Source organism: Setaria viridis, chromosome 5, assembly GCF_005286985.2.
Source record: "Setaria viridis chromosome 5, Setaria_viridis_v4.0, whole genome shotgun sequence".
Taxonomy (NCBI): Eukaryota; Viridiplantae; Streptophyta; class Magnoliopsida; order Poales; family Poaceae; genus Setaria; species Setaria viridis.
In genome coordinates this window covers 39460121-39529487 of record NC_048267.2, presented here as the reverse complement: position 1 = coordinate 39529487, position 69367 = coordinate 39460121, and the positions used below count along the sequence as shown (strand labels likewise).

General features: G+C 51.0%; 5 protein-coding genes, 2 long non-coding RNA genes and 2 pseudogenes across 9 annotated transcripts; 5 read left to right on the top strand and 4 right to left on the bottom strand.

The window, feature by feature from the left end:
* Window positions 1–5659: 5659 nt before the first annotated feature.
* LOC117855102 (transcription repressor OFP2) lies at window positions 5660–7311 on the top strand. The gene has a single exon (XM_034737379.2). It carries the CDS (start codon window positions 5914–5916, stop codon window positions 7006–7008), a length of 1095 nt encoding a protein of 364 aa, XP_034593270.1. The 5' UTR covers window positions 5660–5913; the 3' UTR covers window positions 7009–7311.
* Window positions 7312–14049: 6738 nt separating this feature from the next.
* LOC117855078 (uncharacterized) lies at window positions 14050–16639 on the bottom strand. 2 transcript variants are annotated; one of them, XM_034737353.2, is made up of 3 exons: window positions 16059–16639; window positions 15134–15449; window positions 14050–14923 (listed from the first exon to the last, which is right to left on the bottom strand). In XM_034737353.2, the coding sequence occupies exons 1-3, from the start codon at window positions 16604–16606 to the stop codon at window positions 14693–14695; spliced, it is 1095 nt and encodes a 364-aa protein (XP_034593244.1). In that variant the 5' UTR covers window positions 16607–16639; the 3' UTR covers window positions 14050–14692. The 2 variants fall into 2 exon arrangements, with proteins under 2 accessions (XP_034593244.1, XP_034593243.1); XM_034737352.2 differs by having other exon boundaries at window positions 15134–15455; window positions 16059–16638.
* A 3829-nt stretch (window positions 16640–20468) lies between these two features.
* On the top strand, window positions 20469–21474 carry LOC117858885 (uncharacterized). The gene is made up of 2 exons (XR_011898399.1): window positions 20469–20931; window positions 21044–21474. It is a non-coding gene; the product is annotated as an uncharacterized lncRNA (long non-coding RNA).
* A 3631-nt stretch (window positions 21475–25105) lies between these two features.
* LOC117857908 (expansin-A4) lies at window positions 25106–26983 on the bottom strand. The gene is made up of 3 exons (XM_034740816.2): window positions 26743–26983; window positions 26333–26645; window positions 25106–25884 (listed from the first exon to the last, which is right to left on the bottom strand). The coding sequence occupies exons 1-3, from the start codon at window positions 26876–26878 to the stop codon at window positions 25581–25583; spliced, it is 753 nt and encodes a 250-aa protein (XP_034596707.1). The 5' UTR covers window positions 26879–26983; the 3' UTR covers window positions 25106–25580.
* Window positions 26984–33307: 6324 nt separating this feature from the next.
* Window positions 33308–34181, top strand: LOC117857909 (non-specific lipid-transfer protein 1). Its single transcript, XM_034740817.2, has 2 exons — window positions 33308–33776; window positions 33925–34181. Exons 1-2 carry the CDS (start codon window positions 33412–33414, stop codon window positions 33932–33934), a joined length of 375 nt encoding a protein of 124 aa, XP_034596708.1. The 5' UTR covers window positions 33308–33411; the 3' UTR covers window positions 33935–34181.
* A 124-nt stretch (window positions 34182–34305) lies between these two features.
* Window positions 34306–40137, top strand: LOC117855925 (protein FAR1-RELATED SEQUENCE 5-like; annotated as a pseudogene).
* A 520-nt stretch (window positions 40138–40657) lies between these two features.
* On the bottom strand, window positions 40658–42394 carry LOC117855427 (uncharacterized). 2 transcript variants are annotated; one of them, XR_004640504.2, is made up of 3 exons: window positions 42123–42394; window positions 41085–41586; window positions 40658–40967 (listed from the first exon to the last, which is right to left on the bottom strand). It is a non-coding gene; the product is annotated as an uncharacterized lncRNA (long non-coding RNA). The 2 variants fall into 2 exon arrangements; XR_004640503.2 differs by having other exon boundaries at window positions 40658–41586.
* A 16037-nt stretch (window positions 42395–58431) lies between these two features.
* LOC117856532 (uncharacterized) lies at window positions 58432–58901 on the bottom strand (annotated as a pseudogene).
* Window positions 58902–64222: 5321 nt separating this feature from the next.
* LOC117855354 (RING-H2 finger protein ATL74-like) lies at window positions 64223–65601 on the top strand. Its single transcript, XM_034737689.2, has one exon. It carries the CDS (start codon window positions 64616–64618, stop codon window positions 65249–65251), a length of 636 nt encoding a protein of 211 aa, XP_034593580.1. The 5' UTR covers window positions 64223–64615; the 3' UTR covers window positions 65252–65601.
* Window positions 65602–69367: the final 3766 nt, after the last annotated feature.

Genomic DNA, 69367 nt, shown 5'->3' with positions numbered 1-69367 from the left:
GAAGCCAAAGAGATTGTAGGGGACTATGTTTAGTTGTTTGGCTGCAAAGAGGGGTCCTTTCATTTTAAATATCTGGGCATCCCTATGAACTATCATAAAATCTCAAATAAAGATTGGAGTCTGATCGAAGAAAGATTCCAGAAAAAATTGAGCAGCTGGAAGGGTGAACTTTTATCAGTTGAAGGAAGATTAGTGCTAATAAATTATGTGCTCTCAAGTCTTCCAATGTTTATGATGTCTTTCTTTATAATACCTAAAGGGGTGCTAAAGAAAATGGATTGCTACATATCCAGATTTTTTTGGCAGTGTGATGAGCACAAGAAGAAGTACAGACTAGCCAAATGGTGCATTCTTTGCAAACCAAAAAATATGGGAGGACTGGGAATCACTAACCTTGAAACCCATAATAGATGCTTACTAAGCAAATGGCTATTTAAACTTCTAAATGAGGAGATATGTGGCAAAATCTGCTCAGGAGAAAGTATCTAAATCATAAGTCACTATCATAGGTTTCTAAGAAGCAAGGTGACTCACATTTCTGGTCTGGCCTAATGGAGGTTAAAGACCAATTCCTCTCATACGGCAGATTTAAAGTTGGCAATGGGAGCCAAACAAGATTTTGGGAAGATTTATGAATAGGAAACGATACTTTGATGAAAAGGTATCCTTCTCTGTATAATATCACAAGAAGGAAAAATGCAATAGTAGCTAGTGTTCTAAGCACAATCCCCCTGAATGTGTCGTTTAGACGTGCATTGATCGGAGAAAGCTTAAAGAAATGGTTCCTCCTTGTTGCAGAAGTGGCGACATATAGTCTCTCTGATCAGAAGGATGTTTTTGTATGGTTACCGAATAGAACCAAGCAATTCACGGTGAGATCCATGTATACAGGCATTATGAGTGAAGGCACACCATCTTTCTGTACTTCCTGAAAAATAAAAGTGCCCCTCAAAATCGAAGTGTTCATGTGGTACCTAAAGAAAGGTATTATATTGACAAAGGATAATCTGGCTAAGAGAAGATGGCAAGGTAGTACGAAGTGTTGCTTTTGTAGTTCTGATGAAACAATACAACACTTATTCTTTGATTGCCATATGGTAAGGTTCATTTGGAATGCGGTTTATATCTCTTTCGGTATTCAACCACATGTTAGTATTGCGAATTTGTTAGGATCTTGGCTTAGAGGTTTCTCTATAAAGATTAGAAAACAAATTCTTGTGGGCGCTTTTGCTCTTTGCTAGGCCATTTGGTTGAATAGAAATGAGGTGGTGTTCCTAACTCTTTTTTGCAGATCATTTTCAGGGGGACCTACTGGACAAGATCATGGTCACTGCTATCTAAAGAGGAAGAGAAGATTAATCTGAGAGAGAACTGCTGCAAGTTGGAGATCACGGTCATGGAGATCTTCCACAATTTTGGATAGAAATTCAGCAACAGACTTCACGCCTAATGTTTTTAGTTTCTGTGACCTGAACTTAATTTAGTTTCTTTTTGATGTAATGGTGATCTGAGAACCGCGGTTTAAACTTCCCTGTGGCTGTAAACATTCACTTTGTGAATGGTTGAGGCTGGATATTTTTTCAATCCTTAATCTAAAAAAAGCTGATGTGTAAATGAAGGGATATTTGTGGAGCACAGAAACACAAACACTTTGCATGATTGCATAGAAATGAAAAAACAGTTGTGAAAATTACAGCCGTAAAACTACCAAATCTCAGGAAATTCTGCTAATTCAGAAATTAGGTTTAGTTGGCCCTAATCATTTTCTGGTGAGGACTTGAGAAATTAGTCTCCCTGCTCAGTGTTCACACATGGACCTTCCAGTTGCATGAAGAGACGTGCATTAACGTGAGCTTTGCCCAGGGCCTCGCATGAGCTTGAAAGTAACCACGCGCAGTCATCAGGACATAAATCATAGACTGATAGACATGATTGTTTATCTTCTTTGCTTGACCTGGCTCCTGATAAGTACAAGGTACAACTCTGGCATAGAGCCCCGAGCAGGCCTGACTTTAACTCAGGCTGGGATGAGTTCATTTGTAGAAAGCAAATTCTATCAAGACCTAGTACTAGATTGTTATTCTAATCCTAGGATCTCCAATTACTCGTGCTGCATAATGCCTGGATGTTGCTGCTACGCTTGACCTTCTAGATCGATCCAAACATAACTGCGGCCTCAAGGAAAAAAAAAAGGTAAACATTACTGCGGCCCTGCTTTCAGATCAATTGGACAGCTAATCTTTGCTATTGCACCATCTGAGAGACTCAATGAGAGTTTCCGATTCGACAATTGAGGCCCGAAGGTTAGTAAGAAAACAGGGATCACTTGGAAGAGAAGATTGGGCCAGCAAGCCTGACTGCATGGCCTTATAATAGCTTGCAAAATAACAACGCTATGAGCTGAACAAAGCAAGAAAGCAACAGTCATGTGGACCTCATCAGGTGCCGCAATCTCCAATATCTCCATGATGGCTTGCCTCGTAGCACTGTCTCCGCTTGATTCCCCCATCAGGTCGTCGTAGCATCGGCAGCATCTTGGCGCCATGCAATGTCACGCACCTTTCGTGCGGCGCCGGCCGCCGGCCCCTCGCGATCAAATCGAAGCCACGCATCCCCAACTCAGTTACAAAGCCGCTCCCGATCCCTTTCTATATCATGGTCGCGAGGATTTAAAGAGGCTGGTTGTCTCGTCTTCTTCCAGTACTTAGTATGCAAGTGACACCCTGAAGAAATGCAGACACTGCTTGCGCTGTAGATTGGGTATTAGTGAGCATGAGATTTCGAGCATCTGTTGTTAGCTAGGGACTAAATTAAACTAAACTACCTACGATCGAGCACTGGAATGTGTTCGAGGATGGACCACCGGTATGCGTCGTGAGCTGGCCTCCAAGAGGAGAAAAAAGATTAGTAGCTGAAGATTGGACATTGGAGGCTTCGCTCGCTGCTGCGGCGTCCTTGTCATTGAATAGCCTGGCCCGGAGACTCCGCGTTCCTTTCGCTCGTCCCGTCCATTCCCCCGTCTCTTCTACGGCGGGCGTCGGCGCGTCGCCAAGTTGCCCCAGCCTCCCGCGCGTCCCCCTATATGGGTCTCGCACGTGTGTTGTCACGTCAGGTCAAAGCCTACTCTGCCAACAGGACTTATCCTCGCCTACGCTAGTACGTACAGTACGTGTCTAAAAAATTTACTACCAGTACATTTTGGCACGACGAGTCGACGAGTACGTGTGTGCTATCTTAGTGGAAGTACCATCTGGTGCTCGTTCGTCGTTCACACGTTAAGACACCGGCTTAACAACGTTTCGATCGGTTTCTGGTACCACTACCACCAATATGCATTATGTTCAGCTTCCTAGATCTTCGTACTGATACGTGGATGGATAAAATCTGAAGTGTTGGTCCCGGCAGATCATGTACATGTATGGACCCGGTTTCGAGGCTGATCCCTTTCGCATTTCATTACACACGCACCACCGGGAAAACGATTGGAGCGCGCTTGTAATCCCCTAGGTGGCTAGGACCAGCACGAGCCCGTCCACTGTTATACGCCCCTTTCCGTGGCACCGAAGCATCCGTATTCCGATGCGTATGTCTCGCAGCAGCAGCACCCAGCAGGTATGCGGTCCTGTCACCGGCCGGGACCAAGAGGGCGCGGCTACGGCGGCCGGACGTACGCTATACTCCAACGCCGGCACTGTCCTCCCCAACCACTTAATTGGTCGCTGACGAATCAACCAGGACAGGACACGCTAATCTCGTGACGGAACAGGCAAACGGGGGACCTTAATCTCAGCGGCGACGCCCGGCTCGGCTCGTCTCGTCAGCAGCCGTATCTGCTGGTCACTCACGCCTCGACGCCAGGTCGCCACCGAGTGATGTGGCCGCCCCAGTTGTCAACGGAGGCCCGCCCGGCCCGGGCATGGCGAATCTTGAGGACGGCCGGCCAGCGAGCGCGGGGCACCGTGTCGCGGCTCGTAATTAGGGGAGGGAGGGATCAGTCCCCGGGAAAGATGGCACGGGGGAGCTTAAACTAATGGCGCTCTGGCTCTCCCGTCGCGAAATGCGGCGTGGGGGGGCAAGGCAAGGGGAGCCAGGAGAGAGGATGACACAGGATCTCTCTGCCTGCCGGTGCCCGGACGATTAACAAATCCATCGGCCGTGGTGGTAGAGTAGACTGCTAGTAGGTGAGCGATGCTGCCGCGGCCGCGCACCGCAACGCCCGACAGGCCGGGTAAAATAATCCCGCGGGCCGCCGGGACGCGTACGTGCTGCCCCCCGGCGGCGACGACGGCCGATCTCGTGTTCTCGTGGCTTTCCAAGGCGACGCGCACCGCCCGTGCGCGCGCGCGAGGACGGAGGATGAGGATGAGGCGTCGGCGTCGCTGCCCACGCCATCGCCCTGTCTTTTGCCCCCGAACCCGCGCGGTGCCATGACATATTGACATCGGTGGGGAAAACGCGGGTCGCTCGCCTGTGTAGTATATTGCGGAATGCCGATACCATTTTCCAGAGGAATATATTCCATCGCGGAATCGCAGATACTACCTTTTTTTTAAACAAAAATCGCAGATACTACCTTGGTTTAGGATTTGGATAACATGATTGCGAACTCCTCGCGACGGATCGAGCAGATACTGACGAAGTTGCGAGACGAACGCCTGCTCCGGACAAGAAAAATCTCAGCCACTCTTGCGCCGTAAGACACAAGCCCGGTTCACTTTTACAGCATGGTCCTGCACTCCTGTGTCGATACCCCGCATGCACGAAGGCTCAGGAGCATTGTCAGGCGGCCGTGCGTTTCTTACGTGACAAGCCATGGAACAGAGATTGCATTGCACAGCAAGCTTTGAAAAGCCGCGCACGACAGGCTTAGATTTCGATTACCAACACGAACAATCTCTATGCACCTCTCGGCTCTAATCACACATCGCTCAACACATGCGCTGCTCCATTTCACCACCCGGATGACCCGTGCCCATTTCAAGTTTTCAACGCGCGTCCCTCTCCACCGACTGCACGCACCCACCGCACGAGTGCCGGGCAACTACTGCTGGTCTCAGAGACTTGCAGGCGATGTAGAGAGTAAAGCGATTAAACAACGGCAACGACTCACGGACAAGAACGCTGTTGACGCGCATAATTGAAGGGCGCGACGGGGAGTGAAGTGCAGAGGAAGAAGGCAGCCATTCCTATCTATCTAGGATCTATCCTACGTGCAGGCCCATCTCCCTCCGACCAACACTCTCTGCGCACCCCCATCCCCCTATCCCTGGAAAATTTTAAAGATCACTAGATCAGGGCTTTCACATCGGCAGATCGATCGCCAGAGGATAGTCACACTGTGCGTGACAGCATGAGCTCGTTCTCTTCAGATTTACGATCAACAATGCGATCCGTAACAGTGGCACAGTACAATGCGATTGAGCGACGCCAGCGAACGAGATGATTCCTTCGTGCGTGCGTGCGTGGCATGGCGTGGCTGCTTGCTTGCGTCGCCGTTTCGGCCGGGCTTGACCTGAGCGCGAGCCGGAGCGGCCCCCATCTCTCTCCGTCTGAGCCCCTGCGGTGGCTTTCCCGCGTCGGCTGTATCCGGTGTGGGGGCCCACGCCGCATAGAGGGATGGCGGGAGGGAGGCGACGCGCGAGCGCGAGGACAAAAGGCGCCTCGCGTCCCCTCCTCTCCTCAGACTCCTCCCGCGCTCCTCCCCACTCTAGTGCGCGCCATTTCCTGCGCTGCGCTCCTACTCTGCTCGCCTCGCCCTCGCCATCGTCTTCCCTGCGCCTCTGCTCCTCGTACAGAGCAAGCTAAGAGAAACAGCAAGCCAGCAAAGAGAAGCAGCACAGTGAACGCGGAGGCGGTCTCCCTTGCTGTCATCCTGCATTCCTCTGTAAGGTTACAGCAGCCAGCCAGCCAGCCATGGGGCGGCACAAGTTCCGGCTGTCCGACATGATCCCGAACGCGTGGTTCTTCAAGCTCCGGGACATGCGCGCGCGGGGCGGCGCCGCTGCCTCGGCGGCCAGCCCGCGCGGGGCCGCGTCGCGGCCGCTCCCGAGCACGCCGAGGCACGGCCACGGCGGCGCGTGGCTCCCGCACAGGGCGTCCCACTACTACACGCCGCGGGCGGGGGACCTCGTCCTGGGATCGCCGCTCCACCCCAAGGCCTCCGACACGCACTTCCCGCCGCTGCAGCTGTCGCCGCCGCGCCGGTCCAGGCGGCGCCACCGGAGGCGCTCCGTCAAGCTGGCGGCGCCCTCCTCGGTCAGCAGCAGGAGCAGCGGCGTCGCGTCGTCGCCGGCCTCCGCCACCGGCTGCCGCTGCGGGCGCCGGCGGGAGCTCGTGGTGCTCGACGCGCCCGACACCCCGCCGTGCCGCCGGGACGTGTTCGTCGGTTACAGCAGCGACGACGACGAAGACCTGAAGAAACCAACGGCAAAAGTCCGTGCCCACGGCAAGCTCGACGGCAAGGTGTTCACTTCCGCCACGGAGATCATCATCGACCTGCGGACCAACAAGAGGCCGGAAAAGACGCTCCCACCGATCACGACGAAGCCGGCGAGGAGAGAGCCCGACGGCTGCGAGGAGCTCGAGGACAAGCACATCGACGTCCTGAAACACGCGACCCAGCGAACACCACCTCCTCCTCCCGAGCAAAGCAAGCTCAAGCCGAGGCGATCCGTGTCGTCGGCGCGCCGCCTCAAGACCCGCACGAACACCCCGCGCATAGCGTCGTCCAAGAAGTGCAAGCCACCGGCGGCGACCCCGCGCTCGCTGGCGCGGACCAAGCCGCCGCCCCTGGCGGAGAGCTTCGCGGTGGTGAAGACGTCGCGGGACCCGAGGCGGGACTTCCGGGAGTCGATGGAGGAGATGATCGCGGAGAACGGCATCCGCACCGCCGCCGACCTCGAGGACCTCCTCGCGTGCTACCTGGCCCTCAACGCCGCCGAGTACCACGACCTCATCGTCGAGGTGTTCGAGCACATCTGGGTCACACTCTCGGACGTCAAGATGTAGCAGAGGCAGAGTTCACGCAAAATGCAACGCACTCTGTCACGATGAATTCAACGACTCCCATCGTGCCAAGAGTGGTGATTGTAACTAGTAATTAGATTCCTGTTGATGGTCCTAAATTAGGTATGCAAATATATTCCAATCCTGTGAAACCACAGTGCTGTCTCTCTTTACCTCGATGATGATACTGTAGCGCACTTGGTTGAGCACTTGAGCATACACCTGTGCGCTGTAAGATGCTGTACAGGTAAGCAGTAACTGTAACTGATATGGTGTGGGTGTTTAGTGGAGTAAACTGGAAATCAACTCTGGTGCATGCTATGCTAGTACTCCATTAAAAAAAGTCTGTTACATGCTACATAAGTTTCAATGTAAAAAGAAAAAAAATCACCTCCGCACTGCTAAAATTTTGCTGGTGTGTCGTTGCCTTGTATTCCTATAGCATGCAGGAGGCAACAGTAAGCAGCGACTCTACTGTTCACACGTACCTGGTGATGAAGACGTGTATATCATTTTCATCAGTCTTGTTGAAGAATTAAAGCTGGTTGAGCATCCGAGGGCGAGGTGCTGAATGAATCAATTCAGACACTTGACAACTAACTGATTCCGGATCTATGCCTGTTGTTTGTTGAATGCGTAATGCGTGGTGGTGCCTTCCTCCTTGCTCTGTACTGCAGAGAAGGAACTGTACACGCTACAACAGTAGGAGTAAGTAATAAATGGCATGTACGCGCTGTGTTATGCAGTATTCGAGTTCAATGTTTTTTTTATCAATTCCGTAGTGGTATCCATCTACACCGATCAATGCCATTTATTCTCTGATCAAGTTCCACATTTTCTTTTCTCCTTTTTTTCCCCTCAAACTTTAGGATCAACCAGTGTTCAGTACTGAACTACTGATACAGTTGTAAATTCCTTGTAGTTTACTGGTTGAGTCTGTTCCTCCTTTCGATAAGCGCTTTTTGGAGCAGCTTGCATATTTTGGTGCTTGCTCTTGAATGCTTGTTACACCTATGGATCTCCTTGAGCCTTGCAGTTGTAGGCTGCAGGACTAGCTAGGGGACAACGGCGACACCGGTTGCAGACAAAAAGCCTAGCAAGTTTAAAACTCTGACTCTGAGCAATGCTACTGCTGCTTCGAGCCTTCGACATCTCTACTGCTCTAGAATAGAGGGACTGTATGTGCAACGAGAGGTATCGTAGTCTGGAGATTCCATCCCCAGCAACGAGAGGTCAGAAGCGTTTGTATGTGCAGATCACAAGGAAAGAATTCAGTTCCGAGAAGTTTGAGATTCTTGTACTTGTAGGTTCTCCCTCCAAAGTTGTAGAGGCCAAACTCGTGTGTTCTCTACTGTAGTTACATTTTGAGCAACGGAGTATGCTCCTTGGGTGAGTCTTAGTACATTCTTTCTTTTACTGAAACAAAGTACGATTCGTATCTGTACGGAATTCATGTTTGGGTTAATCAGACACTGACAGTTTTAATGTTGGATTTCTCCATGGGCCACACAAAGAGTTAATGAAACAATGACGGTCTTAAATTAGGATAAAAATGTTTTTTTCTGTCATACAAATTAGTCACGGTAATATTTTCAAATCTAGCAGCGCAATTAGGTACGCGATTCAGTTAGTTGAAATAAATTTGAGCTCGTTGGCGTGGATAGTGGCACCCACATTTCCGGGACCCAAGGACAAAGAAGATCATCAGACGGATCATCTGTGGTCGTCTTCTTCCTCCATCCACACGAACATGGGATACCCCTTAAATGGTTGATGCTGTGGCAGTACTACGCCTTGTCCCAGCGTGCAGTGCATGGCCCCATCTGCAAGGCATGCATAACAAACAATACGGCATGATTGGAAACAACCACTGCCGGTTCACGTCATGGAACTATGAGAAATGAGAACAGCCGTTGAATCCGTAGCGTGCGCCTGATGCGACGGAGAGACTGTTCTCATGTCCAAGTGACCCAATGTTTTCTTTGCAAATCAGATGAACCTATAACTGGCGTAAAAGTTGCGAGAACTGACTGAACGATCCAGCTGAATTCAGTAGAAAGTTTACATGGCTTCAACCAAAAGCCTCACTCCTTCCGATTTCCGACAACTAGCAGGAACATTTATTTTCTGTGTTCCGGAATAAGGTCTTCGGTTCACGGATACCCGCGAACAGTGTTCAACAACCGATCGTAGTCCTATCTGAAGTTCTGAACCACCTGAAACCACACGCAATGCACGGTACGGCGTACCCAACTTGCATCCATGTCTTCAGGACAGTGGTACTCGAGTCAAGATATGTGTCTGTAAGGATCGGTGGCGAAGGAGGGAATGAATTGGGACTTTTTTAAATTTCTAGAAAAAAAGCAAACATTAGCCTAGATTTCTAGTATTGCCTAATCTACAAGGTTCAAGCCTAGAAACTAAGCACACTAACAACAAAGAACCTAGCTAGCAAGGAGAGCATACTAACATGATCATCATTTCCTTAGGTAAGGTATGAGCCAAACAAGTACAACTTGATAAGAACAAAAAGACAAGAAAATTGCAGGAAGTATATGCTCAAAAGAGTGCTAAAATGTAAAGATTGAGGACACGAGATAACCGGATTTTTTCCTGTGATATTGAGAAGTTGACACTCCCCCTAATCCACGTTGGAGCACCCACTAAGGGTTTTGCTCCCCCAAGCCACTAAGACGAGTGCTTCACTAAGAATGCTCCTTCTCCATCTCCAGAACGGCGAGCTCCAAACTGTGTACAAGATTTTCTTTTTGGGGTTCCCACAATCTCAAGAGCTCACCAAGAACCTTCGGGTCACCAAGACCGTCTATGTGACATCAACCACCAAGAGTAACAAGCTTTGATGCTTCACTTGACCAGCACTCAGCTAAGCTAGGAACACTTGCTACCCTACAACACTAAGAGAAGTCTTTAATCTTGAGATTTAGCAATTCACTAATCATACTTTGGCTCTAGCACACTCTCAATTGCTCATGGGTTGCTTGAAGTTTTCAAGGTGTCAAAAGCAGCTCAAATGACCCGGGGGAGAGGTATAAATAGGCTAGGCAACAGCAGGTAGCTGTTGGAAAAAGTGTGCACATGAAAGCACACCACCATCCTCCCCGGGGTGTCGGAATATCCGGTCTTCCACATTGGAAAAGTAACAGTGAAAAGTTGATCCGATGCTTCATCTGATGATCTTGAGCTAGGCGTCGAATCATCCGCTGCTGAAGACATTATGGCCAAAACCTCTCTGGAAGGAATCAAAGAAAATATGCCTGCTCCGACGCATTCATCCGATGGTCATTTAGTAGGCGTCGTAACATCCGGTGCTGAAGGGTTTTTGCCCAAAACTCTCTGGAAGTTGGCAAAGTAAATATGCTTGCTCCGATGGTCTTCTTGATATAGCATCGGAACATCCAGTGCTAAGAAAAAAATCCATCCGATGGTTGCATCAAAACAACTGATGCCTCAATCCAGATTTCCAGCCTGAGAACATTGCTCCGACGCAACTAGAATATGGGACGTCGGAACATCCAACGGTTTCCTTCAACTTTCAGCTCATCCAATTCAATCTCCTTTCAGTTTTTCTTTGATTTCTTTGCTTCTTGATTTCTTCCGTGTGTTGTTTGAGCTATCAAGTGTTAGAGAGTACTGAGTATGTATTATTTTCATGGCTAGCCTTGTATGGTCAAGCTACTATCATTGAAACCCCTCTTAATAATACGCTAGAAAAACCTATGCTGCACTAAGTGTCCTTCATCTCCTTGTGACATTTAGTACTAGAAAGGTCCTTAGTCTAGCTCCGTGCCGCTTTCCAATTCAAATTGAAGAGCCACGTTCTAATAAACTTATGACATGATAACCAATATAGATTCGCTTCAAAATACACGGGTTGGTTAGTCACAAGTAAACGGTTGTCATTTTCCGAATACACCCTTACCAAAAGTGCGAAAGAACCTGGATGATACGCAGGTGCTTCAGTGTCCACCAACACCAGGAGGTTGGTGCATGCAGTGGAGAAGCTTCCCGTGCCGATCCTTCAGCTATCGTTTGCCTAAGAAACCCATGGCTGTTACTGTTTGGAAGAAGTTTCCGCTGGGGCCAGAAGTGATGGCCACACCGCAGCCTGTCCCCGGATTTACACTCCGCCACTGTAGACACTCTCGCCGTGTGACCACCTGTTACACAAAGGACTGTCAACTGTTCATGGATTTGCTGGTTTCTCGCAACGATTTTGTGGATGGTTCTAATAAGCTTATGCATGGCTACCGATGGAAGCAACACTTTGCACTTCTCACAGGCTCTTTGCAATCAGGAACCTGAGACTGTTGATCATCTTTTCACTCACCGTCCTTACTCCCAGCATGTCTAGCATAACGTCGATGCACTCCTACATTTATAACACCATGCACCTGACGATGGTATGGGAATCATGGACTGGTGGATCCACAAACGAGAGGCAACGAATGATCGGCTGAGGAAAGGCTTGGACTCCACCACCTTTATGCTAACCTCTTGAAAATTATGGAAGGAACGGAATGATCGGGTGTTCACTAGAGGCACATCCAAACAGGAAGGAACGGAATGATCGGGTGTTCGCCAGAGGCACATCCAAGCAGGAAGGAACGGAATGATCGGGTGTTCGCCAGAGGCACATCCAAGCAGGAAGGAACGGAATGATCGGGTGTTCGCCAGAGGCACATCCAACCGGCACAGCTGGTGCAAAGCATTTTGGAGGAGGCGCTGCTTTGGTCTTGTGCAGGCGCTAAGCAACTCTCCATCATAGGTTGGCCAGCATCGGTGAGCTCAACATCAATAATGTGTTAAGGCCACAGCCCTTCGGTTGTTTGTTTCCGAAATGTAATACCTAAGAAAATCGAACCGTGTGCGTGTGCCTAGGAGACCCGCGTTATAATTTAAACTATTCTCTTTTTCTTAATATAAAGATACGCAGCTCTCCTGCGTATTCTTAAAAAAAAAACTTCTCACAGGCTCGAGATTCGGACATGTCATTGCCGGCTAATGTCAAGCACTACCACAGTGTTCAAGGAGCTGCAGAGGAGCAGCTTCCAAGCATGCAAAACATGCAGGCATATGGATACATTGTACTACAGCAGTAGATGCAAGCCTGACAAAAGGCCCTGCAGCTATACAAAATACATTTACTACGGTTTTCTTCGGAGGCCTGTAATCGAGCAGCGCCGCTCAGCGATTAGTCGGCGAGGTGCCTTAACTTCGAGACATCACATCCGGGAGCAGGGAAGGGCAGGAGCTAGCGGCGAGGCAAACTTGGATCAGGCGATGACTGCAAGCTAACCTTTACTGCAGATGAAAGGGTGAATAGACGGCTCAAAGATCAGTCCTGTCCAGGTGACTTGTTCATACCTCAAGAATCCAACTGTGACTGTAGTGTAACTACTGCCTCCACAGAAGCAATTCAATTGTGCAGGAAGAGGAGTAGGAGTAGCTTGTTTTTTTTTAACTGCCTCACCACCACAAAAGTTCCAGTGAACGCCACAGGAGGATGGCTGCATGGTGCTGCTCTCGATCTGCATCAGTCTGACTCTGACCAGGAGGGCGAGGTCGCACTGGATACCATATTGACAGAGGCAGTGGGCAGTACTAGGCACTCGGCAGTCATCAGTCACCACACGGCCTGGCCACATCGGTGTAAAAGAACTTGTGAATTTATCTTGATGGATGGGGATGGGATGGTGTGAACTGAACAACGTATGCACTACTGTGCTCTGCTCTTTGCTTCGACACCGTGTTAAGAGAACAGTTGAGGGCTAACAAGGACGTGACAAAAGGAAAAAAAAAAGAGGATGGAAGAATGTGAGCAGGCAAAGAAACAAAATGGTTTGAAGAAGAAAAGATGGCGCCAATGATTGCAATGATTAGCACGAGGCAACATCACACAACAAACAGGATGGCAGGACGGGTGGCGGTTGAGAGATTGGCATCAGCCATCAGGGTGGAAGCTACTCTCCTTGGCCCCTTGCAGATCGTTCAAGAGATCGGGCCGGCCCCAGACCCGCGCGTCACCGGACACGGATACGAGGCCGAGGACGGGTTGGTCGCGCGTCCCCCTTTCAGCTTCAGGTGCGCGCCGGAAAGGGCTCGCGAGGCGCACAGCGGAAACGCTGCCACCGCCACCCGCCCACCCCTCGCCCGCCGCGCGCGCCCCGTCTGGTCCAGCGGGAGAAAGAACCCGCCCGGGCATGCAGCGCCGAGCACTGCAGCCTCACAGGGGCAGCCGCGGCTCTCGGCGACCCGGCTGCAGGATCGGCACCCGCGGCCGGTGTGCACGGATGCTTTTGAGGCGAGACAGGGACCTGCCCGTTTTCGCACGCTCGTGTCGCGGCTCGTGGCTGTGCCGTGCGCCTGTGCGAGAGGGACTGGGCTACTGGAGGGAGGCTGCCAGCATTTGTCTGCAGCTGGAGGGAGACCTGCGGGTGGGCGTTCAATTCATCTGGACCCCCGTTCCGTCACGAGGCCACCGGCCGTGGCACCCCGTTTCGGTGTTTGTATCCTTGCGGCAGCACCAGTACCGTCTTTCCGGGTGATTAGTCGGTCGGACGTGCCGTTTTGTTGCTACCGGGAGAGTGCAAATCGAAGGGTGGTAGCGGCACGCCGTACTGTCACAAGGACGTGACAAGGCAGGGAGTGTGCGTTTGACTGCGTGAGATGCCTAACAGGTTATCACCAAGTTCACGGTAATAACAGTGTCGGTGCTATTTGCACCGCTTGGTCAGCAGTAGGGGAAATTGTCACTTGCTGGACCGACAGCATGGGGGAACTATAGCAGAATAAATCTAAAGCAGAGTACAGATCTAGCATGGTCATTTCAGATGACGATAGTACGAAGACATGGGCAAGCAATAGGTGTAGCAAAAATAAAGTAAATACAAGATTTCTATATTCATCAGAAAACAATTGCAAAGCTTTTCTTTCAGGTCAACATGCACATATAATTACAAGGCAACACTTCCCTTCCCTATAGTACGAGACTACGAGGGCAGGGAAATGCAAGAGACAGCAAAATTTAGTGTGAATACAAGATTTCTTTATTCACTGAAAAATAATCACAAGCATCTTTTCAGCTATACAACCCAACACAGCTAATGGCTTTAACATTACAAATTTACAAGGCAACACCTCCCCAGATCCAGGCCGCAGCCCACAAGAGCAAACCCCTATACTATTGCATCCATAATTCAGTACCGAAGGGAAGCCAAACTCTGCTCCAAATGTATCAAAATTCAAAAGCAACATGTACAACCTCAATCGCAAGGGCAACATCCTCAAACAGAAAAACAACCAATCCCCTAACATTTCCCTCAAATGGGATGATCTAAAAGCAGTATTTACTAGATTTTATTGTGTATGTTTCATTCCTCGAGGAAAAGGAACGGATCCAGTTTTCCTTATAAACCAGACCAACTCTTTTTTCTATAGTGAACCTCAGGAACTCCCTGTCATTTTTTAAGGTTCTTCAAGGGAAAAAAAGAAGAAAAGGAAGACGAATCAAACAAAACACTGAAACCACCTGTGATCACCGCAGTCCATGCAGTGTTTCCCCAATCTCCACAATCAACCCATGGAGAAGGGCAGGCAGTTAGGGCCAAGAAAGCTGTTCTGTAAAACTTAGCTATCTCGGGCATTTGCAAAGGGACGCCGGATGCACTCAGCGCCAGAAGACGTAGAACAGAAACAGCAGGATCAGAACAACCAGTATCTGGTCCCTAAAAGAGATGGCCTTCGGACGGTCAATGCACCTGGCCTGCCGGCCAACCTCAGAAAGATGCAGGTCGTCTGGAGAGTACACGAGTTCCAGGGAGATGAAGGGGCCTGGTTCATCGGTCATCTCATACAGTACCTCGCCAACAGCGGTCCTGAACTGCCCATTGGACCATTCCTGTATTCAGAGCAAACACTGTCAGTATTTCAGACTTGGAACAGAACATCCGGCAGGCGCGCGCATACAATGGCCGGACTGATGAGTTACAGAGAAAGCATTGACCACATTTCACAGAATGCAAAGAAGGTTAAGTCATCTTTGCGTTAATTTGATCATCTTGGCAGTTTTCAGAATAGACAGGAAGGAGTGATGGATATAGCATGATACCTGAACCTGCTTGCCGATTGTGACAAGCATAGAGCCTGCAGGCGAAGTGAAAATGGTCGAGCCGCCCTGGTTCCGGAGACAAATCTGTCGATCTCGTTCGGAGAGGTGGATGTTCAAAGCGTGTGAGTTTGGAGGATCAGTGCTGCCAAACTCATCCCAACTTGTTTTCGACTTGCAGCTGTTATGCAATGTCAGGCGAAGGATTGACGGCGCTTCTCTGGACAGAGCAGAGTCTTTAGGGTTCTTGACATTATCAGATAGAACCTTGATGGCATTTTTTGCAACGTTCTCCATTCTCGATGCAACAGTGTCCATCCTGTCCCTAGCAAAAAGTGCAAAAGCTCGTGTGAGAGTGGTGTCTCATTTGTGGTGCGTACCGTATGGGCCGTTGTGCTACAATTTGTCGTATATGTCTATATGGGCCTTGCACACTGGTTGGGCCTTTGGAGTTGTTACACTCAAAACATTTTCGTCTACCTGATTGGCGATTTTGCAGTAAAACAGTGCTCACCAGATTGGCTCTCAGCTGATATCTATCACGAATCACGGCAATCAAATGTTGATCGTGCAAGTAACCAAGAAACGAAAACGTCTCAGCAGTTTAGCCGCGATCAGGTCAATCATCCAAAACAGTCACTGCTTGCTCAATCTTGCTCTGATCTCACTCCAATCTGCTCTCTTCTGATAAGTCATATGATACTACTAAGATATTGAACGTAAACTTATGTATCTAGATCTTCCATGAAATCTTTGTGGAGACGATCGCATTTGGTTTCAATTTCAAGTGAGCTATTTCTGACTGAAAATTGGATTCTGAAACTCTCTGCATCTACCTGATAACCTGAACACCCGGGTCGCTGCCAAGGCAACGAGGAAAGGGACAAACCATGCTACAAGGCGGTATAAATTGGCAGCAGGCACGTACCTGAACACCCGGTACGTCGAGCCGGGCAAGGCGGCGCCCAGCGCGCGGTCCTCGTCGGGGCTCACCGGCCGGAACCAGCAGAACTCCTCCCCGCCGGCGGTCGGCTCATCGTCCTTCCGCCGGAACCATCTGGCCAGCTGCTCGCGCTTCACCTCGTCCGGCGCCGCGAACACCGCCCTCGACGCCTCGACGGCCTCCCGCACCTCGCTGGCGTCGATCGCGCCGGCCACGGCGAACGCCCCGGACTCCGCTGCAGCGCTCGCCGCCCGCAGCGCCGCGTCCGCGTCGCCCGAAGCGAGGGCCTGCGACGGGACCTCGCGCGGCGGAGGGGGCGCGGGCGGGAAGCTGAAGAAGCGCTTCCGCGGCGCGCGCGGGGGCAGGGCGAGGTCGGGCACGCGGAGGGAGGCCTCGAGGAACTCGGCGAGGACGCGCTCGTCGGCGGCGGCGGAGCGCGCGCCGCGCGCCGTGCGGATCGGGGTCGGCGGCGCCGGCGGCGGGCCGCGGGGGCGGATGCGGGGGCGGCGCGGGGCCCTGGATGTCGCCGTCATGCCGCCGGGTGGGTGGGTGGGAGACCTTCGGGCCGGGGGGTCGGGCGATCGTGCTCTGCTCTGCCTGTGCTGCTGGGTTGGTGCCGTGCCGGTTCCCAGTCCCAGTTGCCACCTTTGCTGCGGTGGACTGGCATCCGTGGTTGCGTGGGTTTGAAGAAACAGCGGGGCCGGGGACGAAGGGGTCGTGAGATGCTGGCCGGCCGTCGGATGGGGAGTGTGGATGTCTCGATGGCGGCAGCCGGCAGCGATTCGATCGATCGCTCGTGGGGCAGCAGAAGCGGTGGGAAAGTAGAGGACTGGAGGCGCGTCCGCGCGAGGAGCGACGAATCTCCTGACCGGACGGCCGACGGAAGGTGGCGGTGGGAGGACCAGGAGCCGTCTGATCTGACGTGGGCGAAAGTTTACTGCCCGTTATACTAATTATAAGTATTAAATATAGACTAATTACAAAACTAATTGTACAGACGGAGTCTAATTCGCGAGACGAATCTATTAAATCTAATTAGTCCATGATTTGACAATGTGGTGCTACAATAACCATTTGCTAATGATGAATTAATTAGGTTTAATAAATTCGTCTCGCGAATCAGCTCAAGGATTCTACAATTAGTTTTATAATTAAAACATATTTAATCCTCACACCTAGTATCAAATACCCGTCCGAGCCGAAGCACCAGTCCGATCTGAATTAGAAATCACAAGAAGAAGGGGTCGGGGTGGTGCACAATCGTGGATGCACGCCTGGACGACCCCTGGCTCTGCTCCACCACTACGACGCATGTTCCTCGTCTGGATTCAGCATACTATTGATTTGCCCTGGCCCACCGAACACCCGGATCAATCTTTATCAACAACGCAGGATTTTACAGGCGGAGCAGCAGGACTAGCTAGCGATCGAAGGTACCGGGCACTCTCGATCGGTGAGCGGATCAGGGCGTCATCCTTTACGGGCGCGGCGCAGCGCGCCGGTCTTCCTAGTGATCTGCACCTGTAGAATTATCGATGTGCTACTAGCAGCTGCCGTCTTCCTCGAGTCTTCACCAAATCTGAATCCTGAACCTAAATACTTGTTTACCGTTATTTTTTTACATCAGAGGATGTCGCCGTGACTGACTCACATGATCGGAGGCCAATATACAGGCCAACGGCGAGACCGGAGTTTCACCGTCGTATCCAAAGAGTATATATAATCAACTAAAACAGAGCATCATCATCACATATTTTCATTCCACTAGATCAGCGTCCATATCCATAGCTGACACAAACAAAACGCAATCAATGCACTCCCGGGTAAAGTTTAGAAACTTATTTTTAGTTGGCTGAAGTTCAGCAGGTGTGATTGAATCCACTAGCTAAATGCTAGTTGGTACAGTACTACCCTTCGATGGGATCTACGCGTCAGGGACAGGCCGGCAGGTGGAGTCGATGATTGAGGGGTATTTTGATCTTTTGTTGGTTTAGCGGGTTCAACCAGCTAACCTAAAGTTTAGCTAGGTACGGGAACCAAAATGATTAAATTTAGCCAGCTAAGGATCTAAAGGGCCTAATTATCATGAAACCGACACATTATTTCGATAAAAATGGATACGTTTCATTTACAACAGAAAACCTTGACATGCTACCGGATGTCCTGATGAACAGGGGAGACAGAGACACAATTATATCAGAACCGTAGGTGCTGTCAAGGTTTTCTCTCGGGCTACTCAGGTTCGTGGTACTTATGTGTCAGCATACGATTTAAAATGTTTCCAAAACTATGCTTGAGCTCAGCAAACATTCCAAAACTATTGCATTTGTTGCCAAGGTTTTAATTTCGCCATTGGTACGGTACACCTCCTCTACTTTGTTCCTTGGTCGCGTCGTTATATAGCTCCGGCATGCCAGGAAGCGTCACGGAGGTGCCCGGGTACGCCGCCGCCCGCCGAGGTACGCGTCCTAGAGGCAGTCGGCGAGCTCCGTGGCGAAATGCGGGGAAGGGAGGGAGTAGTTGGCCCCGCCCTTGCCGCCGGTGGTTGGCCCGTCCAATGGAGAGGAGCACGACTGCACGAGGACGCCCATGGACTGGCAGTGCTCGATGTCGTTGCCGACGCCGGCGAGAGCAGGTGGCCCGAGAGTTCGATCGAGCGAGTAGGCGGAGGCGCCGCCATGGCCGCATAAGCCGGTGAGGAAGGAGATGAGGGCGGCGTTGTAGGCGCCTCGCCACGCCACGGCATCACTTGTCAGCGCGCACTGGCAAACTAAGAACCGGCCGGCGACCCAGCAGGCCGCGCAGGCGCAGCACCACGCCACCGCCCATGGTCCCTGCCACGAGCCCACGACGAAGCGCCTGAAGAAACGCAGATACGGGAAAGAATTCCGGGGGCAAGGGTGTCGGCGAGCACTGCGTGGAGGAGAGGAGGACGCCACGGCGGCGCGGGCGCCGTCGCCGTGCCGCCGCCGCGTACGCCGGCGTCCCCGACCGAGGTCCGCGTCCGGGCTTTAGGGATTTTGAGCCGTAGGATGGCGTCTCCGCGGCTGGGGTCGGACCTGGCGGGCTAAACCAGGAGCGCTGGTTTGGACCGCGCCAATGAAGGTCCAGTTCCTTGAACTCATTACCTCGCTGAGGCCCATAGCCCGCCGCTGACTGCTCCGTCCGGCGCTCGCCGCCAAGTTAAGGCCCAGTTTCCTGAGCCCATCACCTCGCTTAGGCCCGTACCTGGCACACTGTCTGCTCCGTTCCGGCGCTCGCCGGCGCCGCCCGGCGGAAGGGATGACTAGTCACGGCGGAGACCGAGCGCCAGCAAGGCCGGTGCACAAGTGCTGCGGGCCTCGAGAAACAGAGGAGCGCTCGATCGTCCTTCGTGTTCCATACAGTGACCAATCGGATGACGGCGATTGATCGAGCTCGCGGCGAGGAAAGCGGCGGCCGGCTAGCAGGCCAAGATGACTAGCTCAGACGTGTACACGCTCTTCTCATCTCTCAGATTCTCCTCCTCTAGGCACAAACACGTCCTCTCCTCCTTCAGCTCGCGGCTCATCCATCGGTATCCATGCCTTTTATTTTGAAACTTATATCCATCCTTTGTTTCAGTGCAGTCCTCTGAACTTTGGCAGGCATGAGATAGCCACTCTCTCAATTTTATTTTCATCACTTATAATTTATAAATCAATGAATATTCATCAGTATCGAAAGGTGGCCATTCTATATGTGCAAGGCTACTTCAAGGCGACGTTGCTGATACAGTATATGAAGTCGACTAGCTGGATATTCAGATTTGAGCGTGAAAACTTTGTATATGCAACGCTGACAATATCGTCGCTGCTTGCCTCCCTGAAATATTTAATTATTTCTCATCCTAAGAAAAGTTACTTTCATTATTAGGATGGAAACTACAGATTTGCCACAGGAAAAAGAATTAAGAGCAACTCCAAGAGTATCTAAAAAATTCTTCCTAAAAATTATGTATTGGGGGTTCTCTCAAAAAAAAATTTCCCCCAAAAACATATTAGTCCACAGCAGATCGCTAATAAATAGCCCCCAATATTTCAAACACAGGCCACGTCATCATATTGGGCCCATCGGAAGGGACGCGCGGGCATGCGGGAATCAGGATTGGGGGAGGAACGCCAACGCTAAAATATACGCGGTGGCAGGATATTTTTTAGCGTCGCAAAAAAATTAGGGAAGGTTTAGGTGGATTGTTGGAGTTCATTTTTTCTCTCCTTTTTCCTAAAAAAGGTATTGGGGTAAGATTAGCAGCCTCTTGGAGTTGCTCTAAGTACCATTTTTCTGATCTGGAAAGCCACCTCCTCGTGCTGCTGGCATCGGCCACGTGAAATGACACTGCTGCCCCTGCATCTCTTCCTCCAAGTGCTTGTGCGTTTTCTCTGTTTCTCCCTCTCATCTGTATGACTGGTGGGACCCACCCTTCTTCCACCTCCAGTCAACCATGGATGAGCAAAGGGCGAAGGTGAACAAGGGCGGGCGAAGGAGAGCGTTGGCCCCCGCGCGTCCGCCCCCTGCGATATCTGTCGCCGCTGCCCTCCATCCCGGCCCCTCACGTCGCTGGCTCTGCTTGCTCGCGTTCCGCTACTCCCAGATCGCCGCCTGCTCATACGAGTCCGGGGAGGCTCGAGCGAGAAGCTGGGTGGGAGCTAGCTCGTCATCGATAGGTTCGCCTTCCAAGGCAACGTGGGCGGGGGCGGGGCGGGCTCAGGGGCGTCCGGCGGCGCGGACGGGAACAGGGCGCTTGATCGGGCCATCAACACGATCGTCGTGCTCGGGCCAGCACCTACGCGCTCAGTCGCTCACCAAGCTCCTCACCATCGACCAGGACTACTGGCATGTAAGTCTCTCCATTTTGATTCCCTTCTTCTAGCTTTAATTCTCGATTAGATTCAGATTTGGTGTTATCAAGCCTCCTTGTTTTGGGGTCGTACTGATTGGATTCTGGGTAGGGGTTGACGATGTTTGAGATCCTTCGGTACATGCCTCAGCACAACTGGTCGACATACGAGGAGGCCCTCAAGGAAAACCCGGTTCTGGCCAAGATGATGATCAGTGGCGTCGTCTACTCCGGTGATTGGATCGCGCAGTTCGGGTCGAGTGCTTCAGGAGTGCGAGAGCGGCGAGACCGGCGAGAGCCTGCCCGGCAGGAGCGTGCTGGGCTCCTCGGTGGAGGAGACTCCGAAGGTAGAATATAAGTTGGTCCCACCGGTCGTAGAGATAGAGGAAGGATCGAGCAACGTACTGGGAATGGTAATACCAGATGTAGGGACAGTGTGGTCATTTCAGCGCTAGCACGAGGACGTGGCTTGCCACGTCAGAAAAATTGTAAATGTGTTGATAAATTCTCTGTCACGTGATAAATATGCAGGGTTCCTTCTAATCGTGGATTCTCAAGAAGTGACCTAAGAAAGGTAGTTAAATATCCCCGTGGAGTTTATATGTAAATATGGCTGCACGCCAAGATAGTTTATCAGATTACACCACAGTTTGTACTAGAACAGATTATACCACAATTTGTACATCTAATTTTTGAAACCTTGATAGCAAATGCAACAGTTTTGAAATGTTTGATGAGCTGAAGAATAGTTTTGCAAGCATTTCAAATCTAATATTCAAATCTAATATTTAAGCATACATTACCACGGATCTGAGTTGTTCGATAGAAAACCTTGACAGCAATGTACGGTTTCTCGTAGAACCGTCTCCCCTGTACGTTCAGGTCTCAGGACAGGAGTCAACTGGAGATGAGGGAAGATGCCGGCCATTTGCATCGATTGTACAGGTTCAGAGATAATGTATATAACAGTTACACGCGCAGTACGAGAAAAATCGTGGCATGTATGTCACTCTGCTCAGGCTATCCGTATGAAAGTGGAAATACATTGGGTGGGGACCGTCCAGGTAGTTTCTCGGTGAGACCCCCTCCTATCGGGTGCCGTGTGGCTTTCTCGGTGATCCGACGCACAAGCTCTCGCTCGCGCTCGCACAGCTGCCCCGGCTCGCAGCACAGATTCGCACAGGCGCTCTCTCGCGCCGGCTCGCAGCACAGGCTCGTACAGGCGCTCGCTCGCACATGCGCTCGCTCGCTTAGAAATTGCATCGCGCGCGCCTAAGCCCACGAGTCGCCACATTGGCGGAAGCCCTTCTCGCTCACCCCGTGCGGTCGTCCACCATCGCTGTATCCTGCATCGTCCACCGCCACATCCCTTGCGTGCCGCCGATGCTGCCACCGTTTTCCGACGCTGTAGCCTCATCTGCTGACGTAGTTGTCTCGTTCAAGGCCGCGCAATCAGCGTCCGGCGTTGTTCCTCTCATCTACCTAAGGTTCAATTTTTCTTTTGTTTACCTAATTTGCTTGAAACCTTCCTTTCCTGAAGACTTGTTAAATGATTTGGACCTGAGCATCGCAGCTGTATCAACCGGAAGGAGGTCACGAGGATAGCAATCTGCACTCCACCACAAGAGAAGCTTCCCCACGTGTAGCGGCTGCAATGGCGGTAGGAAGTCAGGAGAAGGATAACGTTCTTGACTTGTCGCCTATGGTGTCATCTGTGCCTGCTTTAGCACACAACGTAATGCAGCCAACGCAGATGTATATTTTTTTCACGTTCTTTGATCATCATGAGTTTTCACGCGTGTGCTAGATTGCAAATAATTTATTTAACTGAGGGCATAATATTTCGTATTGTGGTAAGGCACATTAATTCCCGACTTAATGTACAAATAAAGAAAATATGTAACCTTGTTGTGTTATAGCAGAAATTTATTTTCACTTATGCTTATTTTTCATCTAAGCTGTGTCGTTTGGGACATGTGAACTTATCTATAGTGTTTTAGAAGAACCACCTATTTATGAGATCATATAATTTATTTTTTCAGATTATCATATTGCACTCTGTTCTACTATCATTTTTTTTATACCACATAAGAGGATTATTGAATCAGGTTCACACATTAAGTGGTGCGAGCGAGCGCCTGTGCGAGCCGGTGCGAGAGAACGCCTATGCGAACCTGTGCTGCGAGCCGGGGCGCATGTGCGAGCGCGAGTGAGAGCCTGCGCGTCAGATCACCGAGAAAGCCACGCAGCACCCGATGGGAGGGGATCCTCACCGAGAAACTACTGGGACCGTCCCCATCCAATTTATTTCCTATGAAAGTAGTCTGATGATTTTTTTTCGTGCGAAAAAAATCACGTTGCATTTGCTATCAAGGTTGTTCACCATTGGTACGGTACTACTACATGATGAGGGAGTAGCCTCGCTCAGGAACACCTCCTCTGCTTCGTTCACCAGATGAGGAAGCATCACGAGGGTGCCCAGCAGCCCAGGTACGCCGCCGCCCGCTTGTTCCACGAGTCGAACTGGCCCCAGTCGCACTGCTGATCGCCGCCGAACAGCCTGACGTGGACGCGGGCCAGAAGAGCGCCGTCACCATGCGTGGGTCCGGCCCGTCCGGGTACGGTACGCGCACCGCACCGTCGCCGTCAGCGTCGCGCCGGCGGGCCTGCCGCGGTCGTGCATCCGCCGGGCCAGCTCGTCGTAGCGATCGGCGGCGCTGCCTTGGTCGACATAAAAGGTGACGCCGCCGAACAGGCGGGGCACGCCGGCGCGGGAGCTGCTGAGGTAGGCATGCCAGAGGTAGTCGGCGAAGTAGGCATCCCAGAGGTAGATCAGCAGATGGCATTGCCCGCGCCGCCATCAGGCCTGAAGATGGAGAGGTGCACGAGGACGCCGCTGGCAAGAACCGGCGAGCGAAGGCGACCCAGCTGGGCAGCTGGCAGCGCACGCGCAGCACACATATGGTTCCTGCCATGACGAACGCCTGCAGAAACGCAAATACAAGAAAGAATCCGGCAAGGGTGTCAACGAGCTATCCGCGGAGGAAAAGTGGACGCCACGGCGGCGCGGGCGCCGTCGTCGTGCCGGGGCCGCGTGCGCCGGCTTCCCCGACCGACCCGGGGGGTGGACGGTATCTGTCATTTACCGTCCGGGCTAGAGGGATTTTGAGCCGTACGATGACATCTCCGCGGCTGGGATCGGATCTGGCGGACTGGAGCGGGACGTTGGTTTTTGGGCCGCACCAGGTGAAGTCCCAGTTCCCTGAGCCCATTACCTCGCTGACGGCCCTAGTTAGTCCTCCCGGCGGAGTGCCGCGGTGCCTCAGCGACCGCTGGGCCACCGCTGCCCTGGTTGCTCCGGCGCTCGCCACCGGCGCCCGGCGGCAGGGGCCGGTGCACAAGTGCTGCGGGCGTCGAGAAACAGAGCAGTGCTGCTTTATCGTGACGGATCGGATGACGGCGATCGATCGAGCTCGCGGCGGCCGGCAAGGAGGCCGAGACAACTAGCTCAGACGTGTACACGCTCCTCTCATCTCTCAGATTCTCCTCTGCTATACACAAACACGTCCCCTCTCCTCCTCCTTCAGCTCGTGGGACTCATCCATCGGTATATATCCATGCTTTGTTTCAGTCCAGCCCTCTGAACTTTGGCAGGCATGAGATATTTATTCTCAATTTTTCATCACTTAAATCAATGGATATTCATCTGTATCGAAAGGTGGCCATTCTATATGTACTAGTGCAAGGCTACTTCGAGGCGAATTTGCTGATATATGAAGTCGTACTCTATGGCCCACGTCTGTCTTGGTGAATATTCTGATTGAAAATCCAGATTTGAGTAGTACAATTTTCTATGTACAACACTGACAATAACATTCCTGCATGTTATCCCTAACGCGTTTGTATATAAACAGAACAGATAAACGTCAAGTTAGATGACCAGATTATATCACAATTTGTACCTCTACTAGTAGTTATGGCTCCAAAAAGAAAAATTGGATCGAAATAGGGCTCCCGTGGTAGCAATTCGCCATATACTTGTACAGAATCTTTCTGCTCGTAAAGCTTCGAAATGACAACTCACCCGTCACCATACCGCACCACACCACACACGTCGCCATCGCAAGCCGATAAGGCGGCGACAGATCGACGACAAAAAGGACACAACTGAAGATTAAAGCACAAGCACACCATATATACCGCATAAGTATAGACCATAAACAAGCATTGTTCACGGTCCCAAAGGCGCAATCCCCCCACAAACATCTCCCACCCCATGTGGCTCTGGGATCGCTTCTGGGGTTACAATGTAACAACAAAAGTTACACGACACCACACACACTCCCCTGCAGCTAGCCCTACAATAATCAGCCCTGCAAGGTCTTTTTTTCTCCTTAACCCAAGGCTACAACGATCACTGGTGCAGAAAAATAACTTAATCCTATCATCATCATCAGAGAAGGAAAGGCCTAAGCGGGTGCTAATAAGCAGCCTCAGAATGGCCGGCGGGCTCTTCTTTTACTACAACGAAGAGGCCGGTTTCCTTCCTTCTCCTGTCGCTCACACTACGAATGCAAATCGATCCTCGTCGTCGCGTACGGGAATAAACAAATACTCTACGCCCTGCATCGAGCGGCCGCGGGGGGCGGCTAGAACTGGCTGCCTTCGAAGGTCTGGCCGAACGACCAGCCGGCGGGCGCGGCGTTGTTGCTGGTGACGCAGCGGCCGTCGCTGGCGGTGACCTTGAAGGAGAGGGCCTGGCCGTCGAGGAGCGAGTTGCTCTGCCAGTTCTGGCCCCAGTTGCGGGACATGGCCTGCCACCCAGTGCTGGAGCCCTTGATGGACACGGACTGCACGTCGCCGGCGCCGGCCACGTTGGTCACCAGCACCAGGTTGAAGTAGGAGTGGCCGTTGATGGTGAACCGGATCCCGCCCTTCTTCACGCACGGCACCCTGCCAACGATACAAGCGCAAATGCGATCAGTTAAACTGTACTGAAAAGTGAAAAGTTCAGAGTAGTAGATGACAGGCCAAGCATTACTGTCGCCGGTCGATCGTGATGCTTGCAACTTGCAGAAATCGGAATCTGAGTGTAACATACTAACATGCAAGCTCATCGTGGTCATCAGTGCGACGCCTAATCTATTGCTATTGGGAAACAGCAGGTCAAGTCGCGATCGTGCATGCATGGCACACACGGAACGGACGCCCAACCAACAAAAGAAGAAAACCTGCCGGCTGGCCCACGTAACATGGCATGCCTGACGCGTCGATAGCCGGGGGTCCAGCAGCCAGCCTTGATCCGAAGAACCGACACCCGCACGGGGGCTAAGTCTGGACCCGCCCACAGTACGCGGACAAGCTATTAACTCGAAGATGCATGGATCGCAGGAAATCTCACCTCCTGTAGGCGACGGGCACGATGCCGGCGCGGTACTGGGCGATCTGGAGGAAGGCTGGCTGGGCCATGTCGAAGTGCGGGCGCGGCGGGTTGCACCAGCCGCCGTCGTCGCTGGGGAGGCCGTAGTTTGGCGGGCAGAAGTTGGTGGCCGTCACGGTGATGGTGCCCGGCAGGCACGACGCCCCGGCGTTGTCGCAGCGCAGCTCGAAGCACTGCCCGCAGGAGGCGCCGTCGTTGAACAGCGCCGTGCTCAGCGCCGCCGTGTTCGTGCCGTACCCGGTGCTGTACAGGTTCCCGTACCCGCACGCCCCGCCTGCAACAAAGCCGCGCATTCCAAACGGTGTCATCTCAGACCTAAGATCGATGGGTATCCTGTTCTAACGGATCGGCGCTCGCAATCGAGCACTCACCCATTGTGCCGGACGCGTCGCCGCCGCCGTAGAACGTGGCGTGGGCGCTCTGCCACCCGCCGTAGTCGCCGGCGGCCCGGCGGGCGAGGAAGCAGACGGCGGAGCAGAGCAGGAGGAGGACATTGGCGGTTGCCATCGCAGCACAGACGCTGCCTCTCGAGCTAGCGAGCGAGCGAGCTAAAGCGAGGGAGCTGATTAGGATCGAGAGTTGCTTGGCTGTGAAGGGAGTGGGCGCGCCGAGGCCGGCTACTTATAGGCCAACGGTCAGTGCCCCCGGCGGTTGGAATCGTTAATAACTTTCGTGGAGGGGCAGGGGAAAACGAGACAAAAGAGATAGTGGGAGGTGGGGGGCTCCGGCGCTAGCGCTCGCTACCTCCGCCGACCACGAGAGGCGAGGTACACGACGGCGGTTAGCACATACGAATCAGGCGCACATGCGGGGTGCTCGTCGCCTCCCTCCGAGCGCAAGTGGGGGACACCAACTGCTCTCGGTCGCGTGTGTGCACAGGACAGACCGGGGGTTGCCCGGGCCCGGCGTGCTCGCCCACATGGATGGCTCTCTCGGCCAGTGTCAGCCATGGGTTTTTGGGCTTATTTGGCCAGTGGCGAGCGGAAAGAAAAACAATGAAATTTGTGGCAGATGGGTACGTCTATCCATCTCAGGACGCTGCTCATGAATGGTTTGTTCGAGAGATCACCGCACGTTCTCCTGGCCCTGATTGCCATGAGTCCCGGTCTCCCGGCTGCATTGCATCATGGCCTGTCTGATGTGGGTTCATGTATGCGAACGAAGCAGTGAAGCACGCACGTCAGTACTCAGTACAACGGATGGGGTTGCATGGTTTTTACGTGCCAGGACGTGCGTATGGCTAGGTCAAAGGTAAGAAACGGATTATATTGTTCGTTGCGTCAGGGTGCAAGTCAGCTATGAAATGTTCTTGCCACTACCATGCGCCTGAAGTAGGTTTTCTTTATCCTGCGTTGCAATTTGCATAGCGATGCTCGGTCAAGTTGCGTGTAGACTAGAGTAATGCTAGCTAGCAGCGAAAAGACGGCGAATGCGAACCGACCAAACCGTTCAAGGCGCTGCACATGCTCAGGGATCGGATGCCTTCCCTTTTCAACGGTGGTGAAAGCTCCCTGAGATATTCGAAACTTGCGTTCTCGGTTCTTTAGCTAAGCACTTTTGGCGGAATTCAGTTTAGCACTTAAAGCTGCGTAATCTCCAGAAACTGATAACCATTCAGTTGATTTTCTGAAATGATTTTGCTGTTTGCGTTCTCATGGATTGTGATCCGAGGAAGCAGTTAAACTGAACAGATTCGTCGATCGGAATAGAGTAATCCTGACTCCCGTTCGTCGCTGGTATATAGTATGAACACTAGAGCAGATAGTAGCAGTGTAGCACTGCAGCCGTTTATAGCCGAAACGATCAGACTAACCACCGGAATCTTCAGGCAGTAGATGCATAAACAACTCATGTCGTTACCAAATATTCAGTACTACGTGCGAAACATTGCTCATCCCAATGATTAGTTGAGATTATAGTGTCGATAATCCAGAGCCTCTCTGATCGTCGGCGCGTGAAGGGGCTCACATGCTTGCATGAGCGCCTCGACATGGCCACGTAGCTAGGGCGTAGGTGGAGCATGGAGGGTTGGTGTTTGTAAAACCCAACTCTTGAGACAAACCTGCAGGTACACTGCACGCGCGCGCAGGCTAAGTCCAAGATTTCGTCTGATCCGACTGACGCGAGGATCAAGGCTAATAATACACCGGCTGCTGGTTGCAGTCTACCTCTCAGCCCACCATATACTAGTGAGCTCTTCAATTTTTAATACAAGGTCCATTTATCTCTCTCATAAATTTTTTTTTCTTATATCTAATAAATTTATAACCTTCTTATCCTCTCTCCTCTCTCCTCTCTCCTCCACCTCAATATTCAGCTTACAACCTGCTATTGTACTTCTCACATCGAGTGTCTTCAGCGATCTGCGGCGCCATGTGGCTCCTGGACATGTGGCCGCAGCAGCGCATCCCTTGCTTCATCAGTCTCCCCCGAGACCTGCTCAGCCAAGGAGCTTCCAAAATAAACAAGGTCACCCAATGGCATGGACATTTGCCATGTTTTCTGGCTGCTTTTAGTTCGAACGCATCTTTTTCTCCGGACACCAACAAAAACGTGACGCGCTTAATGTCAATGCTTCCCTTTCTTCCCTGTTTGAACAGACACAACGGTTGAAGCATCGAATTAATGCATGATGAAGCATTTCAAGCTCGACATTGGAGAAACAGCAGACGGATCATTTTTGCAGGGACAGCAGGCGAGCACTGAGAATTCAGACGTTTCTCCTTTTTCCAGAGCGCGGGGACAGTGTTTGTTCAGGTGGAACACATCCACGCATTTACGCGAGACAACAAAGTTCATCGGGAGGGTGTTAGCTTTCCTGTCATGCTCCGAGCCTTTAAAACATGATAAACATCGTAACATGCGCGCGCGAGGTTGCTAGCAGCTTCACGCTTTCGAAAAGCAACAGTCTCTCGACGGGCCGGGGCCTGAAGCCTGATGAACCATCGCTTTCGCGTCCCCACGCCATGTTAGTTGCACATGGGAGGGAGGGAGAGGGAGGGCTTGTCCAGGCGGCCAGGCCAGTGGCCACCCGGAGATCACGGCCAGGCCCCTGTCATTAGCGCTGGTTCTTGCTTGCTGATTCGCCTTCGCTTGGAAGCATTCTACCCAGCTGCCCCCCGGCACCGTAAGCTCCCTGAAAAAAGTGTTTTCACGGACCATTTTGCATGGGTGCTATGCGGGCGACTCTGAGCAGGGTTGGATTAGGTTCAGTTGCCTTCTGAATTTTACCCTTTTTCACGGCCGTCGCCTTAGAAAACCAAGCTGGATAAGCTTAGTTAGAGCTAAGTCTGTGTCGTGCCTGCATAAGCAGAGGTGATCTCCTCTGACTTTACTTCGCCCTGTAGCAAACAGGAATACAGGTTGCTCTAAATGCAAATCAATATTCAAGCTTAAATCCATAGTCCAAAGTAGCACGGGACGGGAAAGTGTAGTACTCCAACAGTCTCTCTCAAAAAGAAAATGCGTTCCTCAAAAAAGAAAATGGTTTATCTTTACCGGTAGATGAGAACAAAACAGGATGGGGGCGTTCATGTCCGGTACCGACGATGTGATGGCTGCACGAGGGAGTGAGGGGGGAAGCCATGTGGGGAGCACACCAAAAATAGATCACAAAATCGTGCCCTGACAGCGACCCGAGCTACGAAACTCATCAGGTCGCCCGGCCCCACGCGAAAAGAGATATCTGTAAACACGGGACGACGGAGAATGCAACAAGCAGCCTGCTGTAGAGAGAATCCCGTAGCAGGATCGACTACTGTTATAGCAGATTCGAAGTACGTATACTCCATGGTATGGTAGCGTCTTGCTTCGCCAAGCCCCTCGACGTGCAGTGAGAGAGGTCAGGCGCAGAAAGCCATCATGCTCTGTTGCCATTGTTAAGTGCTAACGGTTGGGGGATCGCATCGCATGCCCAGCGGCCAGCGCTGATGGCTGTCTGCTCATGATGCCCGGAGGAAAATCATGGTCGCTTCGGCGAGAGGCGTTAGGGTACCAAGCGGCATGCAGGCGCCGTCCTACCACCACTCATCAAACGCCTTGAACGGAGAAAATAAAACGAACGAGAGATCAGAGCCAGCCCGGTCCGGTCGTGGATACGATACCAACGGCGATGCCAAGGGAAAAAGCGTGATCGAACCGACAGCGACGGCGCGCGCGCCCCCGGCCGTGTCACGTCACGCATGTGGTTGGGTGGTGGCGGGCCACGCGCGGCCGCGGCTGGCTAACGGCCGGGACCGGGGGCTCCTCCGATCCCGTTCGTTAATGGCGCGAGGCCCCCGCGGGCAGCCCGGCCCCCCAACCGAACCGATGTGCTCATTGCCGCTGCCGCTCCCGCGTCGCTCTCCGCGGCGAAACCCTGCCTGCCGGGGCGCTGGGCTCGCGTGGCGCGTCCCGTCGGTTCGATACTTCGATCGCGCGCCAGTTCTCACCCCGTGCCGGTGCCGGTGGTTAGTTGCCCGGCGCACGCGGGCGCGCTCACGAGAGCGGAGGAGCCCCCGTCCCGTCGGTCCTCTACTCGATCGGTCGCGGTTGCGCAGCTGTTGCGGCCATGTGCCCGCGGCGCGTGCCGAAGCGACACCACCGTCGTTCGTCGGGTCACGCGTCGCTGCCTGCTATAGCCTATAGAGGGAGGAAGGCGTGGGGGCGTGGGACTCGTGGCTCGTCTGGGTGCCGGTCCTACGTGCGGGGGTGCGGCCTGCGGCGCCGCGCGGTGCGCCAGGCGTTTCGATACATCTTCGCGGCGACGCTGTTGTAGCACTGAGGAAACACAGGCTCTGCGCTATGTTGAATAGCAGATGATGGTGTATGCTGTCTGTACTGCGCGATACAAATACTATGGACCAATGAACTCGGGATGGACTGAATCGATGCGCAAAGAGACTTTCAAGGAACTGTTGGCTTTTTCGTGACCATTAGCCATGTTTTTTTCGCAGATCCAATCAGCCAATCTGCTGTGGCCTTCGTTCTGTACAAGCGTGTTTGAAAAAAAAAAAGGCCGAAAGCGTACCAAAGGCACGCGAGTTTTGTTTGAATCTTCTAGCCCTATAGTCCCCGAGCTGGGCCAATCGCGCAATAGAATACGGGCCGGGCCTCTGGCACAGGAGAACTGTGGGCCGGCTGAGCATTTTGTTGTGAGTCCTCCTCCTGTAACCCAACTACTTCGGGGTGCGGCCTGTAACCCAAGTGGTCACGCAGCGACGCACACTCACCGGGCTGACGCTCTTCAGCCCAGGGCCAGATCAAGCATGCGCTGAAACTTTTCGTGTTAGCGAATTTTGGAAAACGGTAGCTGGTTTCGCAGTTTGGAGGCAGACACTGCTGAGTGCTGAATGTTGATGCCCGATTTCTCTCCTGTTTTCCCACCACTCACGCTAGATCAGACGCCTGCCTTCTTTTTTTTTTCGTGTCCGAGCGAACACGATGTGAATTGATCTCGCCTGTCCAACCATCCGTGCAGGCTACAGTGAGCGCACCTCCTGGATCGAGCACCTCTCTGGTCTCTCTGCTCCATCGTCTCGAATTGAATGGCGGTGCAGGGGCAGTTAATTCTTTCGCAGCTGCCAACAACCTTCGAACCACTGCCATCAGTGCCACGTGTAGTGCTCGCACAATTTCGTCGAACGCCTTTTGATCGAGTAGCCCTATTTTGGTGAACTACTGGCACAAAATGATACCGAGTTAGTAATAAACGAAGGAAAGGCCGGCAGGCTATCAGAAGCTGCTGCTGCTACTAGTGGTAGAGAGATTGGCGCGAGACGGCGAGAGTAGGTCCGGAGGCATTGACGCCGCCTGGCACACGTCCTCCGCCGACGGAGCGACGCAGCGGGGGGAGCCACAGGCGCTGTAAATGGCGGTCGAGGGGAGTGGCTCTCACATGGCTCCATAAATTGCTGGCCCGTCCGTCCTCCTGCAATCCTGCAAGCCCTGGCGCGGATCAGGTGCATGGGGTCGCAGATCCAAGCCTGAAATCAGAAACCCAAAGCGGGGAGGATGGCAGGATGCAGCAGCATCTGGCCAACCACGCCCGCGACTCCATTAACGCTCGAGAGCAGAGAGGCAAATGCGAGTACGCGCGTCCACAGCCAGATACTAGAAAAGTTGTACGCCATCCACGCTGCGTATCGGACTTGCTAGATGCGCGGATGGGCGATGGCGATTGGGGCCAAATTACTGGCTCAGGTGATTATACTTGTATCCACTACTTTGATCGTGTCTTGATCACACAGGCGACTAGGCCCCTTCCCCTGGTTCGAAGATGAATAGATCCGGTTAATACTCATGATCAAACCCGTGGTAAGTAAAACGCAACACAGAACAAGTAGTTGAAAGGACAAAGGAGGCGACAGGCTGAAACATATGCAGTGACGCCATGTACGGTATACAGGTTATGGGGGCCGTATGGGTTGACCAGGGATGCCCACATGGACGGTCTGCGTGACCTGGTCGCTCGGGCTCGCCCAATCCAAGGCAGCCAAGTAGCCGAGCCGACCCAACGCAAACCGGGCGCACCCCGTGTGCCACGACGAACCGACCTTGGCTGCCTCGATCAATCGAGTGTGTGTGTGTGTCCATCGTCAGTTCGTCACACATGATGGATTCCTTCTATATTTCAGGATGCTGTTTTCTTAAATCTTTTCTAAGCAAATGAAAGTTCATTAATCAGGAGCTATTTGAGCTAGCCGAAAATAGACCATGACCAAACGTTGAGAGTGAGTGCAGCACTGAATGATGCTACGACGAGTGCATGTGCATCTTCAGCACACTAGCACTACGCTCCTAGCCCAGATTAGCGCGGTGTTAAAACTCCTACAGCTCGTAGTAGTAATTTACCCTAGCGATGCATCTACCAGCGAACCAAATCTTAACTCCTCTCCTGAATGCACTCAACTACCCCCGTAATAGTAACATTCCCTCCGCTATATAAACCCTCCACTCCCTCACACAACCAACCAGCGAATCACACACCACTCAGGCTTTAGCTCGCTGCTCTCCGCCATCTTGTACGTGTGACCGAGGGACAAGGAGAGAGGCTCCGAGGCATGGCTGCTCCGAGGCTCGCGACGCTGGCGCTGGCCGTGCTCCTGGCGGCGACCCTGGCGGCTCCCCCGGCCGCGGTGCGCGCGGCCATGTCGTGCACCACGGTGTACAACACCCTGATGCCGTGCCTGCCGTTCGTGCAGATGGGCGGCGCGATGCCCCCGCAGCCGTGCTGCGGCGGCATCCGCGACCTGCTGCGGCAGGCCAACAACACCCCCGACCGCCGCACCATCTGCGGCTGCCTCAAGAACGTCGCCAACAGCGCCGCCGGCGGCTCCGGCACGTACATCGACCGCGCCGCCGCGCTGCCCAGCAAGTGCGGCGTCTCCCTGCCCTACAAGATCAGCACCAGCGTCAACTGCAACACGTAAGCACGCGTCCACGCTCCTCGCTCGATCTATGTACTTCTCTCGTGCTACGTTCTGGTGTACCTTGCTGCGAGATCATCAAAATCATGCTGTGTTCCGGGTTTCTGACATGCTGTAACAATTTCTTTTTCCTTCTTCTTTGCGCAGGATTAACTGAGGCGTCCTGTGCGCGCCCCGGGTGAGGAATGCATGCCGGAGAATAATAAAATGCCGCTAGTGTTTAAGCTAGAATGGACTAGATCGAGATGGTATGCGTCTCTAGTCGTTGCTGGTGTTTAGGAATCGTCTGAAGTTCCTCATGGTGTGTCGTGGATGTCCCGGCGAGCAGAGTAGTCATGGACCTATGTGTTCTTCCGTGTATTGTGGCTATGCATTTCCTCGTGAAAGTACCTATCATTGCAGTATCATGGCCGTGTGCTTTTGTCATCGTGTGACTATAAAAAAATACATGAAACTGAACCATGTCAAAGTCCAGTAGCACATTACCTCGATTTGTCATGGTTTGAACCAAGGTTACAAAAAAGCGGCATTAGGCGCTCGCTTCGGCGCGCTAAAGCGCTGAGCTTACGGGGAGCGCGTCGCCTTGGCGTATAAGCGGTAACTAGGCGGCTGTCGTCTCCCAACGATAGTGCTCTTCCGTTGCCTGACTCCTGTGCGCCTCCTCCCCTCGGCTGAGCGCTCCTGCTTTGTCTTTGTCCCTACCTCCCATGCTCCTCCTCCTCCTCTGTTCAACCCACGGACTAAGACCTTGTTTAGTTGCTCAACTTTTCGTTTGAATTTGTGAATTATTGTCTTGTCCAAATATTGACTAATTAGGCTCAAAAAATTCGTCTCGTAAAGTACAACAAAACTGTGCAATTAGTTTTTGATTTCGTCTATATTCAGTACTCCATGCATGTACCATAAGTTTGATGTGATGGGGAATCTTCTTTTTGCATAGTGCCAAAGTTGGGATTTTGGAGGGAGGGCCCAAAATCTACACTTCACAAGCTGATATATAGGATGCGAAATCAGTCCATCTCCATGAAATTGAGGGTATACGAGAGAAGAGGACTGCATGGGCAATCGATTTTTGCGTCAATTTTAGGCGGTAGTGTTTAGGGAGGGATCGGATTTATGGGTGTTGGTGGAACCATGGAAGAGTAGCCATGGATGAAGGTCGACAAAGCTGGAAGGGGATCCGGCCAGGTGGGGACTCGTGGGGAGAGGTAGAAGATATTTTGTTATTAGGCCAATTGGGCTTCATCTTCATGAATGATGTACTGGATTGCCCATGAGCGGATGTGAGAACGCACGCTGGGCTACTAGAAGATTTCTCAAGGCTGTCAACGTGGAATTCTATTTTTTTGTTTAGCTTTGCTACAGTACAAAACGCTTAAGCACGCTTAGGAACGCCTAAGCTCGCTTAAGTTCTAGGCGCCTAGTGCTTTTTCTAACCTTGGTTTGAACAAAACGAAAAACAAGCTCCTCCGATGCCCAGGAAAGTCACTAATCTCAAACTGAACTTATCATATCCAGCTCCTCTGTAATAGGAGTGATGGTGTACGAACTTCACCTCGTCTCAATTACCCTTTCTTGGTGAACCAGTGCTCCACGATGCTAGCAGCTTAGTGGGGCGTCATTTTCATCCCGAACCAACGCCGACTTCCTAGGCAAGGTGTTTGCGAAGCAGCTTCGACTTCCAAGGTCAAATTGGCCCGTGTCACGGGAGCTTTTCGTCAGCCGATCTCAAATTTCAAAACCACGTCGTCGTCTCCAGAGCGCGTTGCGCTGCCGGCCCCCGGCCGAGGCGTGGCGCTCTACAAACCATGAAGGTCGGCTCGGGGCTGCTTCTTGGTCTTGAAATTTGAGATAGCTTTTTCTTTCGGATTTTTTTTTCTAAACAACAGCCGGCAAGTATTTTGTTATCCTTCATCCTAATTTTTTGCCGTCTGGGCACACGACAGCTGCCGGCCCCATCTTCTTTCCTGCGTGGCGCTGGCGGCATCGTGAAAAGACGTGAACCCGCGCGGGGGAGCCCATCCTCTGCCTCGGGCTGGGCTTTTCATTTTGTTATTTGTTGTTTCAGTTCTGGGCTTTAATTTTGTTTCTTGTGACGTTTTAGACTTGGGCTTCCACCTGTTTTCGGCCCAGATTGTGCGTCTCTGCTGCCAACATTACTCCGGCCCGGCAGCGTCGTCAACACCTGTATTGGATTTCTAGGTACTCCCCAAGGCATGCACTTGATTTTATCTGATACAAATCACAAATGTGGGATTTTGTTATTCTAAAAGTCTTCCCCAAATTTTAGATCTAGGAATTCACTTCTAGGGTTAATTGGATCGCTCCTCTGCAAGGCCATAGCATCCTCTAGTTCCTCATCAGCCAACTAGCAAGGTCACCTCACCTTCCTCCATTGCTGCTCCCTTTGCAAGGTCTGCTGAGAGTTTTTACCTTGCTGTCAATTCTTCGTACCAAGAAGTAAGATTTTATTCCTCTCTCATCTCTTTTGATATTGTGCTTATTGAATTGGTAAGCTTGATGTTCTCACAATGTATGCTGTTGGGATGTATTAGGTCAGGTTGTGGTAAAATCGACATATATTGATTTGTTTAGTTTGATTAGTAGTGAGCTAAACGGCAAGATATGATAAAATAAAAAGTCCATCATGCTGGTTTTGCCTGAATGGAGTGAGTTATGCACAATATGATATAATAAATCAAGAGATAATGGTCTGCTAGGCAGTGAATCATCTATACAATATGCTATGGCCATGGCACGTGCAATATGAAATTATCTATTTTGCCAAAGAGCAATAGAAACCATTGTCTCAATTTTTTCCCATTCGTGAGACTTTTTTTTCTTATTTATTTGCAGTTATGCTAAAAGGTTGCCTGTTGATTTAATTAATATCATATGATTTTTTTGGTTAATAGAGCTCGTCTATGTGTTATTCGTCTCTGACCCAAGGATAACTCAATAGTTCTGTTTTATTAGTGCCTACTCCTTGGTGCAACCTGTTCGTCAAGGCTATCTGCTATCCACAACCTGCTTGTTGTTGGTTCTTTGTGCAAGAACTGGATTGTTCTATCCCGTCTCTTGTGATTATAATCTTCTTCAATGGGTAAGCCTTTTACTGCAAATGTTTGTACTCTACAACAACATGGTCTAAGTAGATTCTTCATATGCCTTTTAGGAACATAACAAATAGTTTTAGAATATATTCGACCTAAGGAGTCAGTTATTTTGTGAGTTTACTTGCATGAGTCGCTAAAAAATGCAAAGTGTAGAGCTTCTGTTTTCTGTCTGGCTGCAAATTTCCATTGTATCCACTATGATCCTCGAGGGTGAATTGAGCATGGCAACGCGATTGGATTTTAATGATGCACACTCTGATGCGGGGTCAGTTGCCCCCATTATTCTTCCTCGACAGGCTCGAGAATGTACAACACCACAGAAATCCTTTATCATCCCGTTCTGTGTAAGTGTCATGCAGCCATTACTTAGGCTACCTTTGGAGCTGTGACGTATTATTTGACATGTAGTGTGTACTTTGTAGGGTTCATCTTATACTCCAGACTGTGATGATGCCATCAAACCAAAGATTGGGATGACTTTCGCAGATGTTAATTCAGCCGAGGAGTTCTATAAATCCTATGCTCACAATGTGGGTTTTTCAGTCCGTGTTGGGCAGCACAAGGCTATTGATGGAATGATCTTGTACAAGCGGTACTGTTGTTCAAATGAAGGTTTTCGTGAAGAGAAAAATATGCAATCTGATAGCAAACGGAGGAAGTATGAGAAAAAAATCACTAGGTGTGGATGTGAGGCTATGCTTGTTATCAAGCGGACCGAGGACCATAAGTACATTGTGACAAGATTTGAGGAAGATCATGCACATGCACTCGTAACCCCTAAAAAGCAGCAATTCATAAGGTCAAACAGAAAGGTTACGTTGAGTGCCAAAAAACATTGTTGACTTGTCATAAAGCAAGCATTGGTACATCACAAGCATATAGGTACCTTCGTGTTGGTGCAGGGGTTTTTGAGAATGTTGAATTCTTAAAGAGGGACTTGCATAATTACCACAGTGCTCTGAGGGTATTAATAAAATCATCAGATGCTCAAATATTTGTTGATCAGTTGAGTAGAAAGAGCCTTGCAAACCCAGGTTTTTATTTTGACTATGTTGTGGATGACCAGGGAAGGTTGGTCCATGTGTTCTGGGTTGATGCAACCTGTAGGAAAAACTATGCTCACTTTGGTGATCTAGTCTCTTTTGACTCTACATACAGCACAAACGAGTATGCATGATTTTTACACCCTTCACAGGTGTGAATCACCACAAGAATAGTGTATTGTTTGGTGCCGCGATGCTATCAAATGAAAAGACTGAGTCATATGTGTGGTTGTTACATACATTCATGAAAGCCATGGGAGGTGTTGCACCTAAGTTGATTATTACCGATGAGGCTGCAAGCATGAAGCTTGCAATACAAGATGTTTTTACCACAAGCATTCATAGGTTATGCATGTGGCATATTTTGATGAAAGTTGACAAGGTTGGGCCTGTATTGAAGGAAGACGTAGAATTCCACCAACGTTTGAGCTGGTGTGTTTGGTCCTCTGAAACACCAACAGAATTTGAGGATAGATGGGGACGTATTATGTCAAAGTATGAGTTGCATGGAAATGAATGGTTTACAAAAAAGTTTGAGCAACGGAAATCATGGGTGCCGGCTTATTTCAATGACATACCTTTGTCAGGTTTGCTGAGGACAACCTCAAGGTCAGAGAGTGCAATTTCTTTCTTCTCTCGTCTAATTGGCTGGAAACATTCTTTAGTAGAGTTTTGGCTGAGGTTTGATGGAGCACTTGAAGAACAACGGTACAAGGAGCTTGAAATGGACAATGTTACCCTTCACACAACCCGCAGTCTGAAGACGGAAGGGGGGATAGAGAAGCATGGCAGTGAGTTTTACGCACATGAAGTATTCAGTGATTTCCAGATAGAGGTTATAGCTGCTAGGGACCATTGCCTAATTGATAGTGTGCAACAAGAGGGGGATGTCGAAATAACTGGTATCATTGAGGATTCTCGGAGATCAAGAGTTGTACACTATAACAGATCAACCATGGTTGCAACGTGTCCTTGCATGCTGTTTGAAATTCATGGCATACCATGTCGCCATATCATTCCAGCCCTAAGAAGTGCCAAGCTAAATGAAGTCCCAAGCTATTATTTATTGGAGAGATTTGCACATGGCTGCAAGAAAAAATTGGTGTTTGATGCGGATGACACCTTGGCACCTTGTTGGAGGAAAGTACCAGCAACAAGAATGACCCAGAGACACAAAAATTGCTTTCAGAGACTTGCAACCAAATGGAAAAACTGGTCCTGCAAGCTAAGCAATCACCTGCTGCTATGCGTCTGTTAAGGGATTAATTAATTGCAGTTGGTGAAAAACTTAATAAGATGGTTCTAGTAAAAGAAGAAAGCCAGGTTGAAGAGTTTGAGTCATACCTTGGATGCTCCATTCCGGATCAAATTGACATCCACCCACCAAATGATACACGTTCTAGGGGTAAGATCAAGAGAATCAAAGGGCATCGTGACAAGGGGACACAGCAAAACAAGAATGAGAAGAAAAAAAAAATCAAAGGACGCTACGTATGTGCAAGACGTGCGGACAAGTTGTGATACGTGATTCGCGTAACTGCCCAAATAAACCACCACAGCAATGATACAAGGTACCTGACCATGTACTTCTAAAAAAAATCAGCTTTGATGTCATGATAAAAATCAAGACTTTTTTTAGGAAAACTACAGCAACCCTCAGGTTGGGTTGCCTGAACTTTATTGATTCAGTGGCCAAATTGTACAAGTTTATAAGTACAAATGTTAGTTTGACTTAGAGAAAAAACAAGTCAGAAGGAAAAAAAAATCAAGACATTTAGAAAATACAATCTGCTTGTAAAACTTTATATCCGAGTTCATGTTGGCATGGTTGTAGGTTACCTTGTCTTTCTTTGTAGCTAATTTCCCTAAAAATACATGTTGGATTTATTTTGCAGCTTACCAGGAGGAAGAAGTTGCTGAAAGTAGGAAGGAATGACTTTGTTCAAAACATGGAGGGACACTTTTGCTAAAAAATTAGTCATGTGGTCAACCAGTTATTGTGAAAGCTGACCATTCCAATTTGCCATCAATTCCATGTAATATTTAGGATAGATTTAGTTTAAGCACCACCTGAGTGGTCATCATGGGTACCTGCGTACTAGCGTTTTTGCATCTTGAATGCTTTGTAAGATCTTGACAAAGCTCATTGAACATCCTTAGACGGATGCCATGGTTCCAGTTGCTTAAGTGACAAACTTTGTAAATGGTCACTAATCTTATCAGTTGACCTATGGTGTATGCTTATCTGGTGCATTCCTTTGCTTCTCTTTGGTTGATCTCAAAAGTGTAAAGTGTATTTATATAACAGCTTATCTGGTGCATTCTTGTGCTTCCATCTGTGTTGTTGTTGGAGATATGCCCTTCCATTCAATTAAAATGTGTGTCAATTTTGTAATTATGCAACGGTATGAATCTATAATGACCATAAATATATATTGCATCTACAATTTCAACAGTACATGGCAACTCAAGTTTTCTGGAAAGTGCTGCTTTTTCCGGAAATGGGTTTGCTCCATACATTTGCACTTTCTGGTGGAATTGAGTGTACATTTTCTTTGTATCAGAATGTTGGTAAAATTGCATGCAAGGGATACTAGCCAGTAAATAGGGTACACATATATCAAGGAAATACAGACTTTATATATAGTTGTATTCCTGGAATATCATTCATCACGACAAGCAGCAGTATAAGGTTGTTCACAAGAGGCTAGAGAATTCATATCACACATGTAAATGCATCTTTTTGGCAGCACACAGTACATACAATCAAGCACACATTACTCTTTACATTGCTAACAGTTACAATAAGTAACACATTACAACAACAATGTTGGTAACTTGGCATCTTGCTCTACTCTTCGACGTGATTAACAGTCTCTTACATGGTGTGTGACTCATCAAAATGAGCAACTGGTATGTACCATCGTCTTTTCTCTTGAAATCAATCATAGCATTACACTCACAGCTTGTTAGCTTCTGGTGTTTCTCCACCCTCCATCCTTTCCCTGAACTTCCAAAGGGCCTACATGATCTTCACCTCAAGTAAAATGTCTATCGTCAGGTGTGTAAAAACAGAAGCAGAACAGTAATGTAAATATCTAGATTAAATTTAGTAGGAGCAAGCATAACCACAACATCAGGCACATACCATTCTGAATTGTAGATTTCTTGCCTGTACCAGTAAGCCTCAGCACTATTTAGATGTAAGACCCACACAACAGAAGCAATTTTTTTTTAGACAGACAGGCAGGCATGCCCTGCCCCATTTCATTAAGAAAACAAGGCAAACGTTCAGTTTGAGTATTTTTAGGAGGGAGTGTACCTCCCCCACAGGCCAACAACGAGAATCACCAGCGTCCTCCAGTAGCTGGTGCCTCTTCATTGCCGCACAACATCAGTTTAAAGCCTTACAAAATAGAGAAAATACAGACTTGAGTTCCCTAGCTTGTGCTCGCTTTTTGGTCATGGAAGATGATTCGGAGTTCCCGCTTCACTATCCCCATCTTTGATCTTCTTCAGGAAGAGTCAATCACCTCCTCCAAGTAGTTGCACCATTGGTCGAAACCCTCTCCGAAACTTTATTTGCACATCAGTTTCCATGTCATGAAACACCTCCAGATCCTCCTTAACACCAGTTTCATGTCCTGCCACTGCCAGCATTTTTCACGAAACACCAAGTTGTTACGTGTTACCCATATTCCCCACAACACATCAGCAGAGATGCATAATCAGAGCATGCAGAATTAAGCAGTCATTAACAATTGAAAATACGTTGCCGTGGTTTAGAACTAAACCAAATGTGTGAGCGGAACTTTGTATATGAATACATTAGGCCAGTGTCAGGCTTTTAACTTGCCATCTTTATGCACTCGTAATGTAAAGAAAACAAAATAATGTGTCAGGCTCTTTACCACATGATTATGCACAAAGCAGTACGAACCAGATGTGTTGGCTAATCGTTGTGAAGGAATCTACTAGTTATAAAATAATGCAATAATTAGCTCCAATGGCTAGCACTAGTGCGAATCTGGTATAGATTGGTATGCACTGGGCCCAATTGATCTATCAATCAGTCCCCGAATTGAATTGTAAAATATCCCTAAATCCACACCATGGAAGCAGTCGTAAGCACAGACAAAAAGAACTCCACGATGAAGCAAGGGCTCAAATCAATGGTGTCACTCACCAGCACCGGCTGAGGACGAGAGAGTCCAACGCCGCCGATGCAGCCACCACCATCGTGCTCTATCGCCTAGAGTCTCCGACCCTGAAGGCACCGACGTCATAGTCACCATTGTCTGCGCGGGGGTGCTTGGCCTTGGCAGCGTTTAAGATCCGCGCCGGCGGAGCTGATGGCTGGCCGGTGGCCGCCACCGCTGGGGATCGAGCTCTATGTTAGCTCGGCATCGGTGGAAATTGGGGATCGGTTTTGAAGGGTCTCGTTGCAGGGTCTAATAGAAAAATGTTCTGTGCTGGGGCGGGCGGTAAATTGCAAAATGTATGTTGCGACTGCTGGTTCATCTCACACCGCAAGTCTTTTATTCAACGGCTCACAAAGCATCCAGTTACAACGAGGCCGACGAGCGCTGATCTCTCCACCTGCGGCTACAAAATTCTCGCGCTCGTGCTGTTGGTCCCCTGCCGTCGAGGTCGAGTTCAGCACTTCAGCTTCGTTCATGTCCAACCGGCTTCCCAGTCTTTCGATCTGGTGGCTGGTTCCTACGCGCCCAGCCTAGCTCTTGTGGCGCTGGCGCCAGCCTCCCTCTATCTACAGCTTCTCAGGGAATACCGGGGCGAGGCGTGAACTTATTATAGACAGTAGCGTTTGCCCCGCGCCGCGTGCCGACGTCCAGAGTTCGTGCGCCGCCCGGCAGCCCAACAACCCCGTCATGATGCGCGGCTTCGCGCAAAGGACTCCTCGCCGCCGGTGAAATCTCGCCCGGAACGCGCCACCGGGCACTGACGCCGTTCGGGTGGATAGTTGCAGAAACGAATCACGTAATGTGACGTGGCCCTGTGGGATTCTGACTGTCCCTTTGCCCGTCTGCACGTCCGTATAGCGTGTGCTCGATCCAGAACGCCGGATGCTCATCCGACAGCAGTAACACCAACTCCGACGAGGCCCAACCATTCTGCTGGCACGACTGTCCTACAGAAAACAGTCGTGCCAGTAGTATGGCTGGGCCTCGCAAGTCACTTCGGCCAAGGTTCTCAACGTCCGTCTGGCCGGCCCAAAGTGGTGCAAGCCCACCTAGGCATGTGTGAGTTGTATGAGTAGGTGAGATGAGAGCAGAGGGCGTGTTTGTTTGCTCTGGCTAGGAACTGAACTCCCTTTAGTCCATAAACTACCAAACATCCCTATTTATTTGACTAAACTTTAGCTCCTAAAGTTTAATCCATAAGCTACCAAGGGGTTGGTTATAGGGGCTAAAAGTACACCTAGACACCTCCTGCCCTCATTTAATGCATGTCTGGTTGCCTCTCTCTCCTCCCCTCGTCACCATCCCCCGCATCCTCCTTCCTTCGCACGGCCCTACGCCATCCCCGCCGCCAGCCCCCTGCGCCATCCCCACCGCCGCTCCCTCCCTCCAGATCCGGCGCACCCTGCGCAATCCACGCCGCCACCGCCCCCTGCGCCATCCCTACCGCCGTCACGGGCCATGACTGTGGCGTAACCGCTCAAATTAACTTGACTAAAATGCACTTAAGTCGCCTGACACGCGATCATGCACTTTAAGCAAATCAACTTGGTCGACCGTCGGATTTCATCCGATAAACCACTTACACATGATCGAGAAGCATTGCTCACACGAAGGTGAGTAGCACAGAGGTTACAACATTCCCATCACATTAACATGGTTCAACATTTATTACATCAGAGTTTTCAAAATTCAAACAAGTTTGCAAGGTTCAACCAGACAAAGTAAAACAAGCGGAAGCTAAACGTCGATACACGATATCATGACGAAGCCGATCATGACATCAATACTCCCTGCCCTTGCCGTCCGAGGAGGGATCCCACTCGACTGTCCAGCCCGGAGGAAGCTGGGTTGGCCAAGTGGTGCTAGTAGCCAAATTATTGACATCACCTGAAAAGTTAAGCCACAACAAGGCTAAGCAACTAATACTCAGCAAGACTGACCCGTCCGGTGATAAATACTATCACCAACTTCTAAACATGCAAGGCCTTTTTGGCTTTAGGTTTGTTTTGCCAAAAGCACCTATAGTCAGTCCTTACTTTCAATATTTTTGCTCAAGTTCTATGTTCATTAACTTGTCTAGATTAGCAACTTATACTAAACAATCATAGTTTCCCAAGCAATTAAAGAACAAACATCCAGATTAAAGTCATCATCATGTTCCATCTTTACTTAATGCAGAATAGCGATCAAGCAGTCCCAAACTATGAGAGGCAGACGAATCGATTCGAATTTATTAACCATGCATGACGAACCTAATCTCACAACATTCGCGCACCACGAAGGGTCGCTTCATTTGTCAGCCCTCCCATCGATCCCTTAGGCACGTGGTAGAGCCAACTTTCTTTGGCATGCAATGCTACATAATCCCGGCCTCTGCCGTACTATGACCGCACTTGCACCCACATGATGCACCATGGGAACAACGTTCCAAGGACAGCCGGAGGGTATGCCACGCCCCAGTTCAATCAGGTACTAGGCTTCCCTATCCCATACTAGGTATGGGATTAGTACTTTCAAACACTGGATCACGAACGCCGACACGTTTCGACCTTAGCAAGTTCATTGCTAGATAGACGGGGCAAACCACCACATCGGAACCATTCCCAGTCCCGTCCGTCATCCTTATAGTTGTAGCATAAGTAAACAAGCAACTCCTATAACTCGCGAGTGACAGGCAATCACTCGACTTTTACCGAGTCCTATTTAGCATTGCAGCTACTCGACCTTAGTAACTAGTGATCAAAACAAGGTACTAAGTTCATGCATCTAAGGTTTCAAACAACACCTAGTAACTTAAATGCACAAGCATAATCAACATAATTCATTGCAGAAGTTTAGAAAACTGGGACATGCTCTGGGGCTTGCCTTCAGGAAGGGTTAGCGGTTCTTCGAGGTCTTGATCTAGCTCGGGTTTGCCTTCCAAGTGATGAAGCTCTGCGGCGGGTTCTTCCTCCGGTGCAGGGTGGAGCTCGTAGGTCCTGTCGGCGAGATTAGCTTCTACACGACATGCACATGCAGGAGTTTAGTTTGAACCAGGCGTGAACACGAACGATGCTCGGTATGGATTACGGTAGAAAGGAAGTTGCCTATAGGCCACATTCACCTAAACAAGGTTTTTAAGTTCTCTTAACTTCGCAAAGGAAGGTGAGGTCGGGTTTAAACTTGCGGTTGACTTTGATGGTGACTGTGTACACATTTAGATTCTTGCAACTTAGAGTTTGCACAAAGAGAGAGGGAGGTTGTGTTTGGGGTGGTTCAAGTTGAAGCGTCCCCACATAAGTAGAGACTAAATGTGATCCAAATTATCAGTCCCAGGAGGCTGATAACACATTTATTCAACAGATAGTTCAGAAACCGTACAGCTCCCGAAGGAGCGGGCGGGCAAGCCACACCCAAAGCAAGACTAAAGCGATAACAACACAAATCCAAGTTGCAGTCCAGTCGGACTCCGGGCTGCAATCGGAGCTAAGCGTCAGCGGAAGCATCCTGCAAAAGGGCCAACACCGCAGGCAGCGTTGGGTGCAGACGCAACCTCCTACTCGAAGTCCTCGGCGACGAAATCCGGATCCTCCTCTGAAGTAACAACACAAGGGTGAGTACAAAAGTACTCAGCAAGTCCAACCCCATCCACGGAGGGGGATACAACAGAGTATGCACAAGAATAATCAAGGAATCAGCTATGGTTTATTTGCAGTAAAGCTAGATTTTAGACACATGCAGGGTTCCATCTCAAAGAAGTTTCACGAAAACATTTTAGTAAACAATATATCAAGTGGGGTTGATCCTACACAAAGGATCCAAGTTTTATCGCTACCGGACTCCCCGTCCGCCGTAGCGCACGGCACACCTGCCGGACACTTCCAAAATTCCACACACCCACTCACGCAGTAGAATACCAGTCACCCCCAAAAGCTAGTTGTGTGACCGAGCCGTAACTCGTCCAATGCCGTGGACACGGCTACCCGGATAGGTTTTAACTCTGCAGAGGTTGTACACTTTTCCCACAAGTAGGGTACCGTATCGCGAACACCTTAGTGTCGGTACGGATCCTAACAAAGCCATTACCCACCTTAGCCAACACTGACTAGTCAACGCAAGAGCGCTCAAGGGGTTAGCAACCCATCCACGGGGCCGTAACCGGGACCTAAGTCACCAAGAGCTTAGTCCTTTTCCAAGGCCTCCCGTTGCTCACCAGCACACCTGAAGCCTAGCAGTTTAGCTAGTGGGATTTATGCTAAGCCGTTGCCCATACAACGGTCGAGTGGTTGTACGATGAGGGAATTAGGCAGGATGACACACCAACTCGGTCCTTAGTCATGACAAGATGGATATCTCCCACACCGCTCAACCACTGAGGTACGAGCCTAACAATCCGGAGTTCCACACAAGAAACACCCATCCATCTCATCCACCACCTCTCTTAACACCCGAAAACCCAACTCCTCAGTTAAACATACTCACACATTAATTTTCGAATAAACAGGTGTAGTCAAGTTTGAATTTGGATAATGAGTTCCCAAGCGTTCTAGCAGTATTTATCATCCAAACAGGGCAACACATATTTAGAGATAAATATGGGACAATCAAGGATTAGTCATAACAATCAAGGGGTGGCTATCCAACCATGTCTTGCGATAAAACAATATGCATGTTATAAAACAGGCCAATAGGTTGTGTCTGAAAAACTGGGTATTAAATATGCATCAAAGGGTGAGATTGGACTTGCCGTTCTCAAAGCCTTCCGGGAGCTCCTGCTCGCGGTACTGGTCCTCGGGCTCGGGCTCGCGGTCGAACTCCTCCTCGCGCTCCTCCTCGGGTACTCCGCGATCTACGGCACACAAACGAGCACACAATAAATAAAAGGAAAAAGGGTTTTACCCGATGAGCTCCGAACAGGAAACATGAACGGAAAATAGGTAGGAAGGGTATTTTCGTGGGATTTTGATATGCCTCGGCGGAAATATATGAGAGGAGGCCGTGGTCGAGTTTGGGGTTAATCGGAGGAGGTTTGGCGCATGAAATGACGGGTTAAAGGAGTATTAGGGGCTTTAAAACGGGGTTCAGGACTGAACCGCGAGAGTAGGGGCCTATCTGTGATTATTTTTGGAATGGTGGAAGGACTGGTTCGCGAATCAGGTAAATTTGTGGGTTGGGTCGCGAGGAGAGGGATTTACCCCTTCTTCTTCCTGGGGACAATCAGGAGCTTGAGAGGAGAAATGGCCGTCGGCGTTCTGGTGGTGGGAGTGGAGGAAGGCAAGGTGCTCGTGGTGAGGGTGTGGAGGTGAAGGCTCGGCTCCCTCCTTTTATAGGCGGCGCGCGGGCGGGCGAGGGCCGAGGTAATGATGGCGGTCGGACTCTTGGTCGGTGGCATGCCGGAGTGGTGAAGCTCGTGGACGGCGTGGCGGCGTGGTCGACGAGGCCACAGGGGCGGCGACCGGTGACCGGCGACACGACGCGATGCACCGAGCCAAGCGCTAAACGCCAAGGCGCGAGCGGGCGCGGCACGGGCGACGTGACGCGGTGCGGGCGCGGCGCGCGGGCGCACGGCCCAGTGCGCGCGTGCGCAGCCCGGCGCCTCGGCGCGCGTGCCAGGCAGGGGGCCGGCGCAGGTGCAAGTGGAGGGGGCTGCCAGGGAGTAAAGAAGAGAGAGAAGAAGGGAAAAAGGGAGGGGAGGAAGAAAGAGAAGGAAAAAGGAGAAAGAAAAGAAAGAGGAAGAAAAAGAAAGAAGGAAGAGAAAGAGAGGGAAGGGAGGGGAAAAAGATGGCGGAAATTTCGGGATTCGACTGCGCGCGGTGACGGATTGACGGGCACGCGGCGAAAATTACGGGGAGTGGAAAAATGGAGAATTGACGGGCCGGGGCCAGGACGGCGGGTCCGACGGAAGGGAAAAGATTTGACGGAGCTCGGCGGTCGGAAAAATTTTGGAAAGTGTTTTTAACGGGTGATTTAACCGGGTGTATTTTACGGGCGTTACAAACCTACCCCACTTAAATTGAATCTCGTCCTCGAGATTCGGCTGAGTCCTGAACAGATGGGGGAATTCCTTCTTCAACGCATCCTCGCGTTCCCAAGTGGCTTCTTCCTCACCATGCCTACTCCATTGAACTCTGCAAATCCGTACCGCTGAATTCCTTATCCTTCTGGTGACTGTATCCAGAATCTTGACGGGTACCTCCTGATATCGCAGATCTTTCTGCAAATCTATGGTTTCCACCGGTATTTGCTCTTCTGGTACTCTCAGGCATTTTCTTAGCTGGGATACATGGAACACCGGGTGGATATCCGACATTTCTTCGGGCAACTGGATACGGTAGGCTACCGCTCCAATTCTCTTTAGCACCTTGTATGGTCCGATATACCGAGGGGCCAGCTTCCCTTGCACTTGAAACCTCCGGGTACCTCGGATCGGAGAGACTTTAAGGTACACGAAGTCCCCCTCACTGAAAATCAATTCTCGTCTCCTCTTATCTGAGTAGCTCTTCTGTCTAGACTGTGCTGCTTTCAACTTCTCCCGTATTTCAGCTACTCGCTCTTCTGCTTCCTTAATAAAGGCAGGTCCTACCAGGGTCCGCTCCCCCACTTCTGACCACATCAACGGGGTCCTGCACTTTCTTCCATAGAGAGCCTCAAACGGTGACATGCCTAAGCTGGCTTGGTAACTGTTGTTGTATGAGAACTCTGCATATGGTAGACTCTGCTCCCAGTCCTTGCCATAAGTAAGGACACATGCCCTCAACATGTCTTCCATGATTTGATTTACTCTCTCTGTTTGACCATCGGTCTGGGGGTGATAAGCTGAACTAAAGTCCAGTTTGGTGCCCATAGCCTTATGGAGACTCTTCCAGAATCTAGAGGTGAATTGGGTCCCTCTATCCGAAACAATTCTGCTAGGTACACCATGCAACTTCACTATGTTGTCCACATAGAGCCGAGCTAGCTTCTCTCCCCCATATGTGGTCCGTACGGGCAAGTAGTGGGCAACCTTAGTGAGTCGGTCCACTATCACCCATATGGAGTCATTCCCTTTCTGAGTCCTGGGCAATCCCACTACAAAATCCATGCCAACCTCGTCCCATTTCCAAACTGGAATGGGTAGTGGTTGCAGTAACCCAGCTGGCTTCTGATGTTCGGCCTTAACTCTTTGGCAAATATCGCAGTGAGCGACGAACTGGGCTATGTCCGCTTTCATCCCGTTCCACCAGTACTTTTGTTTTAAGTCCATGTACATCTTGGTGGATCCCGGGTGGATGGAATATGCTGAGTTATGGGCCTCATCCATGATGGTTTGCCGGAATTCACCTACCTTGGGTACACAAATCCTATCCTTGTACCACAAGGTTCCCTTCTCATCCACTCTGAAATCTGGGGCTTTGTTTTCCCCGGTTTGCCTGCGAATCCTCACCAGGTCCGGGTCCGAGCCTTGGGCCTCTCGGATTCTTTCTTCTAGGGTGGGCTGAACACTTAGCTTGCGGCTGGTATTCTGAGGGATGATATGTACATTTAATCGGGCCATTTCCTCTTGTAAGTGGGGGTCCTTAGGTCCGATCTGCCCATGGGGTTTCCTGCTTAATGCATCCGCTACCACATTGGCCTTACCGGGGTGGTAGTGAATTTCCAGATTATAGTCCTTGACCAATTCTAACCATCTTCTTTGCCTTAGATTCAGATCTGGTTGGGTGAAGATGTATTTTAGGCTCTTGTGGTCAGTGTAAATCTCACACTTATTCCCGATCAAGTAATGTCTCCAGATCTTGAGGGCATGCACTACGGCTGCAAATTCCAAGTCATGGGTGGGGTAATTTTGTTCATGGGGCTTAAGTTGACGGGAGGCGTAAGCCACTACCTTTCCATCCTGCATCAGGACACACCCTAACCCTTGGCGAGAAGCGTCACAATAAATGACGAAGTCCCGTTGGATATTCGGTAGGGTCAACACTGGGGCGGTCGTTAATCTTCTCTTCAGTTCCTGAAAACTCCTCTCACATGCCTCGGTCCAATTGAATTTCTTGTCCTTCCTGAGTAGCTCCGTCATAGGTCGGGCTATCTTGGAGAATCCCTCAATGAACCTCCGATAATACCCATCTAAGCCAAGAAAACTCCTGATTTCACTAACATTGGTGGGTTGCTGCCAGTTGGAGACGGCTTCCACCTTCTCGGGGTCGACTGCTACTCCTTCTGCGGTTAAGATGTGTCCAAGAAATGCCACCTTCTCTAGCCAAAATTCACATTTACTGAATTTAGCATAAAGTCGGTGGGCTCTCAATTTCTCCAGCACTACTCGCAGATGTTGCTCATGCTCTTGGACACTCTTGGAGTAAATAAGTATGTCGTCGATAAAGACCACGACAAACTTGTCTAACTCTTCCATAAACACCTTGTTCATGAGATTCATGAAATAAGCAGGGGCATTGGTCAGTCCAAAGGACATCACTGTGAATTCAAACTGGCCATACCGGGTAACAAAAGCTGTCTTCGGGATATCACTTTCCTTAATCTTGAGCTGGTGGTACCCTGATCTCAAATCTATTTTGGAGAAATACTTGGCCCCCTTTAACTGGTCAAATAGATCATCTATTCTGGGAAGGGGGTATTTATTCTTGATAGTGACCTCATTTAGTGCGCGATAATCCACGCACATCCTCATGCTTCCATCTTTCTTCTTGACAAAGAGCACTGGGGCTCCCCATGGGGATGAGCTGGGTCTGATAAAGCCACACTGCTGCAGTTCACCTAGCTGTTTCTTCAGCTCTGCTAACTCAGATGCTGCCATTCTATAGGGTCTCTTGGCTATAGGGGAGGTTCCAGGGATAAGGTCGATCACAAACTCTATATCCCTATCCGGGGGCATTCCAGGTAGTTCCTCAGGAAAAACATCCGGGTATTCACTCACTACCGGAACTCCTTCTATAGCTTTGGCTTCCATGTTAAAAACCATTGGGTCAGGCCCACTTCCCCGGGTGTGGCAGGTTACTTGTACGCCTTCCTGATTAATTAGGCGCACTACCTTATCAGCACATCCTATGTGTCCATCATGTAGGCTTAACCAATCCATTCCAAGGATCACATCTATTCCTTTAGACTTAAGTACTACTAGATCTGCGAGGAATTCTACCCCACTTAAATTGATCCTTACCCGGGAACAACCTAGTCGACACTGGATGTCGGCTCCAGGCATCCGGGTTATTAGGGGTACCTTTAGTAGTACTGTAGGTATGTGGTGCTTATCCACAAAGCTTGATGATATAAATGAATGTGATGCTCCAGAATCGAAGAGTACTGTTGCCAATACTGAGCTGACTAGAAACTCACCGAGTACAACGCCCTGAGCCTCCTGAGCCTCTTGCGCGCTGATGTGGTTGACGCGGGCCCGTCCAAACAACTGCTGGGGCTGCCTCATCTGCTGGCTGTTGTTGTTGTTGTTGTTGTTGTTGTGGCCGGGGTTGTTGCTGCGGACGGGAACACGGTTGGCTCCTGACACTGCTGCCCTTGGCCCAGTCACTGCGTTGGAGAAGGCTGACGCAGCTGGCTTGTTGGCGTAGGGGCAGTTGGCAATGAAGTGCCCTGGCTCACGGCAGTTGAAGCATGCTCTGCCGTTGTTGGTGACCTGACTGGCGCTGTTCTGTGGGGCCTTGACAGGGTTCTGGCTTCTGAATGGGGCATTGGTCTGATGGGAACCGGAGGCTTGAGACTGGGTCCGGTACTGCATGGGAGCTTGGGACCTGGGCATGGGGTAACCAAAGCTTCTTGGTTTCTGGAACCTGTCTTGCTGGTGGGCCTTGCTGTCCAGGAACCGGCGCTTGTTGTCCCTCCTTTCATCTGCCTTGGCTCTCTCAGTCAGAATGGCCATGTTCATCAGGGTGTTGAAGTCAGGGTAGATCTGAGGAGTAAGCAGAGTCCTCAGTTCCGCGTTCAAGCCCTTCTTGAACATGTCTTGCTTCTTCTCATCCTTGTCTACTTCTTCTGGAGCATAGCGAGCCAACTCCATGAACTGGTAGGTGTACTCCTCCACGGACTTGTTGCCCTAGCGCAGTTCACGGAATTCATCCGCCTTGCGCTTCATGGTAGCTGCAGGAATGTGATAGCGGCGGAACTCTGTCACAAACTCATCCCAGGTGATAGTGGAGGCATCCTGGGCGGCCGTGCAGTAGTTCTCCCACCAAGCTAAAGCAGTCCCAGTGAGCTGGTGTGCAGCCAGGAGAACCTTGTCCCTGCTCTCACAGCCGAATGGCTCTAGCTTCCTCTTAATGACCCGCAGCCAGTCATCTGCGTCCAGGGGGTTGATGGACCCGCCAAAAGTGGGCGGCTTGGTGCGGAGGAAGTCTGTCAGCTTCTCATTCATACCCTGTCCGCGGGGCCTCTGGCGAGTGATGGCATTGGCCAAGGCTTCCAGCAGAAGGGTCTGGTTGTTCATGACTTGTACCAGATCAATGACCGGTGGGGGCGGTGGCTCCTGTGCTCCCACTTGACCCTCCCCCCTGCCCTCGGGTTGATTCACCTCCTGCTCCTCATGGTGCACTATTGGTGGGGGTCCCTGCCTTTCCTGCTGCCTTTCTGCACTAGAAGTGGCACGTGCTTGACTCGGGGAGGTCCTGGTGGCACGCTTGGGAGGCATCTGCAGATTGAGCGAACTTTCATGAGACTTGGATTTGGATATTAAGGTGATGTTTAATTAATTATTTCGAATTTTCGAAGAGACAGAATCCACCTCCTGTCGACAAGCACACAGACTAACAAACAACAAGCACAAATGATTTTATTATTTTGCCGGGGCGGTTACAACACTTGGGGTAGGGCCAAAACACGTGCTACACGACCGGTACAACAACACAATTGGGGGTACAAATCTAGACTCGGGACGGCTTCTGGAGTACAACTCTGGACTACGGACCATGACGACTCCACTCCCTCGGGCAACTCTGGGCCGGGCATTCTACTCGTGGGACGAATCTGCACACTGCGCGGAGTGATCTTCTGGCGGAATCAGGAGGGCCAGCACCTCATCTCTCAGGGTCCCACCTGCGGGAGGGAGCTCATTGGCCACCTCAGAGTCCCTTTCCGAAGGCGGTGGTGCTGGTGTGGCATCAGGGCTCTTCCGCTTCCCGGACCCCTGGGCAACAGGGACTCCATCCAAAACTGGGGCCTCGTCGTCCTCCATGATCCGCATCTTCCTCCGTGTGCGGTCCGAGCGGTGGGCTTCCTTCAGGGCCTGCGCGTGCCGGTCCTCGGCCTCTTTGAGGGCCTCGATGGCGAGGGCCTCATTGCTTTGGGCGGCCGCGGCTCGGGCCTCAGCTGCTGCCAACCTCACCTGGAGCCTCCTCACCATAATCTCGGCGTCCTCGGCTCTGCGGATCTGCTGCTTCAAATGAGCAGCCTGCTCATCGCAGAGCTCATCCAAAGTGAGGAGGTAGGCAGCCATATGGAGCACGGTGGGGTCATCCTCGCGCTGTCCACGTCCTTCCAAAGTCCTCACCCGGGCCAGCCAAACCGGGCGGTTCTTCTTGACAGGCGGGTAGAACCTCATCGGTGTGCGTCCGATGTGCCGCTCATAGATCTGGCACAGGTAGCGCAGGGCTTTCCGAGCTGCCGCCTGGTAAGTGTCTTTCCGCCGGAAACCAGTGGCAGACACATTCCAAGGCTGAATGTCGGGGAAGCGGCTGCTCCTGCCCACAAAGATGGTCATCTCGCACCGGAGAGTCCCACGGTCCTCATACTCCCTGCTGGAGTACTCCGGGCGCTCGTAAATCCCGAGGCGGTCCATGCAGGCGAACAGCAACCTGGGAAAACCGGGCTCCTCCAGGCAGTGGCTGTTGGTCCATCCTTCTTCGGCCATCTGGAAAGAATCGGGGTGTAAATCAGTTTTGCAATTGAGCAGGGGTAGCAAGAAATTTTGCAAATCATTTAATTTGGTCAAAAAGGCTTTTCCGGTCCTAATGGTTACGTCCTACGGCCAACGACCGCTCTGATACCACTTGAAGCGTCCCCACATAAGTAGAGACTAAATGTGATCCAAATTATCAGTCCCAGGAGGCTGATAACACATTTATTCAACAGATAGTTCAGAAACCGTACAGCTCCCGAAGGAGCGGGCGGGCAAGCCACACCCAAAGCAAGACTAAAGCGATAACAACACAAATCCAAGTTGCAGTCCAGTCGGACTCCGGGCTGCAATCGGAGCTAAGCGTCAGCGGAAGCATCCTGCAAAAGGGCCAACACCGCAGGCAGCGTTGGGTGCAGACGCAACCTCCTACTCGAAGTCCTCGGCGACGAAATCCGGATCCTCCTCTGAAGTAACAACACAAGGGTGAGTACAAAAGTACTCAGCAAGTCCAACCCCATCCACGGAGGGGGATACAACAGAGTATGCACAAGAATAATCAAGGAATCAGCTATGGTTTATTTGCAGTAAAGCTAGATTTTAGACACATGCAGGGTTCCATCTCAAAGAAGTTTCACGAAAACATTTTAGTAAACAATATATCAAGTGGGGTTGATCCTACACAAAGGATCCAAGTTTTATCGCTACCGGACTCCCCGTCCGCCGTAGCGCACGGCACACCTGCCGGACACTTCCAAAATTCCACACACCCACTCACGCAGTAGAATACCAGTCACCCCCAAAAGCTAGTTGTGTGACCGAGCCGTAACTCGTCCAATGCCGTGGACACGGCTACCCGGATAGGTTTTAACTCTGCAGAGGTTGTACACTTTTCCCACAAGTAGGGTACCGTATCGCGAACACCTTAGTGTCGGTACGGATCCTAACAAAGCCATTACCCACCTTAGCCAACACTGACTAGTCAACGCAAGAGCGCTCAAGGGGTTAGCAACCCATCCACGGGGCCGTAACCGGGACCTAAGTCACCAAGAGCTTAGTCCTTTTCCAAGGCCTCCCGTTGCTCACCAGCACACCTGAAGCCTAGCAGTTTAGCTAGTGGGATTTATGCTAAGCCGTTGCCCATACAACGGTCGAGTGGTTGTACGATGAGGGAATTAGGCAGGATGACACACCAACTCGGTCCTTAGTCATGACAAGATGGATATCTCCCACACCGCTCAACCACTGAGGTACGAGCCTAACAATCCGGAGTTCCACACAAGAAACACCCATCCATCTCATCCACCACCTCTCTTAACACCCGAAAACCCAACTCCTCAGTTAAACATACTCACACATTAATTTTCGAGTAAACAGGTGTAGTCAAGTTTGAATTTGGATAATGAGTTCCCAAGCGTTCTAGCAGTATTTATCATCCAAACAGGGCAACACATATTTAGAGATAAATATGGGACAATCAAGGATTAGTCATAACAATCAAGGGGTGGCTATCCAACCATGTCTTGCGATAAAACAATATGCATGTTATAAAACAGGCCAATAGGTTGTGTCTGAAAAACTGGGTATTAAATATGCATCAAAGGGTGAGATTGGACTTGCCGTTCTCAAAGCCTTCCGGGAGCTCCTGCTCGCGGTACTGGTCCTCGGGCTCGGGCTCGCGGTCGAACTCCTCCTCGCGCTCCTCCTCGGGTACTCCGCGATCTACGGCACACAAACGAGCACACAATAAATAAAAGGAAAAAGGGTTTTACCCGATGAGCTCCGAACAGGAAACATGAACGGAAAATAGGTAGGAAGGGTATTTTCGTGGGATTTTGATATGCCTCGGCAGAAATATATGAGAGGAGGCCGTGGTCGAGTTTGGGGTTAATCGGAGGAGGTTTGGCGCATGAAATGACGGGTTAAAGGAGTATTAGGGGCTTTAAAACGGGGTTCAGGACTGAACCGCGAGAGTAGGGGCCTATCTGTGATTATTTTTGGAATGGTGGAAGGACTGGTTCGCGAATCAGGTAAATTTGTGGGTTGGGTCGCGAGGAGAGGGATTTACCCCTTCTTCTTCCTGGGGATAATCAGGAGCTTGAGAGGAGAAATGGCCGTCGGCGTTCTGGTGGTGGGAGTGGAGGAAGGCAAGGTGCTCGTGGTGAGGGTGTGGAGGTGAAGGCTCGGCTCCCTCCTTTTATAGGCGGCGCGCGGGCGGGCGAGGGCCGAGGTAATGATGGCGGTCGGACTCTTGGTCGGTGGCGTGCCGGAGTGGTGAAGCTCGTGGACGGCGTGGCGGCGTGGTCGACGAGGCCACAGGGGCGGCGACCGGTGACCGGCGACACGACGCGACGCACCGAGCCAAGCGCTAAACGCCAAGGCGCGAGCGGGCGCGGCACGGGCGACGTGACGCGGTGCGGGCGCGGCGCGGCACGGACTCGGCGCGGCGCGGGCGCGGGTGCGGGCGCGCGGGCGCGGGCGTGCGCGGCGCGGCGCGGCGCGGCGCGCGGGCGCGCGGCCCAGTGCGCGCGTGCGCGGCCCGGCACCTCGGCGCGCGTGCCAGGCAGGGGGCCGGCGCAGGTGCAAGTGGAGGGGGCTGCCAGGGAGTAAAGAAGAGAGAGAAGAAGGGAAAAAGGGAGGGGAGGAAGAAAGAGAAGGAAAAAGGAGAAAGAAAAGAAAGAGGAAGAAAAAGAAAGAAGGAAGAGAAAGAGAGGGAAGGGAGGGGAAAAAGATGGCGGAAATTTCGGGATTCGACTGCGCGCGGTGACGGATTGACGGGCACGCGGCGAAAATTACGGGGAGTGGAAAAATGGAGAATTGACGGGCCGGGGCCAGGACGGCGGGTCCGACGGAAGGGAAAAGATTTGACGGAGCTCGGCGGTCGGAAAAATTTTGGAAAGTGTTTTTAACGGGTGATTTAACCGGGTGTATTTTACGGGCGTTACACAAGTGCATTAGGAGAGTTATTAACTTCTGAATATTTTTACGTACCTCTTCCCAAAATTACTTATTTGGCTTATTAGGATTTATGCTTATTTTAATTCCTTTAAGTCGATTATTCGCTCTAAAATGGTTTCACAAACAAACAGCATCCAAAGGTACTGAGAAAATTACAGAACCTTACTTAAGTCATTAATAAGCTACTGTAAAATTTTGGAAGCCATTGGATCACCACAAAAAGAATTACACGCATTTCATTATTAAAGGTAGTATGCACTTAACTATTTTTATCTCAACACTTACAGTGATTCTGAGGGTGAAAATTTACCACTATATTGAAGATGTGTTACAGGAGCTTTGGTGAATTCTTCATGATTTTTGGAGAAGGAAAACTATTTCCCCTATTTATCTTCTATTTACTATGATTTAAAAGGCTTAAACAAGGAATGAAACCATAAGATATTATTTACAGTAGTAACATGAGCAAACTTATTTTTCTAAGAAACAAGACAAAACAAGGATTCCAACAAAAGTGATTTGGTATTTTTCTGATTTTTCCTCGATTTAAGATGCAACTTCTAAGTTTCTGTCAATTTAAAATGAGTGAAAAGAGTCGGATCGGGAAAAAAATTTACGATCTGACCTTTAGACTTAAGGAATAACTATACTGGGATCCTCAAATTTAACACCGAGAAGTCTGCAAAATTTAACACAGATATCCTCGGTCAAAAGAAAAGACACAACCAACCCTCGGGCGAGGTGGACATCACTCGGGGGAGGCAGACAAGGTCCGGTCGCTTCCGCGGACGATTCAGGGTCGGGAAGAGCTGGAAAAGGGTCGGCAGCTCACCTCCGGTCCTACTGACGAGGTTTCGGGGTCGGGAAGAAACAAGCCGGGGCGGAACGAGGAACAACGGCGGCTCGGGTCGGCGTCGCGTAAACTGGCGGCGGCGATCCGGAGAGACAGGGGCCTCAGAGGCTCCTTGAGCAGGTTGACGTGCTCTAGGCGACCAAGGCGAAGCTGACGGTGAAGGAGTCGCTGCGGGGCTGGCCGGAGTGGCAGCTCCAAGTGCGCGAGTTGGTGAAATTTTAGGAGTTTGGCTGTCTTTGACTCGACTTTAGAGCGGGTTCGGTTATGATTTAGACCTGGGTCAGTGTAACAAAGTTTGAACACACTCAAGGGACTACAACTTTTATTAAAGGTCTGACTTGAGATTAGATGTGAACTTGTGAGATAACAGGTTGCAAAGTCGAAAAAAACTTGAATTCCAGGACTTAAGGTTGTTTGTAGGGTTCTATAGTATTCCTGTTTTGATTCTTGTTTTTGACCTTCTCCCACTCAGAACTTAGTCAAAGTGTCTTTAACAAAAGTTGTTTGAAATTAAAATTTTTACAACTCTTATTTGGGAAAAAATTTAAATTTGCACATAAAATCTCAAGTTTTATATTTAACTCCAAAAAGAGCTTCTTAGGGTTGAAAAGAACATTTCACCTCTTTTGCTTAGTGACTAATGACTTTTATATTTAATTACACCTAATTAAGGCATAGTTGTTACAATGACCTCCCGGCAGATGGCGCACGGTGCCGTCCCTGCCCGGGGCGGAGGGGGCAGCGCCAGCACGGCCGCGTGCGAGGCTGCCCCGCTCCTTCCGCCTTCCTTCATCGTCGTCCTGACGCCGATCGCACTGCCGCGGTCAGCCGACATGACGTCGGCGAAGCGGCGGCACTTGGCGGCCGCGTCGATGTAGGAGGCGAGCACAGCCCAGGGCGTGGATCCAAGGCCGGAGGCGGCGAGCGTGCGCTAGTCGACGGGGGAAGAGGATGTGGCGGCCACCATGGAGTAGAAGTCGCACATGGCGAGGAGCAGCAGCGCGGCGTCGAGGTCGGGCTGCTGGAGGAAGAGGTGGTGCTGGCCGCCGTAGTTGTCGGGCAGAGCGCCGGGAGGAGCAGGAGGAGGGAGCGGAGGAGGACGCGTCCCAGCAGCGCGGCCTTGGCGTGCAGCGGCATGGCGCGGAGCCGCGCGAGCGAAGTGCGGTGGGGAGAGGAGCAGGAACGCGAGGTGGCACCGCAGCCGGCGCGCGTCGGCGGCAAGCGACCACTCGAGGGAGGGGAGCTGCGCGGCTGGAACATTGAGGAGCGCGGCCATCAGGGGAGAGCAGTGTAGTGGAGGGGTAGCAATGATTAGGGGCAAATAGGTCATTGTTCAAGTCATTGGATGCTGTTTAGCCCCTAGAACCAAATAGGTAGGACTAAACTTTAGTCCCTCTAAATAAGCAACTTTTAACCCCTAAAATAAGCAACCTCAAACCAAATAGAGAACAGAACTATGTATGAACAACAGACAATTCAACTGAATTGAGTCATTCTTGTGCTGCCAATTCTTGCTATCCTATCCCCATTCTTGCTCTTCCCTCAATTCTAATCTGGTTGCTAACAGAGAGGACCGGTTCTCTCACCCATTACCGCGCGACAGGGTCAAACGATTAGCCAGTGAGGTGCACAAATGGAGTCGGTGGACGCCGTCTTCCTCCGGTCCGGTACTTATTTACAGTGGGCGCTGAGTAGGAGTTGTTTTACCTCTCAGCCCCCGTACCAGTCGATCGAATGGCCGACACGGAAGGATCGGGGGAAAGGTGCCTCCCTACGCCTCCTGGCACCATTGCCACCCCGACGCTCTTTTTCAGCAGATTGCTATCTCGTGATTTGAGGGATAATTCCCGACCCGAAAGCAAGGTCGATGGTGCGACGGGACTCGCGGGGTCGAGTCCGGATGTGAAGTTTCCCGGGCTCGATCAGCTGGGGAGTGGGGACGAGGCGAGATAGCCACCGATGACCGATGGCCGATCCATAGCCACAAGCTGCCACCTGCGTCCGCTGCGTGCTACGCCACCAACTCTGATAAACCCTAGTGATCGATCCTGATAATCCTAGTGGATCCGCAGGCGCTTCGAGCCGAGCCTATCTCCATTCTGAAAAAAAAAGTTGCCGAGGCTATCTCTGTCCCGCTCCCATTTGCGCAGAGTAGAATATTCTGGAGAGAAGGCCGGACGCGACCTGCTTCGCCGTGATCCTTAAACACAGTCGCTGCAGATTGCCAAACGAGAATGGATTCCTCGGTCAAGCACTCACTTAGCTCGTTTTTCGCTTTTCTTTTTCCCCATTTGATTTGATTTCGGTTGGCTTGGCGACACCATCGTTAACTGCTACAAAGCATCGGCCTCTGTTGTTCACTCCCTCCACTAGCTCAGTCAGGTTCAGAGCACCCGAGAGTGACGTGTTCTATCACTTTTTCTTACCACCACCACAGCAATGCCAGCGCGAGGCCGATCTCTCCAGCACAGTAAAAAGCTCACGCGGCACGAACTGGGTTACTTTATGCCAACTGCACTTGCTGACGTGCCAGGTTTTGATCGCGTGTCGGTTTGTAAATTGCGGGCATGGATTCGACACGCAAGAGGGTATCGCGTTCTGTAGGGTGCGTCCAACGGAACGTGCACACATCCAACACGGAGCACGTAATCCCTCCTGGAGGTGGGGCCCGCTACTCTTTGGCCCGGTGTACGTACGCAGGATATTTTTCACTTTATCCAGTAAGATACAAAACACCCCGGCCCCACCTAGAAATATCTCAGCGGTGACTAGCTAGAATACATCGGCGTGCATGCCGTACCAGTTGTGCCGAGCTTACACGCGACAAAAAGGAAGCAGTAAAGGAAAACAACGTGGCAAGCTAGGGTCGTCAACATTGGAACACGACTAGTGCACATGAACCAAAGTGTAGTGACGAGGAATTTAACTTGCTGTATCAAGCATCCTGGTTATAAACTAGAATTTTTAATGAGCATCACTTGGTGATTATCTCATCCTTATCACAGATTCTCTTGGGATATCTCTGATGCATGCACGCACGCTTACTTCGGAGAGAATTGAAACCGGAGCTGAAAACTTGGATACTTGAGAAAACCACCGAGAAAGTCGCGGATGATGACAAGTGCTAAGGAACCTTGTTCCATCGTATTGGACTAATAAAAAACATTTGATCGCAACTTATTTATACCTGCCATGTATCCAAACACATTTGGGTTAAGCTGTGCCCGGACAAGAGGACGCAAACTATCGAATGGACTCTGCGGAGTAAGTTGATAAGTCAAGGGTCTCCGTCTCAGCAGTACCATCAAAGAGACCTTTAAAAAAGGATCAGTACAATCAAAATGACCTTTAAAAAGTAACTGTACGATCAAAATGACACAACAGCATCAATAGTTGGTGTTGTTGTCCATGCATGGCTTTTTAACCTCGCAATCCGAGGTGCACATTTGGAAGAGCTCCGGATTAGTTAATAAACGGGGATACGCAACATCTAACCTGACCAAATAAACTACCCAGAGCATGACAAGATTACTGATGATCCATCTTGCCACCTGCTCTAATCGCTTTGCAACCTTTACTGCGCAGACACGTTTAATTTGGAAGCGAAGTTAACTATCCAACCGGGAGCCGCCCCCGCATCGCTTGTTGCGGGCGACTCGGGCGGCGCCTCAGCTACCGCGCCGCTAGGCCAGATGCTCCCTCGGCCAGTTGGTACGGCGGGCTGCAGAGCGGTGCGTGAAGGGCCGTGCGGAGCGGCGGCGGCGCCTGAGGCCTGATCTGTTGGGGCAGCCGGTGCACTACCGTGGTCCGTGCGGATTTTAGGCAGGCGCGGCTTGCTGCGGCTGGGCTGCGTGGTGGCCATGGGAGGCGACGTCCAGAAGGATGACGCGCGCGAGGTCCTGCGGCGAGAGGCGCAAGCGGTTGGGCTGCGGCGGCGGAGGCGGCCTGTTGGCAGTGGCGCATGGGGACGCCTCAGCAATCCTAGGCCGCTGCGGGGGGAGGGGGACGATCGCGCGCGGCAGCAGCCGCGCGTGCCAACGATGCGGTGAGGTGTCGTGGTGGGGCAACCGAAGGTGGTCTACGCGCGGTGTGAGGAGGCATGGTGGCGGCACCACCCCCAAGAAGGGTTGCATGGTTGTCGTCTAGGGAGTGTCGGGTTGTGTACGTGCAGTGGCTAGAAGTGGGATGCTCCAGGCGAAAGCCTTTGCCAGCGATCTTGCTAGTGGCGATGGCGGCAGCGTCCTAAGGCGTCGTTCTTCCCGTTGGGGGTTTCATCTTGGAGCTGCATCCCTATCTGCTACACGGGGTTCTCTGGATGAAAATCCTTTCCAGATTCTAGACGAGCGACGGCAACGCCACTGGCGTCGTTCCCTCCTTGGAGGCGTCGTCTCTAGAGACCCAACTCGGCTCGTGGTATTGCTAGTGACACATTGATCATGGGAGGCTGCAGCCGGTGGCAGCAAGGCAGCATGGTGCAGGACGGTAAGCTTGACGAGGGTTGTTGAGCTCATGTGGAGGTGATCGCAGGTCTGGCGGCGGCCAGGGGTTGTCGCATTGTTGTCGGGCTGACTGTTTGCAGCGAACCGCAGCTGCTAGCGTTGCTTGGCAACTGTCAGTGTTGTGTGTGAGTACGTCGAAGGACGGCGCTTGCAGCAATGGCATCGTGGGACGACTAGGCTTGTAACGGACGGTGGCAGGTTGCTCAACTTTGCTGGGCTACTCCGGTGCGGTACATCGTCGGAAGACGGCGCAAGTGACTACTTTGGCTTGCTGACATGGCGGCGAAGGCTATGTGCGCAGGTGGAGCAACGAGGCGAAGTCGACCTGCAGTGGCGGCTTAGATGTTTGATGGGGACCTTGGGAAGCGGGGCAATATTGCTCACCATTCTGATGGTGACAAAAGAAATGGATCCGTGACATGGAGTACTGTGGCAGGCGTGGCGAGGCCCCCACACACGGTGTTTCTTCGAGGCGACAAGAGCGAGGTGGAGTCCAACGGCGGATGGGCGAGGCCCTCGCGCGTTTGTGTTATCGTGGTGGCGACTGCGAGGCATTCTGCGAGAGCTTCGTATCTGGTGGTACCACTCTGTTGGATAGAGTGTGATGTTGCAGCGACACTACGGCGAAGGGTCCCGCATGACAGTGGCCTTCTCGGTGCGGTGCGGTCTGTTTCTCTCAGTTCCCTGTCAATGCGGGGTCACAAATGGAGGTTTTGGCGACTATATGAGAGTGAGAATGTTGGTGGATGCCGCGATTAGGTTTCGGTTCGGCTACCGTTGTCGAGTGGAGTGGTGCGGTCGTGTTGATATCCCAATCTAATTGGTCGGGTTTGACGATTTCAAGTTGAGTGGTTGCCCGTGTTGATGTCCCAGTCCATGTATTTTTTTTCTATATTAATAGAAACTCACACTATCGTTCGTTAAAGAAAATATTTAATTTGGAAGCTAGTAAAGGAGGATGGGAGTGTCGTCCGTGCACTGACGCTTTTGCGGCGATAGTTTAGATGAGCATGCACTACCGTCGCAAGAGACAGCTGCGTGTGCGGCCATTTTAATTCTCATTTCTGTATTGGCGCTTTGCTATCGGGACTGTGACAGCCTGCATTAACGTAGAGTAGTTGAGGCGAGAGATAAGGCTGCGGCTGGGCGCTCTGTCTCCGGAAAAGCATCCTGTTGCTGCCTGGACAAACCGACCTGTCACAGGCGTATTGGTAGGTAAGTAAAGTAAGCTTTTTTTGCTTAGTGCGTCCTATGGTTTAAGGATAGATTAGACTAACTTTGTGGTAGATCCTCGGAGTGTCAGGAGCTGATACGATGATGCAATGCATGCGCACTATGCAGAGGGAAAACGTAACCTCCGATGAAACGAACTGCTACAGAACTGACAGGGGCAGGGCCCCACCCTCGGGTAGCCTTCCCTGTCCTGTTCTGAATCCTGATGTGCAGGTTTGGCTTTGGCACCAATGTGTAGCACATACCCTTCTCCCTTGTAGTTCTAAACTTACTTTGTTATTTGCAGAAGGTACATATCTAACAGGTACAGCTGATTTTTCAGAAGGAAAAAATAAGATTGCAGGTTTTCGGATGATTTTCCACAAGATAGCAGCGGCGCTCCCCCTCGGCCCTCCCCTGCTCGAACCACATGTTGCTGCCTTGCTCCAACTTCCAACGTCCAAGAGCTTCCAAAACGCTAGAGCCTCTACACACAGATCATCAAACGTGTTAAAACTAGAATCGTGTGAATGTAAATGAACAGAGAAGATTGAAGAATGAATCTGATGATTTCATTGATTGATTGGATGAAGAATTTGACTACATGTTATTTCTCATGTGAGGCGCGAGCTTTTGGAAGAAGGCCGGCCCACCGTAAAGTGACCCGGTGCCGACCCTCGCCTCCAACCGCCGCCGGGCAGCCCTGCTCCGCGATCCTCCCTCCCTGGTCCCCCGCCTATAAAATCTCCCTCCCACTGCCGCTTGCGCCGGGGCGGGGAGCTTTCCACTTCACGGCCGGCCCTACCGGAAACCGACCCGGCTCGTTCGCGAGGCGAGACCGATCGAAAGGCCGGCTCGCTCACAAGCATCAAACTTTTCCAGACTGACGCGGATAGATACGGAGCGAGTGCTAAAGCAAAGCGAGAGCGCTCTGCTGCTGCTGCTGGTAGCCGCCGTCGTGGTAGCTGCAGCGGCAACGTCCCAGTCCTTTTTTTGCCAATTGCCATCGAGCAGCGGCATCACCTGCACCGCCGGCGCGTGATTGCACCACGAGCCGTGGTGGTGGAGGCGGCTCAGGCGGGAGTTGAGGAGGAGGGAAGAGGGTGGTGGTGGACTACTGGAGACCGAGCGGCGGCGTCGATGGGCGTGCACGTCCGGTCGATGAGCTGGTACCTGGGCCCGCCGGGTTCGCCGGCGCCGGCCGGGAGCGCGGCCGCGGAGGCGCAGCACGCGCTGAGCAGCAACCCGGGGGGCAGCGACACCAGCTTCGACACCAACATGGTCATCATCCTCGCCGCGCTGCTGTTCGCGCTCCTCTTCGCGCTCGGGCTCAACTCGCTGGCGCGGTGCCTCATCCGCTGGGCGCGCCGCGCGGCCTCGGTGGGGGAGGGCGGCGCTGGCGCCGGCGCGGGGGGCGGCAGGGGCGGGGGAGGGCTCAAGAGGCGCGCGCTCCGGAGCCTCCCCGTCGAGGTCTACGGCGCGTGCAGCGCCGACGGGAGCGCGGCCGGCGCCGCCGACGTCTGCGCCATCTGCCTCGGCGAGTTCGCGGACGGCGAGAAGGTGCGCGTGCTGCCGCGCTGCGCCCACGGCTTCCACGTCCGCTGCGTCGACACCTGGCTCCTCTCGCACGACTCCTGCCCCACGTGCCGCGGCACCGTGCTCGACGCCGCCGCGGCCGGCAACGCCAAGGCCGCCGCCTCCGCCCCCGCCGCCGCCGCCGGGGGTAGCCGGCGGCAGGGCAGCGAGGCTGCCGCTATCGCGGTGGTCATCGGATGACGTGGACAGGAGTGTGGAGGCCCGCGTGCCGATTGTTGGCGGGGGCCACAGGTATGCGAGCTTTGTTCCGTGACCGTCAGATATTTTGCGATCAGAGACCAACGGCTGGGCCCCTCACATGTATGTTTTGTACTCCTAGTTGCCTAGGTGGCTAGGTCGCATTCGAGTCAAGATTGCATGCCGTTCCATTATCCGTTCGGCATGTACTCTTCTCTGCTCCGCTCTTGTCCAGTTCTGCTGGTTGGCTTCCTCCTCGCGGTTGCCCCTGCTTGTACATAGAGGAGTGTCATCGAATATGATACCTACACGCCGTCAACAAATTTGAGTTTGCTGCCGTGGCATTTCCCTCACGCCTCACATCCACTCCCGTTACTTTTGACAGACAAATGTGTCTATAATGGCCATTTTGCCGGTGTACTGACTGACGAACTGAACCCACACCCCATAATCTCTGCACGAGTTCAATACTTCAATCCTCGTTCCGAAGACCCAAACCATACCAATCCATAATTGATCTCGGCTCCTTCGTGCGAGCCTCGCGTCCAGCGGCAGGGCACCAGAGAGGCAGAGACATGGCAGCGCGGCTCCTTTGTGACGGTGATATCCTACGGTCCTGCCTTTGCGGGATAAATCACTCCGGGCTCGCGACCGACGTCGTGTACTGTACGTACACGGCAAGCTCCCGTGCGCCAGCGCTGAGTACGATGTGTGTAGAGTACACAACGCCGGCACTGCAGTGGCGCAAGCGGCATCTATGATGTGTTTCAGTAAGGTGATCGAATGCGTCCTCGCCTGCGCCTGTGCGATGACATGCAGTAGTAGGGCAGTGTTCGTGAGTTTTTGCTGACCTCTGTTTGTGTTATTAATCCAGGCTTCCCTACTCGTGTTCATACTAGAAGATGACATGCGGTTTTATTATTGACGAAAGACTAATTACCTCCATATTCTTCGTATTATACCGATTAACTATTCCATGTGTCTCTAAATGTTTGTCACTGTTTCATTGTCATGTTTAAAGTACTTATAATGACAAAAGCAAGTCAAGCATAGTTTTCAGAATAAGGGGGCGTTTGGTTCCCTTTGCTTATTTTTAGTACGTGTCACGTCAAATGTTTAGATACTGTTGACGTCAGATTTCGTCACAAGTAAAATCGGCGCCAGGAGAAGAGAAATGGGAAGGTATAATAGAATACAGGGGTGACAGATGGAAATCGGCCGAAATGGCGCTACAGTTAGAAATCGGTTAGTCGGCGCTACAGTCCAAGATCGGTCGATGCTACAGTACAGGATCGGCCGATGGATACCCTTGGGGTTTGGATCGGACACGCTTGGTTCCCGATCGGTTACCCTTTACCGATAAGGAATCGGCCGATTAGGAGGTTGGAATAATTGGGCCGGTATGGGCTTGGAAAGAAGCAGAAGGATGAAGAGGAAATCAGCCCATGAAGCGTATAATAACCAACCTAGTACGAATCGTACTTGTAAATATTCGTTTTCTATTTGAATTACGGATAGAGTTCTAGTCAGATAAGGAGTCATCTATACGGGGCTATAAATAGCTACCTTTGTAGATCTGTAATCATCAACTACTCAATACAACCAATTACTATTTCCTCGTACTTACTTTCAAGCAGGCGACTTCGCCAAATACTTTCTTCTTTTTCACGAGTTCGTACGGGTTGGCGGGGCTGCATCAACTTGACCTCCGGCCGATCTTGTAAGTTCCGTTTATCGAGTAAATTCTAAGCTTTAACTTCGGGCGCATCGCTGTCGTTTCGTTTAGATTTATTCATCAGTTATCGATATTTACTAGAATTCTAGGTTTTACCTGTTGTTCTAGTTTTATCACCAGTTATCCAGCTAGGAATCAGTAATTTCGGCTTTTCTCATACTTTGCTGCTTAATTTACTTATTCTACGCATAGCCGATTAGATCTGTTCCTAGTGTTGCTACTGTAGCGTTGTACCGATTACTTCAATTAGTCGTCGATTCACGCTGCCTGATAATCGGCTGCTTCATAGCCAATTTCTTTATTACGGCAAATCGGTCGATTCGCTGATAAGCTCCCTCAAGATCGGAAATATAGCCGATCGTGACTTTTAGATTTGACACGTATTCTTCCTTGCCAATCAACAGGTCAGATTGGCTGGCACGCCGCGCGAACCGCACCAGGGCAATCACCCGAACAGGAGTTAAGCAGATTCTCCCGGGTCGTGTGTCAGGCGTTGGGGATACGTTTGACCGATTTCTAGCGCCAACAGATACTAATTAGGAGTATTAAACGTAGACTATTTACAAACTCATTACATAAGTGGAGGCTAAACGGCGAGACGAATCTATTAAGCCTAATTAATCCATCATTAGCAAATGTTTACTGTAGCAACACATTGTCAAATCATGGACTAATTAGGCTCATCTCGCCGTTTAGCCTCCACTTATGTAATGGATTTTGTAAATAGTCTACGTTTAATACTCCTAATTAGTATCTAAACATTCAATGTGACACGTACTAAAAATAAGCAAAGGGAACCAAACCAGGCCTAAGACGAATAGTTAAGGGGGTGTTAAATATTTGGGGATAGAAGGCGTACATCACGGGTGATAAATTCAGTTAAAAATGTCCACTCAGGATTATTGAAAAAATGTATACATGTGGCCTCCATGAGAAGGGGCTAGAAAGGATTCAGGCAAAAATATATTTTTCATCCTATCCTGAGGGCAAAAATGTCCTTTCTAGCAACATTTCTAGCTAGTAAGTGACAGACATGTCATGCAAACGGGTGTGAAATTAACCATTTGCAACGAAGGGAATGAAAGTTTCTAAGTGGCCCATAGATAACTATAGTTTTTTTATAGCATAGGAGCTTTATATTTTTGTTCTTTTTACTCGGCTAATAATTTTCGTGACTTCAATATGAATTTTATCATTAGATCTCCATCTTCTCGACATAAACTCACGGATGGTAATTGTTGGGGACCCGCCGGCGTTGGTGGTGGGACGGATGAACTTGTGTGGAGGCTCTCGTGGGCCGTATTATGTTTGGGCCTCGGTTCTCGTGGGCCATGTTATGTTCGGGCCGTATCTTTTAGATTGTTTCGGCTTCAAGCTAATGTGTCAGCCCAATTACTTAATTCGCCCATGGACATGGAGACTTGCTGGAAAACAAACTGATTACCCAGCCTTAGCTTTCTAGCTAGCAGTCAGTAGAAGATTAGCTCGCCTGTTTGGTGGCCCACTGAGTTTCAATGAAGTTGAAATGTAAACCTGACCCAAGATCAACCCAGTCCCAATCGAGCCAAAACTTTTGAATGGTTGTCTATCATCTCATCGAAAAGTTTGGGTTCCAGCTTGAGCTGCGCCGTTATTCGAGATTCGTTGGTCATCAGTCGCTCAGTCAATCGTTCAGTTCTCGGTTCTCCTGCGTAGAAGGGAAGACGGGCTACTAATACCTCATACCAGTCTTCCGCTGAGACCAAACGACCAATCTCATGTACTCGTAACCCATCCTTAGCAGCTACTCCGTAAGTATATAATTTCTTCAGATATATAGGGAGTCCGGGACACTTTCAATATATAGGGACATATGGCCGGGTCTTGAGCCTTCAGAATGACCAAACCATCCGGGCTACTCCCTCCGTCCCCAATATACATGCATACATAGAATTTGAACTATAAATTAGTGTGAAAGCAAATGACGTTATTGCTCCTATTCAAAGATGCAGAGCAGTGCGGGAGGGTGGAAAAAGAAGGGGTAATTGGTTCCCTGCATATCAGCCAACCAGGCTCGTCAGATGCAGGGAAGCTATCGGACCTGGCCGGGCAGATGCAAAATTGCCCCCTCAGCCTGGCTCGCGGGGTACGAGAATTTTTCTCGTTTCTTCGGAGCCTGGCCGGCGGGATGCATGGACGAGCACTTGGGCAGCATGTCAGACAGAGAGAGCGGCTGGACGTGCTTAGCGAAGCAGGCATCTGCATCTCCTCTGGTTGGCCTGGCTGCATTGAAATGCGAACCAAACAAAAAGCTAGCGCACCTCGGGAGCCTGGCCAACGGGGGACTGGGCCTTTGGCCAATCACTCCACGCCTATTGTCCTCGACATGCTTAATGTTTAGATAC

Excerpts from the sequence above, each read along its gene's own strand:
- LOC117855102 (XM_034737379.2), top strand. The coding sequence starts at position 5,914 with ATGGGGCGGCACAAGTTCCGGCTGTCCGACATGATCCCGAACGCGTGG.
- LOC117857908 (XM_034740816.2), bottom strand. The coding sequence starts at position 26,878 with ATGGCAACCGCCAATGTCCTCCTCCTGCTCTGCTCCGCCGTCTGCTTC. Across the intron at positions 26,646-26,742 it reads CGACGCGTCCGGCACAATGG|GCGGGGCGTGCGGGTACGGG; the intron begins GTGAGTGCTCGA and ends GCTTTGTTGCAG. Across the intron at positions 25,885-26,332 it reads GTGCCCGTCGCCTACAGGAG|GGTGCCGTGCGTGAAGAAGG; the intron begins GTGAGATTTCCT and ends TATCGTTGGCAG.
- LOC117855354 (XM_034737689.2), top strand. The coding sequence starts at position 64,616 with ATGGGCGTGCACGTCCGGTCGATGAGCTGGTACCTGGGCCCGCCGGGT.
- LOC117855078 (XM_034737352.2), bottom strand. The coding sequence starts at position 16,606 with ATGACGGCGACATCCAGGGCCCCGCGCCGCCCCCGCATCCGCCCCCGC. Across the intron at positions 15,456-16,058 it reads TCGACGTACCGGGTGTTCAG|GGACAGGATGGACACTGTTG; the intron begins GTACGTGCCTGC and ends ACTTTTTGCTAG. Across the intron at positions 14,924-15,133 it reads CAATCGGCAAGCAGGTTCAG|GAATGGTCCAATGGGCAGTT; the intron begins GTATCATGCTAT and ends CTCTGAATACAG.
- LOC117857909 (XM_034740817.2), top strand. The coding sequence starts at position 33,412 with ATGGCTGCTCCGAGGCTCGCGACGCTGGCGCTGGCCGTGCTCCTGGCG.